The 72,089-nt window shown below is 42.1% G+C and overlaps 1 protein-coding gene across 1 annotated transcript; it reads left to right on the plus strand.

The window, feature by feature from the left end:
- Positions 1 to 12,565: 12,565 nt before the first annotated feature.
- Positions 12,566 to 40,335, plus strand: SNX10 (sorting nexin 10). The gene is made up of 7 exons (XM_061464825.1): positions 12,566 to 12,678; positions 21,951 to 22,002; positions 27,946 to 28,032; positions 30,493 to 30,593; positions 31,289 to 31,387; positions 39,413 to 39,628; positions 40,096 to 40,335. The coding sequence occupies exons 2-7, from the start codon at positions 21,979 to 21,981 to the stop codon at positions 40,172 to 40,174; spliced, it is 606 nt and encodes a 201-aa protein (XP_061320809.1). The 5' UTR covers positions 12,566 to 12,678; positions 21,951 to 21,978; the 3' UTR covers positions 40,175 to 40,335.
- The last annotated feature ends 31,754 nt before the right edge of the window (positions 40,336 to 72,089 follow it).

The raw sequence follows: 72,089 nt of genomic DNA on the forward strand, positions 1-72,089 counted from the left end.
GAGCTAAGACAGGAGATGTTACAAACCTGCCTAAGAATATTGCTATACCAACAAATCCTAATCTCAGATCAATGAGTTTTATAAAAAATTAAGAAATTCTTACCATTCTTCCCCTTGTAGAAGTTACACGAGTATCCAACACTAGTGATTACAAGGTAATTAAAACCACAAATGGTTTACAATCTGGAGTCAGAAGGAGGGAATCAAGCCACAGGGAGAAACTAAAGAGTCACTTACATGCCTGAAAGCATGCTTAATTAAGTAACACGCTTCAGATCATCCTTGGTGTTAGCTTTTTTTGCCACATAACATAATGAATAAACCTCACATGAAGTCACAAAGGGCAGACAGGGTAATAATACAGGACTTGTCTACACAGGAAAGAGCTCAGAACAGCTACTGCTGAGTATCTGATCTGCAACAGCTCCCTGAGGGAATACTTTTTTGCGGTAAGTATGCATTTGTGTGGTTTAGCTTAATACACACGAGAACTGAGCTGTGTAAAAGCAAAGAAAGGCATCCATCATGGAAAATAAGAGCATCTACTTGAGGAACTACCACAGCTTCTGGTCTCTGAATCCCAGGGTTCAGATTGTTTCACAGTAACTACCTTATATAGATCAAACCAAAGCGCACTACTCCTTCATTAGAAATGGATGAAAGGAAGGAAACGGAACAATAGACTGCATGGCTTCATGATGAGGTAATAGTTAGCCAGAAGCTGCTCTTGTGGTGCTGGGCTATTACTACAATTCACATATGCAGGCTTGCAAAGTCCAGGCTGCCAACTGCAAAGAAGCAACAATAGTCCAGCAACAATCATGTCCTACAACATGTTTCATAAATAGCCTTGCAGATAAGACAATCAAGAAGCTGTTTCAAATATACTTGGGCATATGATGTAATTTATATTGTAAATTCAAAAATTACACAGACATAACTGCTTGTTCCATGTAGAGTTTAGAATAGGTCTGAAAAAAAAGGCATTTCTTCACTGTAATGCCTTTAAGGCAATGGATACACTCATCCAAAAGTGACAGAATACATGGGCAATAGGGAGGGCAAAGCCTGCCCAGTGCTCTAAGCAGCAGCAAGTACCTGATTCACTTCACTCACTGTTGAAAGAACTAAGCAAGATCCCCTAGAATACAGTGTCAAGAGGGGATGCTGAACAGCAGATAGTTTTCTTGCCTGTCTCCTCTGTTTAACAGGCCAGCCAGATTCCATTCACCTCTACCTCTAAAATCTATTTGAAGGGGTGAGGTATTGGTATAATTAAAAGTGACAGTCATTGACTTTTTAAATGCTATATAAAGGTTGCCTGCATAAGGGAGTTGTACCATGACATGACAGCAGTACCATTCTAACTATGCGGGTGTGTCTGAAATAATAAAGCCTTGTCAAAGAGTTCATTAAATTGGCATTAGGAAGGTATATAGATAAGCTTATGTTTGTGCTAAGGAAGAGAGTAAATTACTCTAATTCAATATAGCTTTAATTAGTACTAGGAATTGTACCAATGTATTTGTTCTGGTAAAAGATTCCCCTCCTAAACGGCACCTACACCAGCACAAACTCTGCATGCAACCAGGCCACAGGGCCAAGGAGGGGTAATGGAAGGAGAAGCCCGGAAAGGGAGTAAGCTCCCATTGTTCCTTGGCCTGATGGGAGCCACTCACAGGCACCATTTCAGAGCACTGGGAAAGCAAGGCAATAGCATTTATTTTAAACCTTTCTTTTTTTTCTGCTAAATGAGATTGTACAATATGGCATTTACAGGAACCAACAGCAGTTGGTGAAACTCAGCTGATGCAGCGTTATCTTGTTCAGCTGTTACATCTTTGGCACAGGCGTGAGCTGTAACCTTTTGCTGTCAAAGTACAGATGGGAAGTGTTTGTTCAGTGTGTAATTAGAGCAAGCGCATGCTCTCCAGCTGTCAGGAAACGGGGTTCCTTCCCCAGTAACATGACCACTGTCAGCAATGCCATACCCTGCAAACCTTTGTCTTTCCAAACCTGCTTCTCCTAATTACATCTCTGCTGCTTTTGATTTTCTGACTTTAGTGGTAGCCACCTTGCTGCAGTGTCTCTTAAAATATTCACCACCAGATCAGCCCCTCCCATCCATGCTCATCTGAGATAAAACACACAAATCCAAATGCCTTTCAAAGAAATTAATTCCTCCCAGCCTCTTTATTGTCCCCACCCTGGTTCCCATCAATGATACTCAGAGGTCTTTCTGCCAGAGGACAATAAAAAGTTACCTTAGGAAGTCATTGCACAGACACTGTCTAGAAGCCAATGGCAGAAGTCACCTCATTGGGTCAGACCCATCTGCCCCTCAGGGTACCATCAGCAGAAGAGGAAAGGTTCTGAAGCCTCAGGAATGTGGTAGGAACTGTGGGGTAATCTGCCAAAGGAAAGAGATGTTCATTCATTCAGACATACATATGTTAAAGCAGGGTTCCCTACAAAGAATGCCTAATGGTTCCATGTTTTTTTTTCAGGTGTGGAATAAATGGCACATGCAAATTTATCACAGGCTTCTTTGCACCAAAAGATAAAACAGAAGAGAAATACAGGGAAGGTATTTATTAATTGAGTATTTGGACTGAGAATATCACAAGCCTCTTCTTATTCCACCTCTTCTTATGAACATAGCAGGACAATGGTGAGGGGTAGACAGCAGTCCATGTATACACTGCCTTCATATGACATGCACATTTTCTGGGCTAACCAAATGCCAGCTCACAGACAAACCTACCATTTTACAGTGGATCTGACCTAGACACCTCTCGCTTGAAGTACAGAACTACCCTTCGTTGCCTTTCTGGACACTGGAGGCACGGGTGTTTTCAGAGGACAAACCCCTAGGTAACCTGAGTTGTGTTAAAGAGATGCTTGTATCTGCTTTGACTAGAGAGAGCTGAGGGACAAGGAAGTCCCTAGTGGAGGCAGGGAAAATAGGGCAGCCAGCTACTTGGCCTTTGTGCCTTCAGTCCCAGTAGAAAAGGCCAGAAACAGGAAGGGAAGCTGGAAAATACAGAAATAAACAGCTGGAATCCCCTTCAAGGACAGTATTTCGCAAGAAATCAGCATGCAAACAGTGAGAAACTGCAGAAAGAAAACCAGCGTCTGAGGCTTCTCCAGTCAACCACTGCTTTACACTACTCTTATCTTCTCTGAAATAGCCAAAAATATCAAGCCAAATTTGAACGCTATGTATTTTGTTTACTCTAGCTTTTGCCCTGGATGCTGATTTTAATTTGTCAGCCTGATGGATCTGCGCAAATAAATATAGTGACTACATCATTAAACCTTAGAGAATTAGAGAAATTAAACCCTAGAGAATTAGAGAAATTAAACCTTAGAGAATTAGAGAAATAAAACTAAACAGAAGAAAAATCACCTAGAAATAAAGGGAGGAACAAAAAAGAGGGGAGAAAAGAAAGTCTGCATTCCTTTGCTTGTATCTAACATGTAAAGGAGGAGCTCCTTTAAAAACATTGCTGTTAGTTTCATCCTTGCTTATTTTTACTGAAGATCATCATACGAAGTCTTGCAGTCGGGCCAGACAATTTTCTTCAATATTGAGTGTGTTGCAGTGGATCATAGCTCTTTTTGGTGGTTTTAAGTTTTTAATAAGGCATTTGGCTTCTGCTTCTGTTGAAAAGATGGGGTAGGGATTTTATTATTAATTCTTCTCGATTGTTTTCTTCTTCAATTTAGAAGCACTGAGGCCTTCCATTTTAGTTTGTCTTCAGATCTAATATAATACAGAAAACTGGAATTATAGGGGAAAAAAAGACTGAAACAAAATAAACAGTCTTTTTCATATTACATGCAAATCCAAATAATCCTCTTTCTCCTCCAGTCTGACCCCATTTTGCTTGGGCAGACTTTGTTTTTCCAAGCCAGCCACCTTTGGGACTGCAAACTTAGCAGATGATACTGAACATGAGAGCACAACACTTGCAAAATAAAGCTCAAAGCCACTAAATTCACAGCACTAAAATATCATATACTGACAACTTGCCTGTTCTAACCAAAACTCTTCCCTTAGCCATGCTTTCATAAATGGACAAACCAAAGACAAGAGTCTCATTCCTCCAGCAATTTTACATATCAGAACATCCATCCAAGCTGCCTGAGGTAACACCCTGCTTGCAGGTAGGAGTATTTAAATATGTTCAACTGCTTATTGCTATACCTATTTGAAAAAGGGATAAAAACTAATAGCAGGACATTGGCAAATGTGTCAATTTCATGCTTTATTGAAATCAAGCTACAAAGAAATCACTTGCCAAATACGAACTGAAAACATGGTTGAGAGGCAATTGTTTTGTAGCACAGAACAAAAACCAGTAAAGGGAAATATTTGCAGACTTTCTTCCTTTCTTCTTCTCACACTTTTCTTATGCCTTACACCTTCTGCAACATGAAAGCACTGCGCATCTTTTAGAACTGCAATCACTGACAACTCCTGTCATTATTTATTGATGCCTCCTAAGAGTAATGCCTAAGTATCCCAGTGCAGCCTAATGCTGCATGATCTCCTTCCCTCTTTAGCTACAGAAAGGAAATTATAGGCAGTCTTAAAAACATGTTTCTGTTTATTTTGTGTCCATAATGCACTATGTGGGTTTGTTCTTTAATTGTAGTCCTTTAGTTCAAAGAATTGTACCTTGCAAATTTAAGAATCTTCCATTTAATCTGAATATTCTCATAATGTGATGAAGCAGTCAGGATCCGGATAGTCCTGTAGCATTTTCTGGATGCAGAGCTTTGTTCCAGTCTCATGAAATAGTTGAGGGGCTATAAATATGTGGCAGCAGAACCAGGACTTTATTCAAGTCTACCCATCTGAGTAAATGGACGACCGCAACTGCAGCAGATTTAATCTGAAATAAGTCAAATCGATGTCAAGATAGCAGATTAATGATTTATTTCAGTGGAAATCTTCAGAGAGTGCTGTCATGGAATAAAGTTCCCCCTGTATTTTGGCTGAGAAAACACCTTATATGGACTGAATAACTCCCTGAAGTACAATCAGTTTACCACAGCGTTGGAAGGCAAGTTCTCAGCATAGAGAAAGAAGTCCCCTCAGACCAGCAGGGCATCCAACGGCAGCAGCCGGCCCCATCATTCATACCAGCACTACAGCTGCACTCCCAGAAGGGGTCACAGCAAACATCTATGCAAATGCATTCTCAGACATCATGTTAGGAACCGGTGCTGCTGATGTGAAAAAAGGTGGATGGAAATAGCATGAGAACGTCACCGAAAATGCACAAGAATTTCCTTTATTCAAATTCACAGCTGGCAACAGAACTTAATATGCAACATCAGTTTTCTAAACAAAAAAACCCCCAAAACTAGCAAGGAAACAAAATCACTGGTGTATGGATTTCCTGAGACAACAAATAAAGCTGAAATAAACCTTCAGAGAGCTTTCATTCACCCATATATATATAATTAATTTGATTTACCAATTTTTTTTTTTAAAGTGATTTAATTCACCTTAAAAACAATTGAATTTAGCAATCTTAATTTCTATTTGAGAGATTTTCTTCACCTTTAAAACCTAAATTAATGGGATTTGTAAACCTTTTTTTTTTTTTTTTTTGGTAGAGATTTAATTCACCTTTAAAAAATAATTAATTAATTGGATTTATCAATTGTAACTTCTCTTTTTCCCCCCTTTTCCCACTTAACTAAAGGCTCCTAAATATAACTTTTTTTGAGGTGAAGGAAAACCATTCTTTGCACCTCTGGGTTGCCAGAACACAGCTGGAAAATATAGGACTTCAAAATTAAACAGTCACATGGAAACCCACTCGGCACACCGCAGGAAGGGCCGGGCCCTGATCCTGATCCCGATCCCGATCCCTATGCCGGTCCCGATCCCTCTCCTTCCGCATGACCCCCCCCCCAATTACGGCTCCAGCCCCTGCCGCTGACGGTTACCTCAGAGCCACAGCGCGCGCGGTGAGGAGGTGGGCGGGGCCCAGCTCCCTCGCCCCGCCCCCTAACGGTGACGCACGCCTCCTCCCGGCCTATGGGCGGCAGCGGGAGTGGTGGCCCTGGTTCTGTGCGCGGCGGCGGCGGCGGTGAGTGGGAGCGTGTTGGCGGGTGGGGGGTCGCGGTTCCCGTGGCGGGGGTTGTCAGACCCTCCGGTAGTGCCGGGACTACCCGGGCTGTGTCCGCGTGTCCGCAGCTACGAACGGCGGCGGGGTGGGTGCAGAGGCTCCGGGCTCCCGGTGCCGGTGGGGCGGTGACTGGGCTCTTTCAGTAACCGGTGATTTAGGCGGTGGCTTGGAAAGCCCGGGTCCAGGCTGCGAGAGCTGTCTCAGAGCCGCCGGCTGCGGTAGGGGTGGGTTCCCCCAGGGCTCTTAAAATGTGTTTATTTCCCTGGTCAGTCACAGAGGACTTGGCTGTGATTCACGGCTGTGTAAATGGCTGCTCTTAGTAATCATTAACACCACGCAGTCATAAACTTCGGCTTAAACAGTTCTTAATCGTGTTTTGAACTAACGCTTTTTGTTTTGATAAAGCGAGACCATCACCTTTAGCTACTTCTTTTTATAAATGTGCCAAAGCTCTGCACGAATATCCATCATATTATGTATATTCATTATACTGTGTATATACACTGTATTGTTACATAAATACATTGTTATTGTGTATATACATTATATTACAATTCATATTGCTATGTATAATGATATATAAGTATATAGCATATATAATGACAGGGTTTTATATTAAATACACCATATTTGTTGTACCTTTTCATTAGTCAGGAAGACTGCCTTACTGTTACTAAAAAATTCTGTGTGCTGTTCAAGTTAAGCAGCCTGAGCATATTTGGGTACCTATGAAGAAAGCCTATGCAAACAGGGCACACAGTTGAAGCTGACTGATAAACCAAAGGAAGTTCCAGGGACTGGGTTGCTGGATTTTCCCTGGGCCGTGTACTGGAGTTAGGCTGCGAGGGAGGCACTTGGGCAGCTGCCTGCGCTTTTCCTTTAAGCGCCTGTGTTTCCTTGTCTTGCCCCCACTTACTGGAGCAGCCCCATAGAGACAGTCGCCATCAGATCAGCACAGTGGGCTTGGGCGTTCTCACAGCTCCTTTGAGGATGTGGCAATTTTAGGTAAATATTGCTTAATTTTGCTAGCAGTGGTGAAAAGGCAAAGGCAGGCAGAGGTGCGGAGCCAAGGCACTGAGCGTCAGGGTCTGGCCCACTGGGGTGCATTTAGACTCCCATCTGGGCACATGCCAATATCACCTGTTGCCCAGGGGAAAAAGCAGCCTCAGTTTTCATTGCCCACTCTGCTGCTTACAGTGACAGGAAATAGCTTAAGCAAAGAGGACGGTCTTCCTATTTGTGCTAGGGGAAACTGAAACTAAAAGTAATGCAAGGTAGAGCTTTACTGCATGCCACAAAACTGGACTTCCTTTAGAAAAATGGAGATACCAATGTTTTCTTTGTGTAGAAGATGGAAAGAATATTTATGCCTACTTCAGCCTAGGATGTTATTTATTATGCTTGATTTGAAATCCAAGACGTCTCTTGTTTATTGTCTGTATTTTATATTGAATCCAAGAAGTAATTACCTTTTAATGCATTTCAGTTTAAAGGTCTTGCATTGGTACACAATTCTTGTGTTAATATAAATCCTTGTAAGTATTACCTTTATTGTAGGTTATTATGATTTAAAATTTTAATTGCAAAATAATGATATTTAAGTATTTTTTTAAAGGAGAAAAATGTTCTGAAAATATTACTACTAAGGTACTAACAACATAATGTCTCCAGTGCTATAGTGTAATTAGGAGACAGTTGCACCTAGAAGCCTCATTACTTGTGCCCCATGGTAGGAGCAGTGCAAGTATAGGCAAAAAGGCAGTAATGTGGTCCCAGTGAACTTACGAAATAGAAAACAAGATGCTATTTGTGAACATAGGCAGAAATAGTTGTTTAATAAAGTTCCTCAAAGTGTTCATACAAGTGGACAGTTCATTATAATTTGTATCGGTATTGTGGTTCCTGTTTCATTTATGTCTCTATAGCTTAGCTGCTGTTAACTGCTATTAGCTGAGCTTTTGGAATTAAGGATTTGTGCTTCTGTACCACTGCAAAACAGCAGCTGCCAGCTTGCAGATACTCTTTCCTAGAATTAGCTGTTTTGTGGTGGAATCTGCTGCAGAGATTTTTGTATTTGGGTAAGATAGTGATTTATTGAATGATGTATTGGTTTGGGGGTTGGGTTGTTTTTCTGAATGGTACAATCGGTCAGGAATGTTTATGGTACGGTTAGTCGGGGATAACCCAGCAGAAAGCTGGAGTAGCATAATTTCACCACGTTACTGTGTTTCATGAAATACTGCCTGGGTCATATCTCAAGCAGACTTTGTTTTCTGGTTTTCCCGTGTTTCCTGCCTTGCAGGCAGAGCTCGGTAAACATTGCATTTCCTCTTTAAGGCCTCTCTTTTTCACCTTCCAATACACTTACAAGTAGTTTTCAACTATGCTTTCCTGCATTAACTCCTGAAGAATAGCTATCTTCAGGGCAGCACCTTTAGGCAGCCCTGGTGTACCTGCTTAAGCAGGTGATCATCATGTGTCCACCCTACTGTGATGCTTTTAGCATGGACACAGTGTACAGGTCAGACATGACCACTGCTCTGCTGTGTTCCACACTCCACTGCTCCCAAGCACAGTGCTATACAAAGCAAAAACCACTGGGGATTTGGGTCAAACAGTAATTCTCAGGCATAAGAGGAGGTGTAGCATTAAATCAGTCCAGCGGTTGGTAAACATGTGATGTGACCTCTTGGCAGTGTGTCACTGTCTAGGGCAGAACTGGTGATGTGACTGATGCAAGGTGAACAGATGAGGACCAGAACATCACAAGGGTGAAGGCTACATTCCCAGAGATTTCTAGGCCTTAAATTGCTGCTGCATGTGGGTCTCTTACCAAACAGCTCTTTTCTGCCCAGAAGGGGTTGTGGCAGTCATAATTTTAAAGATTCCTGCATCCTGTTCCTAGTTGAGCTTTCCTAGAGCACCTTTCCTTGATGTTTGCTTCCTTCCTTCCTTCCTTTCCCTGCCTGCTTATTGCCTCTGCCATATAGCAACACTGCAGTTGGCCTGAGGGTCTGCACCTCCTGGTACCAAATACGCTTGCTTCACTGTGGCGTTTCCCTCTGCCTGCCCTTCTGCTGGTCCTCCAATTCTGTGGGTTAAAAGATGCAGTTGAAGGTATCAACACAGAAGTTGGGCCTCTCTGACCACAGAGGGCTGAGTCTGTCTTGTAGCCCCATTTTAGTCAATTTTTGCTTGATGCTTTTCCTAATTGCCATCATTTTGGGCTACCATAACCTTCTCTTCATATGGTTTTGTAATTTCTCCATGTGAAAGAAGGAAATGCTTCTCTGGAAGGCTGATTTAAAACAAACAAACCAAAACAATAACAATGAAAAACTACAAACAACTGGAACAAAAAAAAAAAAAACCACAAAACACACACATACCACTACAATGAATCCCAAAGTAAAAAGGTTGTGAACATTTGCTCCACAAATGTTCTGGAGGTGTTCCTTACTTCCTGGGATTAGGTAGGTAAGATAGGGCAGGTGACAAATTTGATGTATCATATCTCTGCAATGTATCACATGGATCTTATTTCCGTGCATGTGGTACATAGCATGCATAAACTTTTGGCTTCCATAAGCAGAGAAGTAAAAGAGATCTGGTTAATTTAAGCTATTGTGATTTTTCTTTCTTCTTGTTAAACATTTTGCATCTTTTTATTATGTCAGAAAAATAAGTCAGCAACTTTTTTCTTCCTCTCCTATTAAAAGCACTAAGAGGAAAGCATGGCTATGTGTCCTACAGGAATTTCCCAACTTCTTGGCAGGATGGCTTTTGGGATAGAGAAGCAAACCCTGCTACATGACTTCAGAGAACTACATGCACAAGTATGGTGCGTAGTATTTGGCTCTGGATCTTTGTTGCATTCCTTGCTAAATCTGTACACAGTACTTAAGACTAGAAACACCATTTATAAGCATTCTTGTTCCCCACCTTGGCGGAGGGGGAACCCCCAACAAAATCAGTCAAATGAAAAACCTTTGATTAATTAATATGGTTAAAGAAATGTTCATGTTTTGTGTGTATATAGGCATTGAAGAACAGGGGAGCAAAAATAAAAAGACCCACACTCATGACAGAGATGTTGCAGATGGAGAAGGGTCTCCTGAGTGATCCCACCACACTACATGTGGTGCCAAGGTGCTACCTGGGCCATATCCATCAGCTTCAGCATGGGTCAGTTGCTCAGATGTGGGTGGCCAGTTTCTTTTAAGGGGGTGTCTGAGGTGATCCAAGACATCTGTACAAGTCTGGCACCCTGACACATGACCTACAGTTGATGCACCCTCTTCTTGGGCAGCCGCTGAAGATTAAATAGGACACCTTGTGAGCATCCACAAAGACACTGAGCACTTATGTTTAGCTGTTTGAATCCTGCTTGTCCAGATTTCTGCAGAGCAAAGGGTTCAGTGAGAGATTTAACAGAACATAATCTAGTCATGTAGTCACAGATGGTCTTGCATTTCCCACCATGTTCCTCCAGTGATCCTCTTTCACCTTGGAGAACTTCAAAATAGTATTTCTCTTTGTGAGGTTTAATTAACGATATTTCTTCACGGAATTCTTAAATGCCTTTAGGGCTTCTGGTCCCAGAAACCAGTTCCTTTTAGACTTTGCTGTGCATGTTTTCCACAGAGCGTGTGCTAAAGGAAATAAGTAGCCCATGGCTGTCTGCCATGTCTCTTGAACCCTGTATTTGCTCCTCGCTACACTCACTCCTTCAGTACTTACAGGACAGTCGCATAAGGAACATGCAACCTACCTTTTTACTTGTTTTCTCTTGTTTTGCTGATAGCCTGAGGTTAAACAGGGTCTGTGTTGGGATTGGGGCTGTGCAGGTATTGCTGAGGGTGTCCATACACCAGCATTGCACATTGTCTCGCTGACATCTCGACACAAGTTACCTCAAAATGTCTCTCAGTGTGGCAGACAAATTCATCAATAGACATGAACCTTGCAAAAACCTTCACAACTCTGCATCGCCCTCTGTGCCTGCCCCACAAGGAGGGAAGGACTTGATTGGCTTGAATGGAGGAGTTTCTCTTTGCTCCAGCATCTTCATGTGGCTGGTCAGTTGTTCAGCAGGATGCATACTGATGAGTTTCGTTTGTTTGAGAACAAATAAACAACCAAAGATTTTGTTATGGAGCTTCTCTTTGGTAGCTCTTGTGCATAAAAAGAGAACACAATTTACTTTCCGTGTCTGCTTTTTGTGGTATGAAGGAATTCTTGGTTCTTGGCATTTAAGGATTTGTGGCTTAAGAAAATTACTTCTTCCTCTCCCTTTCTTTACCAGACTTGTCTAGGAGGATACACTTACTCACAGGTAAACTACTCTTCAAAGCAAAATGGATGTTTTATTCCTGTAGCAAGGCATCTGTTTTACTGTGGAGTTAACAATGAGTAATATAGTGTGACCTCTGTGTGTGTGCTGCAACACATCCTTCAGGTTCAAGTTCCTGCACCTCCTTTCCCTCAGGGAAGCCTTAACTGCTCACCTGCCTTGTTCCTGTGTAGAACAATAGTCACTGGGTTATAACTTTGTGCCTTCTAATAGCCTAGTAATTTTAATTGCATAATGGTGATGTGTGGTTTCAAATTAGTCATAACTTTGGTGCTGGTTTTAATGAGATCTTCAGCTGTCTTCCCAGAGGGGAAGGCTTTGCTTTCCCAAGAGTGGCATGCCTCTTCCCGGGAGAAATGAATTTCTACTACTAAGGCACAAAAAGGTGAGGTAGTAAGGGGAGTGTTGGTTACAGGGAGAAGGGAAATAGCTGTGAGTCTCTAGTGCTGGAGAGCATTCTGATAATGCCAGAGCCTATGGTGTGCCAGGCATGTGCCTGTATAAATAGTTGCATTGGCACGTAGTGTCATTGCAATCATGCTTGCTTTGAGAACAGCTAAATGTAATAGTCTTGTCTCCCATGGCATGGAGTAACGTAGCTCAGAGATACCTTCACATGACTTCAGACATGAAATAATTACACTGGTGTTTAATGGCTATAAAATCAGTTGGTCTGCCCCCCACGAATTTATAACTACAGTGGATTTGTTATGTCAGTCAGGTCATAGTGAAGATTGGTTGTTGGATAGAATCATAGAATGGTTTGGCTTGGAAGGGACCTTAAAGATCATCCAGTTCTAAACCCCCTGCCATGGGAAGGGATGCTTCACTTTGAGGGAGGTTCCTCAAAGCCCCTTCCAACCTGGCCTTGAGCACTGCCAGGGAAGCCACAGCTTCTCTGGGAAGCCTGTGCCAGTGTCTCATCACCCTCACAGTAAAGAACTTGTTCCCTATATCTAGTCTGAATCTACCTTCTGTCAGTTTAAAGCCATTACCCATTGTCCTATCACTACTTGCTGTCATAAAAAGTCTGCTATTTCTCTCATCATAGGTACATTTGGAAGGAGGATCTGTTTGACCTGCTGGCCAGGAAAAGGGTGTCTACACTGGGGGTGTACTCCAAGGCTAAATCTTAGAGTAGGGATGCAAGATCCTCTCCCAGCTGAGGTCTTTCTGGTGATCTTTTCACAGCTGAATCACAGGGGTTTAGTGCAAACCCTGGTAAATAGGTGTTAATAGTTCAGGCCAGCTTGCAAATAAAGTATCTTGACTTTCTCAGGAAAAGTAGCCTTAAATACACGCACCAAACCTTGTAACTCATGCAAGGTAACTATAAAGAGTGTTTTTGGATTACTGTGGACTATCTTTAATAAAACATAAAGGTAGTCTTAAGGCTTCAGTCCACAGACAAATTTTGCCTTCCTCTTTGCTATGAATTAAAATATGAGATTTGAAAAATATTAATATGCTTTATATAGCTTATGTGCATAAGCAATGATTTCTTTTCAGAAGTGATTCTTCCATATTCCCCAGGCTCTCCAGAACCACAGAACTCTTTGTCCACAGCGAGTTTTGCGCATTGAATACCTTTTATTAGAGTAACGCATCTGCTTGAAAAAATACAGCTTTGAGGCTTAACAGGCTCTGAGATACTTTCAAGTGTGTTTCTAGTCTCTCATATAAGACACCATCTCTGCTTTTGGCCTGTCTTGCCTATGCCCTTAGACCATGACAGCAAAAGCACTAGTGTGTTTCTGAACACTGCAGAATTATTTTGATCACCTGAGGATGACTAAAGCTTCTATCAATCTAACCTTGGGTGGTAACTGTCTTGTCTGAAATATAAGTCTGTTGGCAGTGTGGAAAATGATAATTGGCTTTGGTGTGTATGATTACCTGTTCACTGGATTTCTAGCAAAGATAAGCTCTAAGGATTGCAGTCTTTTGCCCATAAGCTCAGCTAAACTGGGTAACTTTCATTCCTTTAATAGCCTTATTCTCTCTTTCATACAGAAGAAATTCTGGTTTTCAGCAATCAGTTAATAGCTGGCTCTTAGAGTTGCAGAAGCTGTGTTGTTTTTAGGCTAGATGACAACCATTCCCTTTCCTGTTTTTCTGCTAGATCAGTAAAACAGACCTTATCAAGGGTCACTATCCTTACAGAGTGTTTTCAGGGTAGGTAAAGCACTTGCTTGTATATAAAGTGCTGCAGGATTTGAAACGTGCCTATAAAGCAGAGTATGTAGTCAGTAACGGTTACTTCCATTTCCACTGGCCATAATGACCCAATTGCATCAATACTGCAGAACAGTTACTGCCAGTGACCAGTTAGTCTGGGTACCTGCAGTGAGGTTTTCCTGTATAGGCTTCCAGCTGTGAAGGATGTGCCGTAAGTGGTGCCTTCTGCTCCCGCCTCATCAAGGCGATTCGTTTTGTTGAGTTGCCTTGATTGTGGTTTTGTTCTGAGATGCCTGTTAGCTCTGGACTGAGAAGTCATTGTCCCCACAGCATCATTGTGATTCTGCAAAATGGTAGAGATGGAAAAGATCTCTTGGTGGTTGGCAGGTCCCATCAGCAATGTGATAGACATTTACTGCGGATTTGCCTGTAGGATTTGAACATGCCCATACATAATGCGTAGGTTTCAACTGGTATAGCTAAAGGTGTGATTATATAAAGTGACAGTTGTTCTGAGATTGGATTGTACTATTTTTTTTGGTGTGAAGTATATGCATTTAAGTGAACCTGGGACAAGCCTTACTTAAACAACACAAACCAATTTCATCTCAGACCATTGTTTTCACATACAGTCTGAACTGACCAGGTTTAAAACTAAAATCTGTGCTTTCTGCTCATTTAGGCAGCACCTGCTCTATGAGTGGGAAGTTTTTCTCCTGCCAAAGGCAGAAAAAGCCCTTCAGACCACTTAGTGGTCTACTTAAAATAAATGTTGGAAAAAAATCATGTGGGTTTAGGTACTGTTAAAGCAAGCTGTGGGCCATATTTGTCCTGCAGACATGAAGGTTTCTACCTTTGCTGCCCTTCCAGCATGACCTTGAGTCAGTGTTGGTTCCAGGCTGGCCAGGGGCTCCTGTGATTTGGCTGTGATGGTAGAGCAGTCAAACCCAAGTGCTGCTTTTCTGAAAAGAGTTTTCTGTACCAGGAATTTGCCTCCCATGCTTAGAGTTGGTCAAGGGCTGATGCCAGTCTCGTGAAGTCATGGTGCAGCAGTGGGGTCCATAATTGGGGTGAAAGTAACCAAAATCACACCTTAACGTTTAGTAGGCATAAAAGAAATGAGAAGTAGACAATCTACAGGTATGGACAATAAATCACTGATTTTCAGCTTGGCTTTCTTATTGGTCAGCCTCATGAAAAGTTCCTCTGGCCATATGCTGTTTGTGCCTCAGAACTGTCTACTTGAGCAATGAGTAACGCTGTTTACTTCATAAATATTGTTTTCATCCAATGGCACAAGCCAGCTTAGAAAGAGAACAAGGCCCGTTGAACAGGCAAGCTGCCTGATCAAGTTCACTGTTAATACATTCTTAAATGGTTAATTTAACTGTTGATAGATCCAGCTCATAAACTAGTCCAATGTATGGATGCAGCTGCTCAGATGCAACACAGGTGAGGTTTTTACGGTAACGATGGGCCATCTGATGCATTCCTTAAGGAAAGGGAGACTGACGAGTGAATTGCCATGTGTGAGAGACTGGACATCTAATCCAGCTAAACTCCTATAATGATCTGTTATGGGCCTGGTCAGCTTAAAAGACCCAAGAAACACAACTGTTTGAACAGTTGATTGAAATGCTTGGTGAGCATGCTGTGTTGATGGCAGTATTTCCTGTTGTTCCCCACTGTTTTGAGCTGCATTATAGAGACTGCTTCGGATCGATCCGTCTCAGGATCTTAACTGTTAATTTTATTTTTGGCTCTGTCTGTGCTTGGTCTTTCCCAGCCATCTCCCCAGATGCGCCTCAGGAGACTGGGGCTTCTAATTCTGTGGTTATCACCAAGACTATTGCTTTTGCTTGACTTTCCTCTCTGGGGACAAGGCCAAGCACCCACACTTCCTGCGTGGATGCTGGGACCAGGTGGCACATCAAAAAATAGCTGGTATGGTATGATAAAGGAAATCTGCAGCAAGAAGAAAATCAAGATAAAATACGCAGTGCTAAGTGACAGCAAGGCAAGCAGCAGAGAAGATTCATATCATAAGTTAAAAGAGTTCAAAATGAGCAAAACAAGAGAAATTTCCAACACAAGAGATTCAAGATGCTCCAGGGGGTGAGTCATGAAAGGGTCAGGTGATGACAGCCTCTGCACTTGGGAGACCGAGGAAGAAATGTTGCAGTAAGACTGCACAGCGTCTCCTGACTTCTGCACTGCTTACTCAGCAGCAAAGATAGAGCTTCCATCAGCCCTTCTTTTCCTGTGATAAGTAAAAATCAGTTATTACAGAGAGATAGAATGCAATGAAATATTTAACTCCTGTAAGAAACATGATTTTTTTTTAAGAATGTAAAACATACCTTCTTTGCACATAAGCCCTCCTTCAGAAGCAGCGTTCAAGATTTGTCTTGGGATTTTAGTCAGCGTTCTGAAATGCTGATTCTTTAGTCTCTATTTACAAATCTCTGCTGTTTGGTTTGTAATCCAGTTTGTAAAACTAAAAGCTGTCCGAGATATTGTTTAACTGACATCATACAAAAATATCTCAGGGTGGGTTATCTGTGTGATTTTATTTGCTGGTTCTCATTGGTGTATCCAGTAAGATCTCAAGAGCAGAACTTTGATTTGGGAAGTACTCAGTTATTATGTAAGCAAGTGGTTTTAGGCTGGAAATTACTTGCTACTTTCCCTTTGTTTTCAAAGGTAATTTTACTGCCAATGGTATGCCCTGTTTGTGTTAAGTATCAGTAAAAACTCCAGTGCCTATCCAGTATTTCACATGTTGAGTATGGCTGTAGTTGAAAGATGATTGAATTTGCCAGATTGCCAGGGCTTCTGCTGCTTCTGAAATCCGCTTCTCCTAGCTCAAGTTCTCTGGAGCAAGCAGGCTTACTGGGACTTTACCTTGGAGTTCACCAGTACTTCCCTTCAAAGACTGTCTCATGTCTTTGTTAGCCTTCTGAAAATGCCTTAGCAACAAAACCTGCAATTATTTACACTACAAAATAATTTTGTGTAGTTTAAGCTACTTATTATTCACCTTTATGTTTGGAAAGAGTAGCACAGGCAGGCTCATGTGGCAGACCAGCTTGACAGGCTGCCTGGAGAACACGGGAGCCAGAACTGCAGGAGCGTTTTGAGTGGTCCCCAGGTTATCTGCAGAAGCTATGGCAAGCATCAGGCCCGAGTAATAAATAATTGCTATTTACTGTTCCTTCAGTGTTTTGACCCACAGTTACCATTCTCTAGGCATTGCCAAAAAGCCCAAACTGTCATTGTTTGTATAGAAAATACTGTTGGTATTTTCTAATGCAAGAAAGCCAACGTTCTCTTGCATTAGAACCAACATGCACTGAAACTGCAGAAATCCTTTGGTTGAGCATATGTCTGCAATTTGAGACTGAAAAGAAAAAAGGGAAAACAGGAAAGTGAAGAAACATCTGATGCTCTCTTCCCACTGTGAACAGATTTCTTAGTACTTCTTCCTTGTTCATCTTCAGGCTTTTGGAGGTTTCAGACAGGCTTGGTGTGTGAGTCATACTGCTGTCCAGCAGTATGGTATTAACTCAAGGAAATTAAGAATATGGTATACTAGCACTGTAATTGGAAATTTGTGACCCACACCTGACACTGTAATCCATGTAATGTATTTATTTAGTAGGGGAGAAGGAAATCTGCGTGTTTGATTAACTCTTTAATTCTGAGGCTCCTCTGAAATGAATGAAAATTTCTTTGATTTTGGTTTGGTTTTGTTTTGTGTTTTTTTTTTTTTTTTTACATAGACCCAATAAATTCTTTGATAAACCAGGTCTTAATGGGCAGGAAACCTGCAGCACTAGGGAATGAATGGTGGAGTGAGGAAAAAATTGTAGTGTTTGAAAAGGAGCTGTCTTATACCTGGTGGCCATAGACAAGCATTTGGCAACCAAATGTAGTGAAATCCTGCAAGGAAAGAGTAGTTAAGTGAACATCTTGGCAGCAGTGGCTGGAAGTCAGAATTTCAAGTGCAGCCACAAGGACATGATTTTTGGCAGTGTGTTTCTGAGGAGCCTTGCAGTTGGAGGAAAGGTGTGTGAATTCTGTCAGAGGTTTGGAAAGCTCTTAAAAGCAGTTTAGACAGCGTGCTTGTTTCCTGCTCTGCGGCAAAGTGATTCTGGTGCTACTGTAATGTAACACTGATGAAACCAGTACCTTCAGCCTGGGAAGTGAGATGGATTTGCTCAAGGGGCACTTTATTTTGTGGACTTAACTAAGCAGTCTGCAGACACCTAAGTGCTGTGCTGAGTTTAGATAAAAATATTGATGTCTTTCATATTCTTTCCGCTTCTGATGAGCAGACCCTTATGGTGATTTGCTGAGGGAAGGCGAGGCAGATAACCAGCAGGGTAGATGAAAGAAGGAAGGATGCTTTGTGACCTGTGCAGGCTAGAGTTAGTCCTCACCATCCTGTTCATGGACAGTGAGGGACAGAAAGGAACTCATTACTCCTTGGGTTGACCCCAGGTATTAAATTGGACCAGATGAATGAAGTACAAGGCATCCTCTTACATTGAGGCTGAGTTACTCTGTATTGACTGGAAGTCCCTGCTTGGGGGACAGCATTTGAATAGAACATCCCCCCACCCCCCATCAAGAGGATCAGTACTTCTGTGATGGCAGTGTACCCAATTCCTTTATGTGCAGGATGTTATGATGTGGTCAGTTTGGCATCACAGAATGGTTCATTTTATATGTATAAATGTATGCTACCTATATATAGTTTTCTGCAGGCTGTAGGTTAAAATTCTTCTTCTACAAGTGCTAAGGTAAGCAAAATGTAAAATTCAGGAAAGCTCTTTAAGTATTTAGAGATTTAATTGTGATCGCTCTCTGTCTTGGTCACATCAAAGCTCTGAATGAAAGCTTCATTTGATACTGGCGATGGGAACAACCTTGAAAGTGCAGCTGAGGACTTTGTGACTGTGTAGGACTTTCAATCATGACCACAGTCTAAAAGTACATCCCTATTCCCCATTAAAACTTGAAGGTGGTCTTTTAGTTATATGTTTAGAAATATCCATTCACCTACCTTTGGTTAATTCTTGAGCCTAAGATCGACATATATTGCTGAGGGAAAACACTGGCCATATGGAATCACAGTGAGCAGTCCCAGAGCAGACAAGAACATTTCACAGGCCACTGCCCAGCAATGAGTGAAACAATGAAATTTCAGTGCAACTAAACACAGCTACTAATGAAGTGGCCGGGAGGGCTCCCATTGTTTGTGCTGTTCCTATGGCAAGTTGTTATGCATTTGTTTGTGGTATTGCTTCAGTTTCCATCTTTCAGTTTGAGAAAGTAGGAGTGAAGTTACGTCCTCTATTAGCAGCAATCCATTTACATGATAAAGGGGTATTCGCCTAGTAATATTAAGTAATCTGTTTTAATTTGGATTTTAAAATATAAAATAAAATCTAAAATATGAAATAAAATATAATAGTCGTATTTATCTATTATCCTTACAAACAACACTGCAGTTTATCTATTATCCCTAAGAAAAAAAACCTGCAGTACTTGTGTTTGGCTTCCCCCTCCCGGATTTTTTTCTTCTTAGGCTACAGGAGGCATGGCAATTCATCCTATATAATCATTTTGCATTTTCGTGGTGATTGTTGGCAGTTGTGGAGCTGTTCCCTGGCAGTTTTGTTCATTATGCAATTAACAACCATCAAAAATCTATACTGCAAGCAGCAGGTGTTATATTAAGTATATGCAACCAATAATAATAATAAAAGTCCTCTTCAGACTGATATAGATCAGAAGCAGAACAAAAACTTACTCGGAGCAATGAGGTTTTCCCCCAGTCACAGCAGAAAGTGTTTTATCAAAGCTGCAGATCTACCACTGCCTGTTTTGATTCTGTTTCCCAGCACTGGTTCGTTTCTGTTAGTGATTTATTCTTGTTATGAGTAAAAAGCAGCCTTCTGTTTGTCTTCGGAAGGCAGCTTCTCTCCATCACCGGCGTTTTGGGTAGGGTTTTTCTAAAGATAAAAAGGCATGTTCTTAAGCAGACAGCTGAACTGTTCTGCTTTTCTCGTTTCTACATGTGTTAAGTCCCAAAATGCATGCCTTGCTACCAGACAGAATACCGCATTCAGTATGTGTTCGAGTGACTGCAGCATGACTGGAGCAATTTTGGAGTTGCTGGAATCAGTGGAAAAGGCAGCTTTGGTGGGCTTTGGTTTCCTTTTTATTTTCTTTCGAATTACTTGATGAAAAAATGATGTATTTCAATTATTTTGGGAAGGTTGTTGGTGCTGAAATATTCATTTTAATCATTAAATATTTAAAACTGTGATGGCTGTTTGGAGTTTAAACTGTTCTTTCTAGCCTGCACCAGCATATAACTCGTTCATTAGAAGAACAGACGACAAGATGAAATGTGTTATTTCAGCCCTGTTATTCACTGACAGTGTCAGGAATGAAGTATTTTGGGCTTGCATAATTTCTTACTTAAATCGGCTAAGAGGCAGGAGAGAACGAGCCTGCACAATCTAATAAAGGTATATAACTAGAAAAAATACATGGAATTGCCATTTAAAAAAACACCACCACAAAACATTCAACTAGAGCAGAAAAGGAAACCCCAAACCAAAACTGTATTGGTTTACAACTGCACCCCAGTTAGCATAAATGCAGTGAGTAAACTAAAAAAGACAATTTAATAGGAGTGTAGGTTTTTGCTATTCCTCTGTGCTTTTATCAGTGCCATCCCAGTCATAGAAATGAAATGGTGGCTTTACGAAGATGGGAGCTGTACTGATGGCACTTGTTAGGATGTGAAGTGCTGTGTATGGACATTTCTATTTGGAGACAGAGCATCCTATTTTTATATAACTGATCCTAGAGAAATTTGACAAAGATACATTTGTTCCAAAATAATTTCCTGGTAAAATGGATATATGTGTGCCTATCTTTGTGCTTTGCTTTATTAAAATAGGTGAAGTTGTAATTTGAAAACTAGGCATTTGTAAGAGGGGTTGGGTGTCCAGGAGTCCTTAGCTGGGTTTGACCTAGATATATAGTTGTATAATAACGAGAGGCTCTAAGCTGTGTATTGCTAAGCCTTAGCAAGCCACCTCCAAAAACATAGCCATGAGTCTTCCCTGGTCACATGTGAACAGTTTGCAGCCATCTGGCAACAGCCTAAGAAAGCTGCAAATTCGCCTTTTTCCAGTGCAAGGCACCTGCCTGGAGTGATGTACAGGAGGATTTTGCTCAGTTTCTCCTGCTCGAGTGGCCTCCATCCTTACCATGGCACCAGTATAGGGAGTTGTGCTCCTGGGGTGAAGGAGGGATCCTGTGTGGGTGCTCTCAGTTTGGTAGGAGGAGGCTGACTTTTAACAGGAGGCAATGGGGTGTGTTTATAGCTCAGGGTAGGTGTTAGCTGGCAGTGGCTCCATGGCATGTGGGAGAAATAAAGGGGAAAGGCAAACTGCAGATCTTTCGCATGGCAGTTGTTTTTAGGCAGGCAGTGTGTATGTAAACTTGCAAGTGAATAAAGCTGTCCTGCTCCTCCTGTGTGAGTACCTGTCCAGAGCAAACCGGCTGGTTTGCAGGACTGCAGAGGTGGGTAAAAATTCATTGGGATTTCCAGTGAAAGAGGAGACTTAGAACATAAGTTAATGGTGTTTTTTTTTAATTTGTCCTGGCTATGCTATGCACTTCCCTATGCTGAGGTTTGACCACCACATACACCTTGAAATGTAGCCTGAGTTTTAGCTAGCCTGCAGGATCCAAGCAGTTTGTCTCTCTACTTACCTCCGTTTCAAAGAAACGGTTGAGAGGGGCTCTTGATTCTGCTGACTCAGATGTTCCAGTGTCTCTGGACCTTGGCCACAGTCACACAGACCTGTGTCTGGGAACAAGGCGCAGGCAGCGCTGCCTGGGCTGTGTCTGTGCACTGGGGATGCTGGCTGTGCCGAGCTATTGGGAGGCGGGGGCAAGCTGAGCTCCAGCGCAGCTCTCAGAGCAATGAGAAGAAGCTTTGACCGCCAGAGGTGGACAGGCACCACTGGGCTTTTGTGTATGACAGGTATCCTCAGAAGGGGACGAACCCAGTCCTTCTAAAATGGGATATTTTTCATGAAGGAACTCTTAGATATAATTAATGCAAACATGTTTTCATGGTATGTGTGCCACTCTCTGCTCTTTACTAATGTCTAGTAAAAGTACTAATGACCTCCAAATAACCACTGAATGCCAATCTCGTGTCTAATTTTTTTTTTCAGATTAATATTTTAATATAAACCAGTGAAGATGACACCAAAACACGAAAAACAAGTAAGTCATGTCTAAGCTTTAATAAAAATTATTCTAGATTAGTGGTGGTGGATTGAATTTCATTAAGTGTCACACGGACCAGGAAAGATTGGTTGTATTCTTCATGCCTTTAATTGCAAGGGTACAGAATGCTCTGGAGTGACAGCTCCTTCTGCTAAAGGTTGATGGAAGAATCAAATATTCACTGGATCAGAGATAAGGCAAGTGAGTGACTGCATAAGAGACTCGGATACTGAGACAGGGTAAAAGAATTTGGATTTCTCTATTCTCTCCATCAGTCCTGTAGGACATATTGGGTGGAGCTGGGTCTGAACTCTGATGAGCAGATACATGCACCACAAGAATCACACTTGCACATTCACTTTTGCTCAGTCCCAATGAGCATTAAAAGTTGCAACAGATTTTGTCCCAGTCATAGCAGACTTGATACTCAGCATGTGTGAAGATGCCAACATTCCCATCATGAAAAGCCCCACATTCTGTGTGGTTGATCCTTTTGGTAACAGGCAGCCTGATGAGAAGCTCTGTTTTCCTCAGAAGCTTTGTGGAAAATGACTCCTTGGGGGTTATTGACTAATCGTATGTGTAACCGTGGCACCATGGAGCATGAGGTTATCACCTGATATGGTCCTGGGCACAGAGATTTGAATTAAAATGCAGCTGGAATGATTGATGCAAATAATCATCTAGTGAGAGATTATTTTTGCCCTCCTCCTTTTGGTAGATTCCCTCCCGCCCCCATATTAAAAATAGATGTTTCCATGTCAGATTTCCTGTTTTCCTAATAGGAAAATGTTAAAAATAGGCTTCTCAGAAACACAGGTTTTATGGTTAAATTCTATGTAATATAGCTTCTGGCTTATTCTTGTCTCTGAGCAATCCTTGCATTGTGCCAAGCCTAACTATTCTATGATTCTATTTCCAAGAGGAGAAGGAGGTGCTGGGGGAAAGATAAAGTCTTCTTCTTGTGTTTGCTTCAGCTGCTTTTATGGTGTATTCTTAGAATGGTAGAATGGCTTGGGTTGGAAGGGACCTTAAAGATCATCTACTTCCTACACCCCTGCTACAGGCAGGGACACCTTACACTAGAGCAGGTTGCTCCAAGCCCCATCCAACCTGGCCTTGAACACTGCCAGGGATGGAGCAACCGCAACTTATCTGGGCAACTTGTGCCAGTGCCTCACCACCATCGTAGTAAAGAATGTTTTCATAATATCTCCCCTCTGTCAGATTAAAGCCATTCCCTGTTGTCCTGTCCCTACATGCCCTTGTGAAAAGTTTCTCTGCAGATTTCTTGTAGGCCCCCTTTAGGCATTGGAAGGTTGCTGTAAGGTCCCCCAAAGCTGTCCCTTCTCCAGGCTAAACAATCCCGGGTCTCTCAGCCTGTCTTCCTTTTGAGGCAAATCCAAATGGGAACATTTCAGTTTTCAGTGCTTGCCTCTACATGACCTCAGTGCTGCCCTTGTTCTTTGCACAGGGCTGTAGCCATAAGGGAGTAGGTGTAAACCAGGCCTGGGGATCACTTTGACCGTTTTGTCCTTTATGTGTGACTCAACTACTTGGACTGCTCCAAGCCTTTAGGACAGGGTATGAAAATACCACAAGTGCCATGTCTGAACTGGCTGGTTTAGCCAGGTATTAAAAGGCACATCCAGCCAGAGAAGCTGCTCTGCTGATTCATGCATGTTAAGTAGTTACAACTACTTTTTGTGGAAGTTAACAACTACTTTTGGGGCAGATTTGAACTTCTTCATGAGCACGCTTGGGCCAGTGTGGCTGCTGGGATTCATACCAAAACTACTGCACTAGAAGTTTGGATCGGAAGTGTTTTGCTTATGAACATGTTATGCTTATCTTCCAGTTTCCAGGAAGAAGGGATAAATGGAGATAACACTTTTCCCAGTAGATCTATGTTGAAACTGTGTTGTGTCCAGTACAATAGGCCTCTACTACCAAGCTTGGACACTTTGAACTGTCAGCAGTATGTTCTGGGTTTGAGAGAATTGTTTGGCTTATCATTATGGAACATGTATCATTCTTGAATGCATGACAGGCATGCAGGTATTGCGCCCCTCAAAAACCAAAACCAAACCACCTCCAAACCCCCAAAATGGGGAGTATAAGTAATGTGGCAAAATAGCGAGATCTGTAACTCTGGAAAAACCATGCAGAACTGGGTGGGGGGAAGATGACCTTGAAAAGGACTGCAGCTGATGAAATAAAAAGTCCCTGGAACCTTGGCTATCTTTGGGCTTTGCTTCCCAAGTTGTACAGCTACCCTGCGGTGCGGTCTTGTAACAAAAGATTAAGTTAGTCTTCATGTGAACTGTGGGAGGAAGAGGTCAGTCTCACCTCCTCTAGGTGAGTGGTGCATTACTTGAAGATAGACATGCCTATTGAGAGTATCCTAGTTTTTATAGCAAGATGGGGAGAAAGGCATTTATTACCCAAAACTGCTGTAATCTGGTGACAGAGACCAGTGAACAGGATGGACTAGGCATAGAACAACAACTGTTTGGACCCTGACGTAGCTTATATATAATATTGGCCTTCACAAGCTTATTTTTATAGGGATAGGGAACCATAAACACCTTTTCTGGCAGTGTATCTGCATCTATACTGGGCAATTGGGGCTGCTTTGATTAAATCAGTACTGTTGTCCCAGTGGAGTCTTGTATCCTGGAGAAGGCTTTAAAAGGTTAAAAGAAGAGGCGTAGTCTATGTATGCAATGCCACTGTTTCAGAGCAGAGAAACTGTAATGGGAATTGGAATTAATGCTTCCTGGATTTGAGATGTTTATTAGAGGAAGTAACCATGGATCTTGAGAAAGGCTGTACATTTTTGGGGGTTGTTTTCTAATTGCTTAATGTTTATCTTGCTTCATTCTGAACTCAGTGTCAGTATTCTTGGGTAAATAACGGAGGTGGGAGGGAGAGAACTACCCAGTCTGCTGCTGAAATCCTGGTGTTTCAAACTGGAGCTCACGGTGACTGTGCATGAGGAATGCCATTTGCTGAGGTGCTCTGCCGTACCATGAATCGCTTTGGCTTTTGGCTCAGTGCTATGCTGCCTGGACACCTGCCTGCTGTAGTATGTACAGCAGTACCTTTTCCTCAATAGGTAGAGTCTGAAGGGTGCTTGACTTCTTCAGTATTGAAACTGGTGACCATTTAACTGGAAATTAAAAATGTAGAGTTTTTTTGTGTGGATCATCTCGTCTGGAATGCTTGACAAGGTAACCTGTAGCTGGCCCGCAACATATCCAATAGCAACTTTTAACCATAATACTTTGGTGTAACAGAGGTTGAAAGAAGCATTTTACTTCTAAGATTATTTTGATTCTGTGCGAAGGAGGGGGTTATAGGAGGTTACTTGGAAATGAAGTGATTTGGGGAACCTGAACAAAAGGAAATGCAATGAGGAGTCAGTAGGGCAGTAGATAAATGGAAGGAGACTGAGGTTAGGTTATGATTAGGCTACCTGCAGATGTGACTTCTGGGCTGCAGTAATTGAAGGGGAGAGCCGTGCCCCATTTGAAGCTTCCTGGCATAATTCCTCTTCTCCCACTTGCAGGACTGATGCATCTAGTGTACAGGAAAGAAAAGAAAGTATGTTTGGAAGTAGCTGCAGCTCTGGTGAAGAGTGGGACATGGGGAAGTAGGAGGCTGGGGAGCACAAAAACTTGGGAGAATGTGAAACCACAGATATGAAAAGATGTTATGGTGGGTCTGAAAGTATGTCATACCTATATATGTGTGCTAAATATGATAGACAGGGAGGCAAGCAGAAAAAACAGCAACCAACAAATGGCTTCCTCTCCTGTGTTCAGCATATTGCTCAGGATCTGCTCAGGAGGGGGAATAACTTCCTCGTGGTTCCCACTAGCACTTTTGTAAAAGTAAAGGCATGATCCTTAGCTGGTAGACGTGATTAGAGCTCTGTTCATTTGTTCCTCTTGTGCCATGTTGGCAAGGGGTTAAAAAGCTCCAGAGGAGAATCAGGCCTCTAGCACTTTTCAGTAAGGAAAAAAAGCAGCAGAGGTGGTGGGAGCTGTTCAGATGGGCTTCCTTTGGTGAGGTGCTCATGACACACACTGAGAGGGTATCCAGCAATAATGCAGAAAACACCCCTTCAACTAGAAGCTGGGCTAAGTGAGATAAAACCACGAGCTGTATCCAGCCATCAGGCCACATCTGGAAATCAGAGCGACAGATTATTTAATCCAGGATGTGAACACATCTCTGCCATGCGCAGAGTGCAGTGAACACTCAGGAAAAATACATCTTTTCCTTTCAAGGCTGTCGTTGTTCTCCTGTCAGTCCATGGAAGGTTGCTGCTGGTGGCACACTGAAGTGTGTGGGGGGGGAGAAGACTTGGCTGAAAAGTGAAAGGTTGACTTGACGTCTGCAGTTTGGACATGGAGAGACATGTTTTCAGAGCCTTCTAGTTCAAGATTTCTTGATTTATGCAAAGATGTACTAAAAAAGCATGTTATTTACCAGAGACACTGTCATTCCTCCCACAGTCAGTTCCTGTACCTGAAGGTCTTGTGCAGTGCCTTTCTCTTGTGGGGGAATGTATCGACAGGTTAAAATGATAAGCTTTTCTTTAGCTGAGACATTAAGCGGTTGGCTTAGTTCTTTGGGTGAATAGCTTGTTTATGCAACTGGAGAATGGCAGTCTGTTCATTTGATCGGTAAACAGCAGGTAGTTAAGCATACTTTCAACCTTTGTATTTTAAAGAAACCTTTTCCGTCTTAGTATAAACATACAGATTTAGTAGGCTTTTTGGTTTTGTTTTTTAATACAGTACAAGTTTTCACATGGTCATTAGCTGAGGAGTCTCAGAAGCATTTAATTCTTCAGCCTTTTCCAATTCCTATTAGTGGTGCTTGGTCACATTACAGTAATGCCCACAGGTCTATCTCACTCCTTCGGGATCCCTCTAACTTACTGTGTAAATGTAGGAATTACAAGGAAATGGACTAGATATGACAACCTCTACAACAAATACTCTATATTGACCTCCCAAAATGAGAAGTTCTGGTTTGCAGTGCAGCTGTGTTGCTTTCTTGGTCAGGTTGATGGGCAGACTGGGAGAGAAGTGTCCAGATCCTGCACCCTTGGTTCTACTCCATGGCTTAAGTTCCTGGTGTATTAGGAAGTATATGCAGCAGAGGGGAAAGATTCATCCCCTTCCACACAACATCTGAGACACTGGGCTTGAGATCTTGATTCCCTGTGTGAAATCTGTGTCTGGGGCAGTTAATAGTGCTACATCCTTTTCCACTGTTCTGGAGCAAGTCATTTGGGGTGTAGAAAAAGGCACTTCTTTGGATCCTCGTGGAGATACTGAGCAGTTACCTCATATCCCTGAAATAAATGATAAAAAAATAAAGTGCCATAGTGGCATAAATGATAAAAAAAAAAAAAGATAAAAAAAAAAAAGTGGACATAAATGATAAAAAAATAAAGTGCCTAAAAAAAGGACCAAATAAAATGTTATATGTAATATTGGGTACATGGGCAGGTTGTAACACATTTTTTGTGAACACTGATTGCAAGTGTGGGAAAATCCTAAAATACCTGCCTGGTTCTTTCATACACGTGTGACTTTGAACATTAGGTTTTTGGTTTGTAGCTACTGAGACCACCATATCTCCCATGCATGAAACATGTCTGACTGTTCACAGTATTACTTAATCTGAAATATTCCTCTTAAGATAGAAATTTGGCAAAGAATTTCCCAGTCATGTGGTGTAGCTCAGATGATTCATTGCTTTTTGCTTCTCCTTTTATAGGGTTGCAAGATTCAATAAAGCAGCAGTTCAGCTTTTAATCTGAGCACAGCAGTTTGTGGAAGAGCAAAGCAATCAAGAGAGTCTTTCAGGCTGCCTTTGTCTTCAGAAATTAATTGCTTGATTTTTATTATGCACTTGCAGGAATTTGTAACTGTCTTGGTGAGAGACCCCAGGACGCACAAAGGAGACTCATGGCATTCTTACGTAGACTATGAGATATTTATTCATGTAAGTATAAAAATGTCAGCACAGATTCCTAGGGCTCTTATTGCTGCTTCTGTCCAAGCCAGGGTTCTCTTTGGGGTATTAATGGAATTTCTATATACCACTTCTGGGAGGCTGGAGGATATTATTGTCCTTTTAACAACTGAGACACAGTGGAACAGGTAAGGTGGGTTGGCCAAAGGCCATGCAACAAGTCTGGCAGAGCTGGGAGTTGAACCTGCTATTGTGTTCACGTGTGCACTCTGCAATGCCTTGCAACAGACTATTCTTAGCTTGTTGTTCTGGTATTCATGGAAGAAAGACTTTATTTTCAAGTAATTATCTGGTTATTTGTACTTTAAATTATCCTTAGTTCTTTTTGCCAAGTTAGTTGGTTGCTGGGGTTGTTTTCTCTGTGCCTTGATATTCATGTTATGCTAGTTTAAGGGTGCTTGGATATGTCAAGTAACTACATTTGGGTTTATCCTTGTAGTCCACCATTTGTTAATGGGAATGCACTTGGAATTATGGTTCTTGTGTGTTTTAAATCTGTCCTCTATACTGTGTTGTTTTGTTGATTATTCTTCTTTGGTGAATGATGTGCAGAAGGAGTTATCCTTGTTTTCTAAATCTAGTTCCAGAGATTTTAAATGCAATGTAAAAAAAAAAAAAAAAAAAAAAGCGTATCTGCTATCAGGTGAGGGATTTGAGAACACTGAGTTACATGGTTAATGGTTGGCACAACACCAAAAGCATTTCTTTCCTGTGTGGGAGGGTTCAACATTCAGCATAATGACAGCAAGCAGTCAAATGGTGGTTTATTTGATGTCCATCTTACCTTTCTCCTGTGTGGCAGAACTCTTAAGTCTTGTGATGTGGTTTAGTACTGGTTCCAAAGCAGTTTGACTTCTGGTAAATAGGAATTCTGTAGATGTGGTGGGGTGGGTGCTGTGTTACTGTTTCAGAGGTATTGGTGTCTCTTATTAGAAGTATGTTATGGCTTTCTCAGGGGCTGCTAAGCTGCAGTGGTGTCATTTAGACTCAGTGTGTTGTGGTTTAACCCCATCCAGCACCTAAGCACCACACAGCTGCTCTCTCACTCCCCCTGCCCCAGCAGGATGGGGGAGGAGAATTAGGAGGGTGAGAAAACCTGTGGGTTGAGATAAGAACAGTTTAATAATTGAAATAAAATAATAATAAAAATGTGAAAAAGAAAACACAGAGAAATAAAACTGAAGAGACAAGTGATGCAAATGAAAGCAATTGCTTACTACCAACTGACCGATACCCAGCTGGTCCTTAAACAGAGGCCCACCAGCCAACCTTCCCTATAGCTTATTGCTGAGCATGATGTTATATGGTATGGAATATCCCTTTGGTCCTGGCTGTGTCTTCTCCCAGCTTCTTGTGCACCCCCAGCCTACTCTCTGGTGGAGGTGGAGTGAGAAGCAGAAAAGTCCTTGATCCTATATGAGCACTGCTCAGCAATAGCTAAGTCATCTCTGTGTTATCAAACACTGTTTCCTGCAGAAGTCCAAACCATAGCCTCCTCCTAGCTACTATGAAGAAAATTAACTCTACCCCAGCCAAAACCAGCACAGTGTTACATGATTCAGCACTGGGCATCTCTGAGGCTGAAAAGCATCCACTCAGCTTCCTACCAGTACAATGCCAAGTGCTTTCAGAGACCAAGTCTCTAGGTTAGTTCTGCCATCTCCAGGCTTCTCCATGCATTCAAAATCTTGGGTCTGCCAGCTGGGTTGCACTTCTGCCCAGCTCTTATAACATGAGGCTTGTTAAACTGTGAAGTATCCCAGATACTCATCTATACCAGAAAGCTGGCATCTCTGGGCCCTCTGCAGTCTGCATCATGTGGCTGTCTAGGAGTTGTGGCCCCTGCAAGGTGATTGAGGGTGGGTTGGACTGCAGCACATTTATAACGGAGCCCTGTCTGGCAGGTGGGGTTTCATCTAAATGTACGCTCCACAGGACAATTTGGCAAAAGCATTTAATTTCCGTGAATTGTTTCCCTTTTGATGAATTAGCTTTTTTTTCCCCTAGTGGATTAATAGTGATCTGCGGGAAAAAATCCAAATGCTCCTACTTGCAGAGAGCAGTCACATTGGTTTCTTTGATTTGATTTAAGTAGATTGCACACTGGAAGTACTCTATGTAGCTAACTGTTTGCAGGATTATAATTAGAATAGACAGAGATCGTATTTCCTGTTATTGCAAGTTGTACCGTAACCCAGATCTCTTGCTTTTGAAAAGAAAGCACACAATGAAATATATTCCCCTGAGAAGCAGTAGAAACTGTCACCGGTCCTGCCCTAGGTAAAGCACAGTCCTTAACCTAAACTGAATTAATGTCAAGCTGTCCACTGGTACCTCGGGGATTAGCATCTTGGGTGTGTTTTTAATGGCATGCTTGCACTTTATCTTAAGCTGATTTACTGATTAAAAAAGTTTTTGATTTCCCAACAGACAAACAGTATGTGCTTCACGAGGAAAACATCCTGCGTCAGACGGCGCTTCCGAGAGTTTGTTTGGCTTCGACAGAGGCTTCAGAGCAATGCAGTGCTGATGTAAGCAGCTTGATATATGGTTAATTGATAATATGTCAACTACAGAAGGGGAGGATTGTTTCATCATAATTCTGAGAATTACAGAAATCCAAGCTGGAAAGTGTCCAGTGTTTCTTACTGCAGAAGTGTACTGTGTGCATTTTCTCTGCTTGTGTGCATTTTCTCTGCTTTAAACCCAGAATCCCAGAATGGTTTGGGTTGGAAGGAACCTTAAAGATCACCCAGATCCAACCATCCTGCCATGGGCGGGGACACCTTCCACTAGACCAGGAGGCTCAAAGCCCCATCCAACCTGGATTTGAATGTGGTTTTTAGTGATAGCCTCTATTTGTAAGAGGTTTGATCTGCATTTCCTTTTGCTGTGCACAAGTAGGAGAGATAGGAACCTAGCATAAGTGTATGTGTGTCCTCTCTTTTGGAATGCGCTTAGGTTCTGCAAGGACTATTAAAGACCCAGCCAGATATGCATGGAGGCTTAACAACCAGAATAGAAAAATCAGATTAATTTCCTTTACCCTTTGAGGTGTGTGAGAAGCCCTCCAGTTTCTCAGCCTTGTGTTCCCAGGTTTGATTTCATGAGCTTCTGGAACATGACCCATGATTTGCACATGCTCAGGGTTGGCATTTGCTTATTGCATTTTCCTCTGCTGATTCAGATTTGGTTTAAACTGTATATTTGCTTCTTGTTTATAAAGACAGCTACCTGACCTGCCATCTAAGACTCCCTTTTTCAATATGAATAATCCTCATCACGTGGACCATCGCCGGCAGGGTCTGCAGGAATTCCTGGAAAAGTAAGTACAGCCTATCCTGGAGATGTTGGCATTTCTATGATGTCATCAATGTCTGGTTTATTATAGCTCATCTCTGGTACTTGAGAGCCACCGTGTGGTCATCTGTACATGCTACATACTTGGTTTTATTTGCACAGTCATATTTCATACACGTGACTTCAGCTCTATTGGCTGAGAGGAAGCTTCAGCTGAGGTTCTTCTATTGTGTTCCATTGTGATAGCTATAAATAATAGTTTTGGATTTAAGTCACTTTGCAGTTGTGTACTAAGGTTAGGAGATCTTTCACTGTGGCGTCTATTTCTAGCTTTCAAGAGCAAGCTAGATAGTCTCATACAAAGAAACATACTTCTCTTCATGTCTGTGGAGAATCAGTGTCTTTGTGAGCTAAGAGCCTGTGAGAATTCTGTAGCCAGATCTCCTAACACAGGTATTTCCTATAATGCCAGTTACTTTGTTTACCAACCCCACTAACATAAGCAAGCTCTAGCAGCTGTGATCATTTTCAGTACAGCTGCAATGTGTATAAAACCATTCATCAGACTTAGCTAGAGCCTGACCTGTGTTACAAGGGAGTACTGTATGAGTCTCGGTTCTGCATCCCTCAGTCCCACTGCTGTAACCACTTCACCTTCTGCAGTGGCAGAGACCCCACTGGTGTAATTTTCTGCTTCCTCTGCCATTCTCGTGGTACCCTGGCACTGCTGGTGTGAGAGGAGGCTGCTCACAGCTGCTGGGGCAGGAATTGTGCATACATTTGCAGGCGCTCTTTAGTCACTGCTCGGGGTTAGGGCATGCTAAAACACTGCAAGTAGAGACTATTCATCTGCCTTCAGTATCAGTGTCTCTGTGAATTGGAACTGCACAAGCAAAGGGAAAAAGCAAATAATTTAAGCAGGCTTTAAGTCTTGTAGTCAGTAGGTAGAGGAGTGTTAGACCCACTGTTTTTCCAGTCAGTGTATTCTAATTATAAGCCACCCTAACAGACAACAAATCATTGGTCCTGAGGTATATTTGTTAGGCTTAATAGCTTGAAGACAGGGAAAACTAACTGCTGCAGGAGTAATGTTCTGTATACAGTTATATAGGATCTGTGGCCAAAAGGATAGCCAATAAATACTGGTTGAAGGCATGCGAGCCAGGGAAGGGAAAGCAAAAAAGCATCAGAGGCTTTTTCTGCAGCTCAGGAAAGAAGGATAGTGAAATAGAGTGACTGCTTCCAGAGGCAGTAATACTAATGGTCATGCAAAGGGTGTGGTAGCCCCATAGAGTAGTGCGTTTCCAAAATCACTTGTCTTAAAAGAGCAAAGAGGCCAGTCTGGTAACTAGGGATAGTATTTCAGCATAAGAAGTATTTACGACTGCTGTCTGTGCTTCAAAAGGCAAAACAGAGGTAGATTCTCTTAAAACACATTCTCACCCTCTGATTTTGGATGTCTGTAGCTTAAAGGTAGTGCCAGCAGAAAATGGCAGGATGTGGAGTGTTTTACCTTGCTGCTATTAGTCTAGGAGTGAGAAAAGAGACATCGCTGTTGTAAGGTGATGATTTAAGTATTTGAACTTGATGTTGTTTAGAAAGGTGTCAGCTTTCTCTCGGCCCTGGGGAATAGTTGGAAGGAATTATCAGGGATTGTGTTGTGATGGATTGGTTTGGCGCTTTGTGTGCTGTACCATTGCCCTCTGCTGGCTAGCACTTTTGTGCTCCTGCTGCAGGCAGAAGGCATCTTTTCACTTGCTCAGCTAGGCTGCCATGATTTCTTTCTCTGAAACTGAATTTGTGGGATAGTTAACAAGTGTGTGTATAATTATGTGTATAACAAGTGTATGCATACACACACGTACACACTTGACTTTACTAAAGCTCTAGGCATGTTTTGTAGTGTGGCAGTTCCAGGGGTATCTCCCTGGTATAGTAGAAAGGGGATGAAAAGGGATCCAGAAAGTAATTGCATGGAGTGATGTAACTCAGAACTGCAAAGCACCTCAGCAATGATGGCAGTCACCATGCAGAAGCTCACAGCCATGCTGATGTTTCTTTATGGCAGTGGGAAGGAATGGGATTCACAGAATGTGTTGGGTTGGAAGGTAGCTTAAAGCTCATCCAGTTCCAGCCCCCTGCCATGCGCAGGGACACCTTCCATTAGAGCAGGTTGCTCCAAGCCCTGTCCAACCTGGCCTTGAACACTGCCAGGGATGGAGCATCCAACCTTACATGGACCTGTCACGGGAGAGGTTTGCAGGTAACATTTTGCAAAGGCCACATGTGATGCAGGAACCAAGCTCCTCTCTGAACTCGGTGCCTTGTGAGGTTACCAGGATCCAAGCTCTCCCTGAAATATAGTTTAGATCTTTCACAGTCTCACTTTGTGCCCTGTGCCCGTTGCTGCGTGAGCAGGTTGCTGTGGTGTCTGCCCAGGCAGGAAGGAGCCACATACCTGAGGAGTAAGGATCAAGTGGCTGGAGGCTCTCTGGTACTTGTCTTCTGGCCCTGGGAGCAGCTCCATATTGCCTACATGTGGATGGCTCTTGTCCTCCTTCACGTGTCATTCCAGAACAAGTTAGCGCTGGGCAAGGTGCGTACTTAGATGGAGCCTTTGTAAAGCATCTCTGATCTGAGCACAGTAGTGTGAGAACTGGGCCAACAGCTGGAAACTAAAGCAAAGCTCTGTAGAGTTTTGGTGAAATCTGGAAACAGGTGTCCCATTTTGATTTGGCTTTACTACACAAATGCAGGGTAAGACCTTGTCTCGCAGGTTATTATCTCTGAGTGATGAAGAGCTGTAAAGCTCACTTCTTGTCTGGGCATAATTTAATATTTCAAGAGGCCATTTGCATTAACGGAAGTCAGCTAGCCCCTCTTCAATTATGAATTACTTTGTAAGAATAAGGAAAATTATGTGTTTTTCCTGGTAAGTATCCTCATCCTTTGAGGATGTCTGTAAATTCACAGGGGAGGCTTGTTCTTAAATTAGAGGTCAAAATTAAAACACTATCTTATAAAGTTCTGTAAAATCCTCTTTGCTTTCCAGCCTTTGTAGCTGCACAGGTTTAACTGTGGTATTTAGATTACCTTCACAGAAGTTCATTTGGCTTTGCTTATTAGAAAACTAATAAGCAAAACTGTTTTAAATTAAATTTGGTTCCATTACTGACTTTTTTATTTTTAATGTAGCTGGATGCAAAAAAAAGTGTTGTTGAGGAAAAAGGGTTAGTCTTCAATAGTGTTCAAGCATGCAGTTTATGATGGAGTGGAAGAGATAGTAGGAGTTTTGAGTAACTCGGACCCAGGGGAGATGGAGGGCATCCATGGTGTTGCTGCTCCAGGTGGCTTTGTGTTGGGCTCGCTTGGTGCTGGAGTGAGCAAGCCACCCAGAAGTTGGCTGCCTAAGGCAGAGCCATTCCCTGGAGGTGGCTCCTCCTCAGCCTCCTTACCTTAGCCACCACAGTCCCACAGGCAAGAGCTGGTGCAGGGTCAGAGGACCCTGCTGGAGGTGTCTCTGCTGGGTGCTCTCTTGGGGATGTGGAAAGCAGGAGACTGGCTCCAAAGGGGATGGATGCCGGCCTGCCAGGGCCAATGCAGGAGCATCGGTGGCCATGGGGCAGGTGGGATCTCCTTAAGCGAGTGGTGGCTGCCCCTTTCCAATGGAGCCTTGCTCATATTTCCTGTCTGGTGAGCAAAGTGAGTAATGCCCAGCAGGCGCATGTCGCTTAATCTTTTCCTAAATGTATGCATTATCAGATGCCCAACAGTTGCTTCACGGTTGCTTGCTATCAGTAATATTTCCTCCCTGATAAAAAAATGAAGGAGAAGACACAGTTGGCTTATTTTAAGAGGAAACTGGGGCTTTGTTTGCTGGGGCTGAGGGGCTGGATGCTCAATAGAGGGCACCACAGCATAGGCTGTCATTCCCTGCCTCTCCGCTCCTGGCTTTTCTCCCCACTTGCTCTCATGATATGATGTAAATGGGTAGAGTAAATTTGTCGAAAACAAAATCGGGAGTGTTAACCTTCCACACACATGCGAGCGTGCATCTGTCATTGTATTAGGTTACAGTAGATACAGGAAATCTTTAGTTAGGATTAAGTTGTACTGTTCAGCCATATGTTGTTCTCCTCCAGCAGAACAGTGTATAATATACCTAATAAAATCATGTTGAAGAAAACCAGATTTTGGCCCTTGTCCAAATAAGACAAAACACATGTTTTGTCTTTTGTAAATGTCCTTGCCAAAACATGGGGAAGGCGAAATAGTCGTAGAGTATCCAGCGTTTCCTCAAAAATAACATTATTTCTTCTGGTTGTGAAGTGACATTTTTCGGTCCCTCTTCTTTAAAGGTTTGGAGATCCCGAGCATTTACTGAAAGCTTACAAACAAGACTTCACGTGGCTGTGAATAAAAAATGATTTCATTATCTCTAATTCAAATGTAGAGCCTTATCCTGCAGCCCCCTTAATCACATAAGTAGTCATTATGCGTGTGAGCAGTCTGGCTGAGAGGAGCGAGATCTCTGACAAGTAATGACTGCTGATGGGATCAAGACTTGCAGGATTTAGCCTTTGGTTCCTACTCCAGGCGTGCGCTGAAAGTCTGTTGTTCTCTTAAATATGCTCAGTCAGTTTATAGGAATTATCACCGTGAGCCGTGACTCTTCCATTAGCACAGCAGCAGCGAGAGCTGATTTACATCGCTGTAGCAGCAGCTTTGCACTGACACCAGCTGTAATAAAACTGTTGGAGAAGCACTGGGAGTGCTACTGGTTGTGTCGAAGCTGCGCACGCGCTCAGTCTCTGCTGAGACATCCGAGTATTAATATTGTGACACTGCCTCTCCTCCTGCCTTTTTAATTTGTTAGCTGGTGTTTTGTGACTTTGATTCTTCAAGTCCTTCGAGCCAGATCTGCTTTTTTAGGTGTACAACCCTTCACACACTGGGTCCCCAGGACAGCAAAAGCCCTAGAGAGCAACAGCTACACCAGCACTTAATACTAGTAGTACCATCTGGTGACAAATGTGTGGCTATTCCCTTGAAGGAGTATTTTGAACAGGAAAGCATAATGCTTACAGATAGCAGAGAATTTATTTCTCATTCTGATTGCTTGAAGAACGCAATTAAGAAGCAATCTAACCTGTTGGTTCAGAGGGGGTGGGAAAGGCACATTAATTTTTAATTAAAAGGAAGAAATGCTTCAGGGGTGCCACTGGGTGAAAAAGGTTCGTGTATTTGCTTTCAGGGTGGTTTTAAATGGTTTGCAAAATGCACTGGGTGTTTTGTCCCTTCCCCCTGTATGAACATATATGTGTGTGTGTGTGTGAGAGATTGGCTTTATGATCGCCTTTCCATTTCTTTGCCTTGCTTTCTCTTCAATCCTTTCACCTCCAGATGGCACTATGAAGCAGAAAAGAAAATTACTGTGAAATAATGAGACCAATGTAAAGTAAAATTGGAAATTGAATTATAGCTGCAGAAAAAGGACAGTAGCCTTGAGGTCCTGATCAGTCTGTACTCTTATCAGTTTTGTTTGCTGTTCCATGTGTTAGGTTACTGCTGAGTTAATAACAGTGCTTTAGCAGTTCAAGGCTTAGCAGAATTGTACTGGACATGAAATAAAGCTAAAATGAATTTGTGTCCAATATCACTGACATTAGTGCTCATTACTTCTCTGGTGTAATGCCTCAAACCATCTAAAATCAATTTTAAAGATTACCCATTATTTTATAAAGAAAATAAAATAACATTTCAAACAGCAACAGAGCTGTAAGTGTAGCGTAATTTCATGAACAGTTAGTTACTTGTGTTTGCACTGGTTGGCAGGAAACTTTTGAAGGTATGGTAAGAGGAAAATCCGTGAAACTAAATGCCATCCACAGATTTTAATGTCTTGGCTTTTTGCTGGGTCACTTGATATTAGACACGCAAATGTTAGAATTGCAGAAATGTGCATCCCCTCGTTGTGCTCTTAAGCCTGGGAAAAACAGTAACTCTGGTTACTCTACAGTAAACTCCAGCTTTACTTTTCCTCTTCTTTTAAGAGGAAGAAAAGAGGAAGTAGAATATTTACTCCCGCAGTTGCATAAACTATAAATGTGGATTTATTGTGCGGAATGATACTTTTTTTACTTTTTGTTGCAGTGTTTGTCTTTGTTTGGAATGTACGTTTATCAAGAGCCAAGGCTGAAATCCTCTTTTAGTGGCCGCTGAATGATGGCTTTTCAAACTGTATTCGTGAAGCTGTTGCTGTGAATGTGTGTAGCCCTGTAAATTCTGGGGTTTAAATCATTTTTACTCAGCATTTGCTGGCTTTGCTGACTATGAAGAACTTTTTCTGTATATTGATACACTGTGTGCAATGATTTTACAGATATCTATTTGCTATGTTTATTGTGAAGTAAGATTATGAGAATTTAGATCAGATTAAAAACGCTTTCTCTAGGTATGGAACGTGCTCATTTTGAACTTCAGTGAAATCTGCTCCTTCTGAGACTGAACTTCAAATGCACCTGGTAGATCATTAGGGCCGTTGCAGACGTTTCCTCATTGGAAGGTGTCAAAGTTTGAGTTATTTGGTTGAGACCGTGTGTTTACCTAGGCAAATGAAATGTGCATGTACGTGAATATTGCCCATTTTCAGCTAGATATGTCTTATTATTTGGCAGATTTTTGGAGGCTTAGATGAAGCCACAAATCCTGTTGTGTGTTACTAACGTTATTATAATGTTGGCCACTTTAGAGAACAGTTTTCAGAACATACTTGTTTTAAAACATTACAGTGCAAACGCACCATTAATCTTATTTGAGAGGAAGAACTACTCAGTTACACTTTCCATTTTAGTCTGAGTACCTATAGAATGCAGTATTTTTCTTTCTTTCTGCTCTTACTTGTTCTTACATTAACATCCTCTCTGGTTTCCTACTGCATAGCAGTGACATTTTTCGTAATGGCTGTAATCTAAATGGGTAGAAATAAGTAAATATTGACTCGTAAAAGTTTTGATTTGTTTAAAGGTACTTTAATAATTTTCCATGGAGCACTGTTTGGCATGGTCATAGGCACTGATGACTATTACATGAGTAAGATTATATGTACATATTAAATTAAGAAGTCTCTTGTTAATCATTCTAGGATTTGTGTATTAAAAAATTCCTTCTTCAGAGAAATGTTGCAGAAAAGTTGCTTTCCTCTTCCCCACCTCCCCCCTCCAAAAATAATGATAATTATCTTACAACTCTCTACAAAGACTGAGAATTTATCTCTACAACTTTGTGTTACTGGAATGTATTATATTTTGTTTACTCCCACTTGATGTAAGTAAATACTTTATGCTAAATTTATGTGATGACTTAATTTAAAATACATCTAAAACAAAGATTAAAACAGACTTTTGAAAAAATAGCTGAAATGATGCCTATATTTCCTGAAAATTGCAAATAAATTTAAACCAGTGTTCAGTATTGGCATTTTCAGTCTAGCTTAAATGTATGCGTATGTGCAAAAGTGTAAATGATTTTTGGCTAGTGTTGTCTCTGCTGTTTCCAGGTATCTCAAAGTCCTGACACTCCATGTATATGAAGTCCTCTGTCTCTGTACACACTTCTTTTCCCCCACCAAAGAAATTGGTGACATAATTCTTAGCAAAGCTTAGCTCTTAAAACAAACACAAAAAGTTCCCAAATGGAGACCAAATTTTTGTAAGAGTATATGCCTCCAACTGCCTAAAAATCATTAATTGTTCCGTGTGGTAATAACAGATGGTTAAATGGAAGAAATGTCCTTGAAGTTATTCTAACAGCAGATGTGCCTGTTAGCTTTGTGTTTTTACTCACCTAAAATTCCAAATAACGTAGCAAGAAAGTAACACACACCTCATAATTTTAACGTGTTCGTTACCTCCTGTTGTTGATTTTAGGATTCATCTGAAAACTTAAAAGCAGGACATCGTTTACAGTTTGTTCTGGTAGAACACTTTATATGTGTGTATGTGCATGAATATAAAAATACTGGAACTTTTTTTCCCCCCCTTTTTTCCAGGATCCTACAAGATGCACTGTTGCTCTCAGACAGTAGGCTTCACCTCTTCTTACAGACTCAGCTAAGCCCAGAAGATATGGAGGCTTGTGTCTCTGGACAGACCAAATACACTGTTGCTGATGCGATTCATAAGTTTGCCTCTTTGAACAGACGATTTCCTAAAGAAGATGAAGAAGGAAAAAAAGGAAAGAACGACACAGACTCTGATTCAGAGAGGTGATTTCTGCATTTCCTCACTTTCGGAGATTATATATCCATACACACACACACGCATGCTTCACTTTTTTTGTTGATGTAATACTAAGATAATGAAAAAATTAATTGACTGAGATTTTATTGAGCTGTGACAGCTCATCATAGAAGTCTTCACACACACCTCCACACTGAATTAATGAATGCAGTAGAAATTCAATTATCTGCATTCTGATTATGTGAATTTCATTTAGTCAGACTTGAATTATTCGCGTTTAAATTATCTTGCTAAAAAAATATCCAACTGCACTCCAAATGGCTAATTAAAAGTCCAAATTTCCTGTCTCTCTTTGTGACTGGAGATAATTAAAGTTCTCCTCTGTTACTCAGGCTTTGAGTGTGTTGTGAAAACCAATTTCCTCCTTTTATTCCCTCCCCCCCCCCCCCCTTTTTTTTTGTTCTCCCCCCCCTCACTCTCTGCTTCTCTGCAGTTCATCCTCCGGGCTCGGACCTAGTGATGACAGCATTTCATGTGGATGTAAAACAAGCCCAGCTTCTGAAGAGTCATGAAAAATAATTCCTGCATTGCTAGCTTAAGGACAGTGCAAAGCAGTTTCTTCTCTGGTTATGTGTACCATGCAAACACGGGTGAGCCGGTAAGGTGTACCTGAAAGAAGCATCGTCTATACAACCATATGTCCTTATAAAATTTTCAAAACAAACCTCAATAACATTTCTTTGTTGATTCCATTATGTTGATTCAGGTCTACACGCTACCTATTACATTTCAGGGGGTTTTTTAGGTATTAAAATTTCAGTATTGGGTAAGTCATGCTTTGCTGACATACATGGCAGTTACAGTATTTCCCTCAGTTCCGTGCATGTCTTAGATCTGAAAAGTAAACTTAATTCCTCACTTAAAAGTTGGTATATCATACCAAATATATTCCAAGCATCTTTTTGTAATTTGCATTAGAGGTTTCATCTTTAGAAGTCATTTGACATTGGTGATGAAATTACATACCCCACAAGGTATTCACTTTTGAAAGTAGCTCAGCAACATCAGCAAAACAACATTTGTATGAACTATATGCTGCTGGCAATTTGAGAGATAAATATATCTTCCTCTGGTCTTTCTGTAATGTTTATGGAAACCTTGGTTTTATCATGCAGAAGAGCTGAAGGCCAAAATTCTTGAGCATGGTTGCTTAGAAGTTAGAAATATTAATAAAAATGACATCATTTCTAGTCTTGCTGGAGATTCTCAGTTCCCAGGGAATGACAGATACTCATTCCCAGTGAAAGTCCTGGATGAGGCCCATTGAAACTGAGGGTGAATTTTGCTTTGACCTCATTAGAATCGGGATTTCACCCAGCATGAACTTCAGGCACAGATATTTGAAAATGCTAGGCGAGATGTTTTAGTTTAGCACCTAAAACATCTCCCTGTCTGAGATGATGATAATCACATAGTTGTAACATGCTGTACTGAAATGGACCTCTCCACTCTTTGGGAGTAAACGGAGCTGCTGATTTCATTGTGGCTGTAGTTAGCACGTTGGAATATTGACTTTTCCCCCAAACAAAAGGCAGGCTTGAACACAACTTTGTAACCAGCAACACTTATTTTGATTAAAAGTCAGTTTTGCTCTTTATTGGTAACAGCAGCTGTGTAGTGTCTTGTCCCAGATTCTGTCAAAGGAATATGTTTCACTGTGGTGTTGTATTTATATTTGACATTTAACTGCTATTAAAAAGAGCTAGGGGGTCTGACCAGCCTAGCAAAGCTCCCATTAACTTTAGAGAGATGGTTACCAGCCTAGGAACAGAGAATTATATGTATGTATATTCTAAGAATTCTGTGAATATTGTCAAAGAAGGAGCATATTAAACCTGTGAATTATGGAAACAATACATTGTTAAATGGCTATCTAATACAAGGTAGCATGGACGTGTGCAGGCATGCTTTTATTAAAGCATCCAGATGGGAATCTGCGTAATTTTAGAAGCATGTTTTAGTAGCCCAAGAATAACATCTCTTAGGTAACTACTTTTAAGCCACTGTATTTTGTTGATGGTTGCACTTTTATAAGATTAATATCCATGTTTCTTTTTGTGGGGTCTTACTGATTTGCACAAATCTATCTATTCACCTTCTCAGCCTGTGAGTTAGCAGCAATGCTATTTTAATGGAAAAGTGATAACATTTAATTAAAGCAACAAGTTATCACTAAAAGTAGCTTAAAAAAATAGCTGTTATTGCCAGGCAGAGATTTTTGATTGCTTGATAGATTTTTGATAGATTTTTTTTTTTTTTTTTTTTTTTTTAAGCTGGCACATTACAAGAAAAAATGTTTAGCAGATTTATTTGAAAGATGGGGAAAATATAAAAGCAAAACCTGGAATAATGTCTGAGCTATTAATATTATTTTATGCAGTAGAAAGGGAGTGTGTTTTTTTTTTTTTCTGTTTTGAATGACTGAGATAAACTGTTGAAGCACTTTACATTTCTGGCCTACTCACATGTGATGAACGTTACAGCAATGCAAGGTTTAGGAGAGCATTTGGGGCTGTATTTTATTTTAGGAGCTTATCTGTATGCCAGTGAAGGTTTTCCAAAAGAAGATGTTTCTGAAACAAATATTTGTTTTCTAATAACTCTGTTTTTCTTCTGGTATTTTCTTTGTCACCCTGTTCAATAATTCAAAGACCACCGTAACTGTACGTTATTCCCAGCTTTGGCAGAAAATTGTTTAAATACTTAGCTTTTGAATGTTGTTTGTGTAGCTCGTATTACTGGAATTTTTCTCATTAAAGGGGAAGGAAAGTGTTCTATGCTGTCTACTATGTCATCTTTTTGTATCAGCGGCATGTAACCGCATATAAATGCTGTAAACAAAATGGCTTAATTTGGAACGCTAGACGTAACTGTTACAAATTTAAATTCGTAAAAAAAAATAAATAATTTTAATGTCTTTTGTGACTTCAGTGATTTGGTGATTTTTTTTTTTTCAATACTGTCACGTATTTTGATCAGTTGGTTGCTGGTGTTTTGATTCTTATTTTTATTAGTTTTGAATAATGCTGTTATTTCCTGCTAGGTTTTCTTTTAAACAGGCTCATATCTAGTTTGTAATATTGTCTATTCACTATTGCTGATTTATATCTAATTGCAATAATTCCGCACTCAGAAGCTTCGCTTTTGCTTCGAACTTTATATCCTGTTTTTTATGATTTCTTAAAAGCCTTTAAGTAATTAAATAAAACAAGTTACTACTTTCTATTTTGCATTTAAACCTGCCACTAAGGGTTTCCTTTATTTCAGTATCAATATCCTAATCGCTTTATGACTCACTGTAATTACCCAATTTTTGTAATACTTGTCTATGTGTTATATACACTGTTGTGCTTGTGTTTGCTGTCACTGTTTTGTAGAAAATATAAAGAAATGAATAAATGAGAGGAAGACTGTCTTTTGGAATGAAAATTTTTGTATACATAACAATGTAGTTTTTTTTAAGCATTGAGAAAATTTATACTCTTAAATGCCCCACTTTACAACACTACACAGCTCTTAATGTACGGGTTGTTTTTTTTTTTTTTGGGGGGGGGGGGGGCGGGTGGGATTTTGGGTTTTATTTTTTGACATGTGAGATTTTTTTTTTTTTCCCAGAGCAATATTTAAATTATATAGGCACAGTATTTGTGACTTGATCTGTTGTAAAATTCAAGGTGCAATTACAGCCAGTGTGTGAGAATAAACCCGCTGTGTCGCCCTGTAACTGCCGGGCTAATGACCACGGCGTCCACATTTTTCCTCTCCCTTCTAGGATCTTGCAAAAATGTGAATTATTATTTCCAGTATCACGTTCATCCTTTCCCTGGCAGGATTAACTGCTTTAGGAAAGGCAGGGTTGTTCTCTTCGATGTTAAAAACACTCTGTAACGTGTTAAAGCTTCTGCAGTAACACTCCCTTAGCCCAAGATTCGAATAACCTTTGAACGCCGTTTTTCTTGGGCCCTAGCCCCCGGAGCGCTGGGTGCCACACGCGTGTCGGTTGGTGCGGGTACACCCGCCCCGGCGGGCAGCACGGGTCGGTGAGCGCGTCCCCTCGGCGGGGTGCCGCCGCCCGCTGCTCCGCGCCTTGCCGACGGGGAGGGAGCGGATGAGGACTCAGAAAAAGATGGGAGAGGGGAGTGATAAAGGGGTGGGGGGGTAAAGCAGGCAGCGCCCCACGTCATGGTCCTCGGGGCACCGCCATCGCTGCGCCCCATCCTCTCCCAGCGCTGCCGCGGAGCGGGACGACATCCTTACCTGGGGCCTCCGTGCTCTCCGCTCCGCTCCGCCCCGCCCGCCGCTGCCTCACTCCCCCGCCTCCCGGTGTGCGCGCTTGACGGCGGTTGCGTGCGCGCACGCGTAGCACCCCGAGTGCCCGAGGGGGGGAAGGTGCGGGGGGTCGGCCTTGATCCGGTAACTCGTGGCAACCGCAGCCCATGGCAACGGCGGGGGGCGGAAAGCTCCTGCCCGCTTCAACACGGGGGGGCAGGGGACAGCGCTGAGACGGGCTCCGCGCCCCACACCCCATCCCGTTTCCCCCCGCCGCCTGGGCTCCTTCCCGCGCCCCTCCCGCGCCTCCGCCCCGCGCCTCCGCCGCCAGGGGGCGCTGTTTGGCAGCGAGAAGGGCGCAGCCGGGCGGGGCGCAGCGCGGTGCGTGCCCGCGGGTGCGCAGGGGCTGGAAAACGTTCTCACGTTTGTGGGTGTCGCTGCTGCCCCCGCGCCGGAGCCGCGCTCCCCAATCTTAAATAATGCTTTTATATCTATTTTTATTAACGTAATATTTAAATAGTTTTGATACAAAAGCAGTTAGGGCCCAGCGCAAAGCCAGGGAGCGACATGGGGCATGGCCCGGCGGCAGGCAGGCTGCTTCCAAATGGAGGCCTTTCTGCGGAACAACGGGCACCAAAAGGCCTTGTGTCACCCAGTTATGTAAGACACAATCTCGCCTGCAAATGCACAATGAATCGGGAAGGATTTATGTAATTAATTGACCAGTCTTAACCTGTTATCGTGATGTAAGGAATTTGGAACTCATTAATTTGGGCCCTGACAGATTTCATATTAGAGCTGGCAAATATGGATTGAGCCTCTTATTCTTGTAGCAGCTGGAATTTCCATGACAGTGAGGATTAGTGAAGAAGACCTATTGCTCGAGTCAAACTGCCTCTTTTGTAATCAGCAGCCCTGCTCTGCATTAAAGGGGTAATGGGAAAAGGGGGAAAAAATAAATACCAAAACAAAAAGAGAGAGAAATGTATTCATGTAAGGAGCAGAGCAGGGGAGGGAAAGGAAGGACGTATCCTGGGGAGCAGAGGCACCAGAGCGGGGCTTTCCCAGCCCCGTGGCAATGAAAACACCACAAAGGCAGCTCTGGTGCGGTGAAAAGGGAAGATGCCCAAAGGAGAGGTCCACAGCACCCACATGGGGCTCCCTGCATCTCTGCCAGACCTTCAGATGGAGCCTCCTGGGAGCCACCCAGGACCTGGGGCTATGGCCTCAGAGGTTCTAGGAGTGGCTTCTGGCCTGCCAAAAGCCAGAGGGATTTAGGGATAGAGGGATTTGGCTTGTGATCCTGGGAAGTGGGGACGAAGAGATACCTGTCTTCCTGCCTGATGCCCTCCCTGACAGGGAAAAGGATGCTCAGGGTGGGTAAGGACCAGGTCTGAGGATGAGGACAGGTCACCATGCAGCCATGGCAAGGGTGACTGCACATGACATGCCTCAACTTCCCATGTACAAAGACAAGGGTAATAAAACTCCCTTTGTTTGCTGGTTCATGTCAACTTTTCAGTATGTTTTTTTACAGGGCCCAGCTGGGGAGGGCCTTCATCCCATTATCATTTCTAGGCATTGATATAATAGTAATAACATCGAGTACAGACTGTATGGAAACAGAAGCTTTTATTTTCTCTCCTGGCAACCTGTTAATGACTACCATGATAGTGAATAGTTGTTAGAAATGACTTTTAAAAGGTTTCCATGATGCATCATCATATTTCTCCCTGCAAAGTGTTTACCTACTCCTATGACAAATGCTGTCCATAGATGGAGAGGTATTTTTCCTCTTATCATCATTTCTTTGCTGCGTGCTTTTTGGTAGTTGAACATTTCCCCTCCATTATTGCTTAGATGCACCATTTGCTCCTGTGGGTTATTTCTGTATAATAACTGGGAGAAGGGAAAAGGTGTAAACCAGGGATACTGACAGTAAATCCACGATTGTTTGCAAAGACTGTAATGGCAAATGCAGATTAGCTATAAACAGCAGCAAGTAAGGCCTTCAGCATGACTTGAATCCTCTGGACAACTTTGTCCATCTGCATGTTTGCTTTGTCTCCCATCATTATGCTGGGATGATTATGTGAATTCTGGTACCAAAACTCGAGCATTCAGCCCAAAATTTGGGAATCTCTATGAGGCTGAGTGCTTGGTGCTGGAGACATGCTCTTACCAAATCCAAACTCCTTGGAGAGGGGCTACCATGTCTTAGCTGGAGGGCTAGATCTAGCTCAGTGGTAGCTTTTACACTGCTCTCATAGCTGTGAGCTAATAATCCGGATCAGGGCTTTAATCTCCTTGATTTAAAACAAAAAGCCCAACCCAGACCAATAGATTACCATTTGATTGCGCACCTTCAGCAAATCTCTTTTGTCTTACTGTCTCCTGATAAATTAAAAAATCTTCACACATGTCAACTAGCTCAGATTTCCCCCAAAGGCAGGGAATAATTTATCTTTTATGGTAGTACACAGACTCAGCCATTGTCTCACCGAATCTATCTTTGCTTTTTTTAGCCATCAGGAGTGGCAAGCCACTCAGGTACTACTGCAGCTGTAGGTTTTCCTCTTGTCAGAATGTTGATCAGGCACAGCTCATTTCCCTGTTAAGAGTGCCAGCACGTGCCTGAGCTTAGAATTGTTTCAAACAACAAAACAAAGCATTTTAAAGTTTAAATGATGTTGTAATTTGTAAGTATTTGGACTTTCTCTGATTCTTTTCCATGGATATATTTAAAATACACTTGAGTGGTAGAACTTCCCTGTAACACCCATGATTTTGGGTGCCTGCAAAATTAAAGCCAGTTTTTATTACTGATAGTGTCTTCCCCCCTTTCCTTATTTTCCTTGTAGGTAAGAAAACAGTCAGAAAGAAACCAGCTGAGATGGGTGTTTTGTCACATTCTTACTTCATTTTTATTCTTTGATGGTTAATCAGAAAGCAAAAACACAATATAGAAAGAAAAAACACAATATAGAAAACTGAGACAGTAGAAAGAAACAGTTAAACTTTCTGACCAAATATATTTGTTTCAGCTCTTTCGTGACTTACACCAATACCAAAGGTGTGTTTTAGTTTATGTGCAAATACTAACTGCAAATTTCACAGTAGAAATGGTTAAGATACATCAAGCTCCGGTTCAGTTGAAGTCAATGGAAAAAAACTTTGTGCTGCATATTCTGGAGGTGAAAAAATTCTGTCTGCCGAATGGCACTCAGATTAAAAATGACATTCTTGTTTGAACCAATAGGTGGCCTTTTTGAATGTGCTATGGTTAATTTTTTCCTGAAACCAAGAAAATGTCTTGAAGTAGAGAACATTTTCAAACAGTAACTTTCAAATGCAGTGAATATGTATTTTTTTATTCTGTTTTTAATGTATTCTGTTTCTTTCCCAGTATTCTAGAAATTTCTGTTAAATCCTGAGTCTTCAATGCATGATAATGATCAATAATAGCCACGATAAGGTGAACTACAAAGCCTATCTTTCTGGGTTTGTATGTTCATGCTCTCAAAATGCCATATATTTCCAGTTTCTTAGACCTCCCATAGGTTCTTTTTTCCTGTTATTTACATAGGTAATTAAAACAGTTTGAAAAGAACAGTATCTCCTTGTGCTTCAGAAAAGGAGCACTTGTGACTTTTCAAAGTCACACTTCTGAGCTGAGCTGAAGGAATCTTGATTCTGTTTTATTTCCTGTAGAATCAACACATTCTTCAGAAGGGTTTCTGCAAGGAAAAGGCAGCCAGCAGCCATAGGTAGCCAAGATTTCTTTAAAAGCCTGGGTCGCTGAGGGTGTTAAACACCTGAAAATGGAGCTTCAGAACATGCCACACTTGGGCCTGGACCTCCTGAGGTACTTTAGCAGCTCACTCCCCAGGTTATGTTTTTATGGATACTGACGATTTCGTGGGGTTTTGCCAAATTTTGGTCTTATGTTTTTGAAGCCAGCTTGAGGCTGAGAGCTGGGGAGGTATCCCATGAGGGAGGCATCATCCTGTGCCTATCTTGCCCCTGCAGTCTTGGCCTTTGCTGGTGGTCCCTGTCCAAGGGCAGCTTCAGAGTCAGAAGGACATCTGGTATGACCCAGTTCTTACGTTCCTTGAAGGCAGTGGTGGTCAAATAGTAAAATACAACTCGGTCTGTACTCGGCACTCTGACCGTGAAACTGGGCTTTAGTTAGAGATCTCAGTGTGGGACAGGAATTCACCCACAAAGTCCAGTGTACCTGTGTTCCCATTTGTGTCTGCACACTTGTTTTTTACTTCCAGTGTTCATTTGAAGGCTCTGCGTGTTGAATTGTGAGACTGAGGTGCCTAAAATGTAGGGAGAGATTTTCTCAAAAGCTAATGTTAGCCATGGGAAGCTGATTTCTAAACAAATTCAGTCGCTCTGACTCATCCCCTGAAAGAGCCCATCACTCCCCTGACATGTGAGAACCTTTCTATGACAGAAAAGTGACCCTGTGAGTGTCCACCTTAGGACAGTAGTACCAATTTCCAGTGCCCCTGGAAATAACTTTGTTGGGAGAGTAACCTGTATATAGCAATAGCTTAGCTTCTTATTATATGGCAAGAAATGCCTTATTAGTGCTGTTTATATTAATCTTCTCTTTTCCGCTCTATAAAAGACCCATAACTCTTGCGGCTTCTAATGATCTAAGACACTTGAAGGAGAGGTGGGATATGACTGTCTATCCATCAAAACATTGCTAACTTGGTCACACAAAAAAGAAAGTTTTTCTCCTGGACGGTTTGAATTTTGCTGGGAAGTCAAAGCTCCCCCTTGGCACCAGAGTCAACACATGACTGGCTGGATATAGGAAGTTAATAATTCGTCTGTGTTTATGGCACAGCTTTCCTGACAGGATGTCTCAAAGCCTTTTGCAATGAGGGATTAATTCAGCCTTACAATAAACAGGAGCTACTATTTTACAGCTGGGGAAACTGAGGAACAGTGAGTTGACGCACAGGGATGTATGGGGTGTCTGTTGCAGATAAGGGAGGAACAAGGATCCTCCTCCTGCTGGTCTCCACTGCTTCACCTGCTGGGATGGACAAAGTGCCACACTCCTTGTGAAAACCTCACCCCAGCTGTCAGCGCAAAGTGTTCCTGAGAGGTATCAGAGGGGCCTCAGCTTTTTGGTGTTTGACTTGAAACACCTCTTGCTTTGGAGCACTTAGAAACCAAACTCCCTTTGGCAACTGTTGCGTCTGGAAAATTTGGGCTAATTATCCTCAGGTTGCAGCGTTCAGAACAGAGATTTATGTCTGTTTTGGAAAAGGGGGTTACTCACTCCTCTCACTAATTAAAAATCAGGAGGTGAGAAGGGAGAGGCAAGATTGGTTAAATAGGAAACACTGACAGGATTTTCTCTGTGGGACACTTGCGGAAGTGCTGAGGTCCTGAAGGAAGCTGGGCTGATGTTGGCTAGAAACTGTAGTAAAGATTGATCTTGGCCACATCTTTCAGTCTTTACTCATCCATCCATGACAGTACTTATTAAAATAACTTGGGACTGCTAGCATGAGTAGAGACCATTTGTATGAATGAGCACTGCAAACCTGGGCTTTAAACTCCCCGTCCCAAAGCTGTGTTCAGCTGATCCAGCAGAGCTCCTCACACCATGTGAATTTACTTTGCCAATGGGATGTGTGACTTGGCCTTCCATACCACCATAAAAACAAGTCTCAAAAACTGACTTCAAATACAAGCATCACAGGTAAATATAATTTTCTAGATTGCAACAACCCATTTAACGAAACTGAAGCAGAATCTTTTAAGGTTCATATTTTGCTTTCCAGTCAGGTCTTTTCTTGGGGTGGTGACTGAGATACTTCACTGGAAGGGTCTTGGAGCATGTCTTTGATTCTGCATTGTTTGTACAAAGCAGTGATGACTTTGGAGCAGGAGACTGTGCCAAGGACAGAGCATTGTGCTGTGCCCAGAGCTTTACTGGCTCTTCCCTCCCACTCTGTTTCTTGCTAATCACAATGGCTTCCTCAAACACATTTATCAGTGCAGGCCACTGCCTGTAAATAAGAGAGTCCTTGTCCTTTCCAAAAGCCAGAAGTACAATGTTATCTTTCCTCTTTCCCACAGAAGAGAGCCATTAGGAAATTCCTTGGTTTAGTTTGTGCCTCCTTGTTCCTGGATGATGTTGGAACCATTGTAAAAAGACGAGGCTTAATTTCCTTCTGGAGATGGCAAACTCATTGATGCATTGGATTGATGAGCTGGATGTGTGCTGATGTGTTGCATCCTGTAAGGAGAGGAATATTCTGGGCTACTTCAGGGTTTGGGAGTCCACAAAGAATTTTGTTGGTCTGGGAACTGAGTACTTAGGATTTTCCTGGATGAAACAGAAGGAAGTATAGACACGAATGTTAAATTTAGTAATAAATGATTTGGGGGCTCAGTCCATGGCAGTGGTGGCGATGTGCTTGCAGTCATTCATGACCATCACCCTTAGCACACCCCAAAATTACTTTGAAGGCAGTGTCCTAATTCCCATGTGGGAATAACTTGGGAAGGAGACCTCAAAGATTTGCCTTTATAAAATGAAATGTAGTTCCTAGAGAAGGATCCTCTAGCAGTTACCCGTTCCTCTGTCTGCCATAGCGGGGAGGACGAGGGGACCCTGGCTCAAGTTCTGCCACAGCCAAGGGAAGACTGCTTTGGCTGTGGGTGGTGTCAGGGATGTCACCAGTGGGGGGGTCACCTGCTCTTGCTTTGATGTGGTTTTGCCCTGCCCTGCTTTCCCCCCAAGAAATAGTGCTGTGAGGGATGCCTGCTGAGCTGTGCCATTTGCATGCATGATGTTCCGCAGCTTCCCTGGTAGATATGAGAAATTCAGGCTCTGCTTGAGGTGAGGCAGGTATTAATACTGTGCACATGCATAAACTTTACAGACAGATAAAGGATTTTACTTTTTGCAAGTCACAGATTAACAACCAAACCATCCTCACTTACAGGAGTCAGCCCCCAGGGTCAAAAGAACCATTTGTGTTAGCAAGAGAGGCGAGACCTCCCAAGATGTGCCAAAATGATCCTGAGATGAAATTGCTTCACTCTTCCCGGGAGGGCCCGCAGCATCTCACAGGGTTTGCTGCATAAATTGTACGTTCTTCAGGGCAAGGACCTTGCCCTCCGATTTGCTTGGAAAGCACGCATTCAGTCCTCCATACCGCAGATAATAAATAACCACTTTGGCTGATGGCTGGGTTTGGGTTTGCGAGTCAGTTCTCCCTCCTGATTCATTTCTTGTTCCGAGATGCCAGCGATGCAGTTTTACAGAGTATGTCAGCAGTGGTGTTAGCCCCCTGCTCTTCCCTTGCTCACGGTAAGGCAACTGTCATCTTCTGTCTACAGCATACTTTACAGCACCGAGGGAGAATATTAATAAGACTTCCAAAGGGCTTGCTGCCACTTTTGGTGGAAAGGTTTCCTATAAAGGATGCGCAGCAAAACTCCCAGGAGACAGGCAGAGAAAACCCTCCCACCAAGAAGAGCTGGTGTCATCCTGTTTCATTGTCTCTGTGTCTCTGTAACACTGCTGTGACTTTGACACGCTGCTCCGTGCTGCTCTGGTTTGTGCTGCTCTGTGTAATCTCCTTGGTTGAACATCTTTATTTCAGATTTGTAATAAGGTATTAACTAGTTTCCCTGTGCCTGTTAGCTATTTGTGGTTTAAGGAACAGTCTCCTTCCTGTTAAGGCCAGCTAGACTTCTGCTTTTCCCATTTGCTTTTGCGTTACATCACATTTAAAGAAAGAAACCGCATGTGCCATATATCCATCCTGGTTAAAGGTTCAGGATCACAGCAGCGCATGTGACAAGGAAACCAGAAATGCACCTTCTCACCGAGTAACAAACCCATTTAGTCCAGCAGCCAAGAAAAGAAGGTAGACATGAAGAACCCCAGTGTTAGGTGATGAGGCCTGCAGTCTCCTCAGTGAGCTGGCAGAGGGTTGGTGTCACTATGAAGTTACTAGGAATGCCTTTGAAAGGCAGCAAGCAGCCCCACTGCAGTTTCTTACTCATGTCTCACTTGCTGCCATTGCACCTCAGCCTGCGCTGGATGGTCCTGGAGGGTGGTCATCCCTGCCCTGTGCCAGTGGGGTAAACCCTTCCTCTCCATGAACAGATCCAGTGGACAGCAACTCTGCCAGAGGCACCCTGTTGAGGGCATGCCTGGTGTCAGCCTGGGAGACAGACTGCCTTGTCCAGGTCTGCTCCTGAGGATGCCCCTTGAATGCAATCTAGGCATTCTCAGTAAGTCTGTGGACATAAGCAGGGGTGCTTTTTAAATGAAGAGGTAAAGTGCAAGGGAAGAAGGCTTTTAAAGGAAAAAAACCCATAATGCTAATTGTCAAATATCTGCCATTAGATGTTCAGCAACATCAAACCAATCCAGCAGCTGCCTTTGCAGATCTTCACCTTTGCTATTTTTATCTTCTTTGGGTTCAGAGAGACAACTCTTAAATGGAATTAGGAGTCTATGAGCTGGCTCTGTATTTTAAATGGATGCTTATCAAGCAACTGCAGGGTTTACCAACAGATTACTGTGGCTTTTATTGCTCATTCATGCATCATATGCATATTTATATAGTTGAATAAGCGTAATACTTTAGAAAGTTTGACTAATATATCAGTTTCATCATCCAGACATAACTTTGAATATGGAGCAGTGATATTGCTTGGTGTATTCAAATAATAAGTCCCTAACTACCGTGTAAGGCATACTGAGGTTTTGTTTCATTTTGTTTTCAGATTGAAACTGGGAAGCTGATGTACAGGAGATGGCCTGTTCTGAATCTTTGTCATCTTAGACAGCCCTGCTTATTGCGAGCTCATTTCACAGAGATCTATTTCAAATCAACTCATAAATTATTAATAGTACATGTGTAGGTCAGAGAGACACTAACCCTGACAATCATACCCTAATATTCTCTCTTTAGCATCAGAAATAAGAAAGAAGATGTGAATAATCAATATTCAGCAACCAAGGTACCTCTCATACAGATATGGTATACGCACTTAGGGGAAAAAAAGCCCAACAAAAAAAACAAAAACCTGACATTTTTGCAAACCCTGTCAGGCTGGCATTAATCTTGCATGATGAATAATGTGGTGATCTATGAATTTTTAACACCTTTAAAATGATAAAATTGTGGGATGTGATATCCAAAAGTAAATTTGCTCAAATTGGAGAATATTTCTGATAAAATGGAGCTATTGAATAATGTGTATAAAAATATTTAAACATCAATTTAGATTGCACAGCAGTCAAGACGGTTCATACGGGTTTGTGACTGGGAGCAACTTTCCATCACAAATAATTCGTCTGAAGATTTAATTATAACTCAACGCTTAAGGTTTTGTGGGAAAAGTCTTAACTCTGGAGACCCTGAGCAGCTCCTGGGGCTGGTGGGCAGCTCTCATAACCATGGCCAGTGCTGACACAGGAGGGACCACATGGACCTGGCAGGCTTTCCGAGCCAAAGGGGTTTGCTTTGCCTGGTTCCTGCTGTACAACACCCTCTGCAGAAAACCCCAGTGACACCAGAACAGGATGCTTCGAAAGAGCACATAATGCAGCAGCACAAAGGGGCAGGAGCAGACTTTCACCTTTTATTCACATCAGGGCTGAACCCTGGAGGTGTTGAGCACACAGGGCTCTTGGCTACCCCTGGGCATTACCAGTGCTCACCAGTGAGAAGGATCAGGCCTTTCTCAGATCATAGTGCTCTGTGGGAGGGAGCAAGTCTGGGGTTTTAGGCTGGAAAAAAAGAACTGCTAATGTATAGGAAATAATGGGATGGATGCTGTCCTACCTGAAGTCAGCATGAATTTGTTGTTGACATTCATTGGGACAGGATCAGACTTTACAATTGAAGTCACCTCCCCCGAGATTGCCTGACAAACATTAAACCAAATGTTTCATTTAGAAACTGTCAAAAAGGAATTACTAACCTTTTATACTTATTACAATTGCTGTATGTGTTCCTGTAAAGGGACTAGAGAGCTGCTGGACATTTTAATTTTCACTCTATGCAAAATCAAAATGACACTCAAGAACTTTACCTATTTTTAAAATCCTTCTAATGAAAGCATTTTATTCCATTTTTATTGAACAGGAAAAAAAACTGTGTTTGTTTCCCCAGATTTGAGGAGAATTAACATGTATCTGATTGTTAATATTTGATCCTTCTTTAATTATTTATGGTATCAAGGAATGAATCTGTCAAGTAAATAATGAAATGCGTACATGCAGCATATGTAATTAGGTTAGGTGCATAAATCCAAAGTGTTCACTTTATAGTTGTCAGTGCAAAATTTATTAATAATGAGAAATGCTAAGTGAAGAAAATCCCTAACAGTCTACTCATTAGTGTAGGTTAGAGCAGTTGCTGAAAAGGAAAGTTATCATTCCTCTCTTACTGTATTTCACCATTTAAGAATGTTGGTAAATCCCTGTATGCTTTCCTCTTCTCTGCTTCAATTCTGCAATAAGAGCAGTCTTTAAGTTGTGCTGTGAAGGTGCACTTAATTGTCACACTGCAAACAGGCACCTATCAAAGTAGAGGTTTTTTGCAGCTTTGTGTAGTTTAAAGCCAATGTTACTCCCAGGTCTTGCTTTGCTTAGGATGCAGGAGTTCCCATGTATTTAGAAGGGAAGAACTGCACTCCATTTATTGCCTGGTATTTTAGGACTGAAGGTGATGAATGATTGCTTATACACAAGAGGAAATGCGACTGTATGTGTGCCAGGGGGCTAGGAAACAGAGAGTACAGTACAAACAGTACACAGACAGTCCAAAATGGTCAGTGATATAGTGTGTGTTAGCTTGTGTTGTGTGCCTTCTCTTGCGTTAGCATAGGTCACATAGCCACAGTCTTCACACAATGTGTGTGTTCCTGTAACACACACGTAGCAGAAAAGCTCAGACACTTAGAGGTCTGAGTTTGTAGCCAGATATTAAAATCATGATATTTTGGGTGGAGTATTGCACCTGATTGGGTGATTTGATCCCTAGAATCACAAACCTTAATGTATAGCCAAGGGGGTGACCTGAGCGAGAAGTGCTGTGGCTGTGCCTGGACTGAGGACTGTATGAGCCAAACTTAACATCAGAGCTATGGCCCATGTCACTCTCACCAACCCTTCACCTTAGCTTGCCATCGAGTTGCTTCTGCTTTTTTGCAGATTAAGGAATAAATGGTTCTAGTTAATAGAAAACAAAACAAAATTAATCTGCGAGTTTATGTCCCTTGGGGTCTGAGAAAAATGTGAAAGAGAGATGAAACACCTGTTTGAGACAGAGAGCTGTCATTGTGGGACCACAAAAACATTTCCTGATCCCAAAAGGTATGTTTCAGAGCTCCCTCTCTGAACAAAGATTGGATTGCTAAGTGTATATTTAAAACAATGTTTCAATATCATTTTGAAGCTTATCATTAGCACGAACACTTCACGGGCTAATTCTCCATATCCAAGGATAGCATTCACCCCAGCTCACATTTGCTGTGGAAAATTAGATATCTAGTCTGAATTAGTCATCTGGGCTCACTCCACAGTCATTGAGATTCATAAGCCTAAGATACAGGAGGTGAATCACCTTCTGGAGACACCCGCTCTCTTCTTGGGCTGCAGAAAGCTCAGGCTGGAAGCCTAACTTTTAGGCTGCTAAATGAGATGATCTGAACCCCACTCTATGCATCTGTGCTGGATCTGACTTCCATTGGGTAGTTCAGAAGGAAGGTCTTCATGCAATGACCATAACATAGCTAAAGCTACTGGGAGACTTGACCACGCAGCCACAGTGAAGTGCTTGTGCTGGCTGTGCCTTATTTTTTCAAAGCATTAAAATAAGGAGGACTGGATTTGCTGATCAGCAGAAGCTGACCTAGGTCTGGTCTGTCAATGAAAGCCCCCAACCTGAGGTTGCATATCTGTATCCCTTACTTCTGCTGGCCTCAGCATCCACACAGTACAGCAGGCAGCTGCCTTAAGAGCTGATTAGGCTGATCACTAGTCTTCGGGGTGTGTTTCAGGGTAACTTTCCATTTTTAGAGATCCAGCTGACCATGCAGCACCACAGGCACTAGGGCTGCACAAGGGAGAAGGTAGGAACGCAGCGGTTGCCGATGTTGTGAGGTTGGAGGGTTGCTGCTGCTGGTAGTGGTGCAAAATTAAACGGGTTGTGAAATGGAACCCTGGGCAAAAGGATGCTGACAGCCATTCGTTAAATTTTGCATCACACTGTTAGATTTTAATCACAACATTTTGGATCTGAATCACAAATCCTCTTATCTGCTGTAAGAGCTTTTTCAAGCTTAACATTTTTATGCCCCATATAAGATGCAACAATATTCATCTCTGCTAGTCAAGCTTAGAAATGCATTAAACTGCCCAACCAGAAAATCAGGAACAGGCATTTAGTGATGCAAAATGGTCATTCTGCAGCCTAATGCCTAAGGGACAGATCAGTCATCGCAGACTCCTACTTCTGCCTGAAAAGACCAATTAGGTGACTCTGCCTATTCAACTATCAATAGAGGATTGCTCCCAACAGGATATTCCCCTGTGCTTTACCCACTCTAATTTTAAATTACTCAAGTGCCAAGACTTCTATCACTTCCCTGGGGTGACCATTACAGAATTGAAGGCCTCACTGTGAGGAAATGTTCCCTGATATTCTGTCACAATTTTCCTATGCTTAGACTCATCTCATTTTACCTAGCTACACATTCTTGAACAGCTCTACCTTCTGTCATAGCCACGTTGTTGTGAAATATAGTGAGAGCTAGCATTGCCTCTCTTCCTCTGTTTTTTTTTTTTGCATAATAATTCTTGCTAGGCATTAAACACATAAAGGAAAAGTCAGTTATTTCAACCCCTGGTATAATTGGTGGTGTTCCTGTGCTGAGGTGCCCTGATCATTCGGCACTGAACAGTTCGTCCAAGAGGAACAGCTTTCCGCACACATCCTTTGAGGAAGGATGATAAAGGCTGAACAATGAATCTCCAATGTCTCCTACATTGGAGATATTCAAGGCCTGCCTGGACAAGTTCCTGTGTGATGTACTCTAGGTTACCCTGCTCTTACAGGGGGGTTGGACTAGATGATCTTTTGAGGTCCCTTCCAACCCTTGGGATTCTGTGACTGTGAAAGGGAAGACTAGGAAAAAACAATCAATCAACTTCAAGTGGAAACTATGGAAAAAGGAGTTCAATACTCACACATAAGAGTCCCCTAACTGAATAGTTAGGTTGAAAGTTCACTTAAGAAGAGCTTAAGCTTTCTCTGTACTTCCAGGTTTTGGTGGGTAGGTAAACACCAGAGCACAGGGGATTATAACTGACCCTGGGCCACAGACCCAGCAGACGTGTGCCACAGCCCAGTGCTCTGAGGTGACTTTGCTCCAGGGAATATGGTCTGGGTGCATCTTCGAAAAAGACTTGTCACCAAGCATCTTGGGCAAATGAACAGCAGGCCTCCTCCTTACCAATGTTTTATGCTCAATAAAGAGGCAATAATAGTATGTTCCTGCTCCTTTCATCTGAATCAACAACACCCCTAATTTTGGGTCAGGTGTGTTCAGGATGAGATTTCCCAAAGTCATGGCAGGACCTTTCAGCCTGCTTTAGGTCGAATTTCTTTTTGATTCCCCCCTCAGTGAGTGTCGTACAGTCAAACCCTTCATCTGTTTTATCAGACAAGTGGAATTGGGAGTCTGATATCTTTTAAAAAAAAAGATACAGTTCTCTGATTAACTGAAGAGTAATAGCATGAAATCCTAGTCTCCAATAAGTAACATATTGATGCTTATGTCTAATTTAATCAGCATCAGGGGGGACACGGGTACCCGTTCCTTCACCATCAGTTATGCAGCAGTTCAAGGTGATAAATCCTATCTGCAAAATGATATTCCAACAACATTTCTATAATATTAATTAGATCACCGTGTCAGGCTGTAGGAAATTTGCTTAACATTCATTAGAAATTTCTTATAGATAGATAGGCATCCCTCCCTCCTTCTCACCCTGCTTTCTTTCTCCTGTGATTGACAGATGAGGTCAAGCTGGAGACAGCCTCCCCTCCCTCCCCATGCCTGAAGAGCCAGGTCACCGGACTCCATAATGCATGGGGAGTGGGAGGAGAGGATTATGCCTTGAAAAGATAGCCTATTAAATTGGACAAAAGCTCTTCTGCCTCCGGGCTCCATCGCCAGGGCTCCTCAGCTTCGGCACTCGGCAGGCGAGTGCACGATGCAAAAGCCATTTGCATTACCCTGCAGTCATTTTTATACGTGGAGGTAATGAAGTTGTCAGCAGAGCCCCGAGTGTGGCAGCGCCTGATATTCAAATAGACCTGCCAGCTCTCCCCACTCCTCACTGCCTCTCCCCACTCTCCCCCCATCCCCACAGCTGATCTACTGACTCCCTGGATTACTGCTTCGCTGGCTCCCCAGCTCCAACTGTGCTTGCACTCTTGCCCCTGTCAAGTGCTTTTGTTTCCAAGTCAGAGAACAGGCAGCTGCGGCTGCCTGCGTAGTGCTGCCTGTGCTGCCAGGCAGGGCCACGAGCACCCGCACTGCCTGCACACACTGGGTGTCATGGGATGATGCTAATGAGTGGCAAGTGCCCCACAGGGTCACGCCATGGCCCCGCCGCAGTCAGGCTGCAGCAGTGGTCCTGCCAGATTTGCAGGGAGAGCTCCCCAAGGCACCGGGTTGAATGCCTGGTGCATTTTGTTATAGAATCATAGGAGGCCGGAAGGGACCTTCAAAGGTCATCTAGTCCAACCCCCCTGCAATGAGCAGGGACATCTCCAACTAGATCAGGTTGCTCAGAACTACATCCAGCCTGATCTTGAATGTCTCCAGGGATGGCGCATCCACCATCAATCTGAGCAGCCTGTGCCAGTATTTTACCACCCTCATGGTAAAAAACTTCTTCTTCACATCCAGCCTGAATCTTCCCTCTTTTAGTTTAAAGCCATTACCCCTCTTTCTATAGCAACTGGACATTCTAGAAAGTCTCTCCACATCTTATTAGGCCCCTCTGAAGAAATGAAAGGCCACAATAAGGTCTCCCCAGAGCCTTGTCCTCTTCAGGCTGAACAACTTCAACTCTCTCAGCCTTTCCTCAGAGGGAATTGCTATGGTTAAGCAGAGGAGAAAGGCTTCAAATTCTGGCAGATTTTTCTAAGTTAGGTGGAGATGAAAATAGCATGTTCATGTTTTGCATGCCTACCATGCCCTTTTGCTGGGGAGCAGCAGAGCACGGTGCAAACTGTGCACACAGCTGGGAGAGAGGCAGCAGCCAAGTTGGTACTCACCCTTATGTTTACCAGTGTTGAGGAGGTGTTGGCAAAGGGCATCACAGACGTACCTTGTCCTCATAAAAGAAACCACAGGATCATAAATAACAAGGCATCAGAACTGGCCTTTGGTAATTTCAAAGTCAATTTTTGGGAAAAAAAAAAGCATAAAATAAAGAAATTCCCTGTGGCAAAGCTGCCTGGTAAGCAAAAGGTCTGAATCAACCCCGTTAGCCTTGGAAACTAGCTTTTACTAAATATGGGACTAGTTTGTCAGCTGGTGTTAATTGGCATAAATCCACCGAAGTCAATGGAATGACAGTCATTTATACTAGGATGAAGACTTGGGGGATGGATGCTTAAGAAGAGGGCTGTCTTGTCTTTGCTTTCAGTACCTGGAGCCACTTGTGGTTACAGCCCTGCAGGAGCAAATGATAGCTTTTAGGCTTGATGGGCAGATGTCACTAGATAGCTAGGCATCTGCAGGTTGTCAGATGCGTGCTGCGAAACTGAAGGCTGCTTAAAAAATTCATCGCCTTGGTAAACATTTTGCTGCCTCAATAGTCTCAATTTTGGACCATCAAATCATTCATTATTTGCAGAAAAGGATACTTTCTGTGCTCTTATGAAAATGATCGATGATCCTTTAGCACAAAAGGCCCACAGGATTAATTTATTTTGTAAGCAGCATTTTAAAAAGAGTGGTTCAAGCATTTTTTAAAAACTTACAGGAGGGTCAAACCCACACTGGTTTCAGCAGCAGCATTTTTTTGGCCTTTGTTCTTACACTGAGAGTTTGAAAGATTCCCTAGAACCCCAGCCAGCTACGAATTTTCATGGCATGATACATCATTGCACCACTGGAATTTGTATGCCTTCAAGAGCTCCTTTTTGAGCAAACTGAGATTTATTTGAGAAAGTGAACTTTATGTTCACACTACAACAATTAGTCTACAAGTGTTTCCAGTATAAAGGGCTACTCTAAGTGCACCAACCTGCAGATTAAAGGCTCCCTGAGTATAAATTGGCATGATGCACTGTAAATGATTCACAAATGGAGGAGTCCCTAAGTGTGCATTGACTCGCTACACCATAACATCTCCTACAGAGATTTTACAGCATCGTATGCCAATGATCCATGGATTAAGGGCTCCCTAAGTGCACATTGACACGATAGACTGGAGCTGGTTTGGTCTATCGTGTCAATGATCCAGGGATAATGACAGTGTCTTGTGCAGATCCGCTGAGACCAGAATTGTTTTGGTTCCTAATGGAAGAGCCAAAAGTGTCCCACTTAAGTCGTGTTGACCTTTTTGGGTGCTAAAGGAACATGGACAATATGCTTATCCTTCATACCAATCAAAGAATGTCTTCAGCAGTGCACTGTGTAGTCTAGCTGGCTTCTGTTTGTGAATGTACATGCATATACAGGTTCCTGTAAAAAACTGTGGACAAGTGCACTTTTATTCATTTTTTTACAGGCATATGTCTTTATTCATACAGAGCAGGACCCTCTCACTAAAATTTTGTCACTGTCCTTGAGGATACCAAGCCTCAAGCTGAGGAAGAGTCATCCAAGACACAGACTGACTTCCTATGCAAAAGAGCAAAAATCTCCCTAGAACAGAGCAGGATGGGAAGGTATCACGGTTTAACTCTGAGGGGCAACTAAACCCCACACAGCTGTTTGCTCACTCCCTTCATATCAGGATAGGGGAGAGAATCAGAAGAATAAAAGTGAGAAAACTTCTGGGTTGAGATAAAGACAGTTTAAAAAGTAAAGCAAAAGCCACACACACAAGCAAAGTGAAACAAGGAATTCATTCACCACTTCCCTTTGGCAGGCTGGGGGGCAGGAAAAGTTAGGATGAAAAAAAAATCAGGTTGCAAATTGCAGGAGAGGCAGAGTCAAAGACAAAAATGTAATAGGCTGAAGATAAAAAAAGGTTGTCTCAGGTCCATGATTATCTGTCTGCTCCACGTGGCTGGTTCTACCTGATCGCATCCAAACAACTAGGCCAAGCAAGTGAAATGAGTCTGATGTGTAAGCCATGCTTCATATTAGCAATTTCCCTTCTGAACCTGCTAAAGCAGGTATGTCAGAGGAGATATTTGAGAACTAAGCCAACTGATGTTTGTCCTGAGTAATAAGACTTGAAGGATCTTGAAAGAAAACATTCATGGGATATCCATCCATCTAAACTTGTGACTTCTGGCTTAAGCTGTTTAACGCTTCAGTGGGCCTGGCCACAGCTCCATCTGAACTCACTAGAAGATGCTAGGCTCACAGATTGAGCCTAAGACAACTACTGCCAAAGGAAACCAGCAGTATGTGTGCAAATCCATCTCTTTTTTCAGAGTGGTCATTCACACTTCTTTCTCTGCTTTTCCCACAAGAGCAGAACTTAGGGAAAGTTTCACTAGACCAGCAATTGCTAAGTGCAGGGCACTTGTCTCTGTTATTACACTTAGAGTGGGCCAGATAATTTTTATCATTTGTAGGTAGACTTGTCTTTAGAGTTGGAAAATATGTTGGAGACCTTGATTTTTTAACAAATAAAGGTGATATTGAAGGTTCTAGGAGATGACTGGAAAAGGAAAATGTAAAATTCTAAATATACAATTAAAATTGGAGTCCCATCAACCTCCCCAGAGCTCTCTCAGAAGAAACTTATTCCAAATACAACCAATTGAAAAGGAGACAGTCCTTAACTGTGATTATGATTTAAATTAATATCTTACATATTGACAACTGGATCTTTGCTGAAAGGCTGCTTAAAGTTGCAATATATTGGTTTCCCAGGTCCACTGATGTTCATTATAAAAATTTCCATTATAATATACTATTTTCTGAAATGTTTAAATTCTTTGACTCCTGACAGTCAAGAGAAAAAGTGCATATTAGGAATATTGAGAGTGTTTCCATCTTCTGCATAATTTTGCCTTCATAGAAACTGAAGTCTGACCTCATTTTGTCTTCAGAGGTAAAATACAAGCTGCTGCGATGCAAAAGAAACAGAAACTTCCAGAAATCATTACCAGTGTTTGGGAGCTTAAATCCAAAATAGCTTTTTGCTGTTGTTATTCCCGAATGAGAAAATTAATGAAGTTTGGCATTTTATTGGTAGCTATCACTTTATTTATAGTACACATTTATGCCACTACTTTAATCATGTTCAAAAGGCTCAGGAATGTCTGATCAATTACTGTATTTCTTAATGCATGAGGTAAGTGTTTCCCTTTCCCAGGTTTTTACTAACTGATTTTCAAGAGTGAGCTACTCCAGTCTCCCCATTCCTAGAAGCTCCCTCTCCATGAAGAGCTTCTGATAATATCTGATGACAAGTATGGAGATTCTGAGAAACAGAAATTATGCAAATATTCAGTACATTAATGATTTATCTCATGAGATACATAACATAAAATATTGCTTGCAGTTGTTCAAGCAACTCCTCTCTTTGCCACAGAAGGTCAACTGATAGATGGTATTTAGTGCTAAGGTAGTCATAACCTTATTAGCTTGGACAGCAAAATACCACCACAGCAGGAAATTAGGGTATGGGATGAACTGTTTTGAGTTGCAGGCTGGAACTCAACACGGTTTGAAGAAGGCAGAAGTAGAAGGAACACTTCCTAAAGAAGTGTTGGTAATACAGAAGAACTGGAGAGTCTATCAAAATAGAAAAACTTCCTTGGAAATGCTCTTCACAACAGCTATCTTTGAGTGCTTCACAGTCTACCTCCACACAAATGTTTAAACAGCCTATCTCAGCTGGCTATTGACAGTTAGGCTGGTCTTTAGGATTCCTTGCTGCCTTTAGGGAGAAATTACTGAATTTGATTCTATGTGGGACAAGCTGTGTATTTCTTTATTACTAGTACAAACATCAGTAGCATACTGTGAATTCACCCATCTTGATAATTATTAAGACTTTCTGCTCAAGGACTTTCCTTCCACAAATCTTAGCTCCATTTTAGCCAATCTCCATTTTTAGTCAGTCTTTGCTTTCAGTCAACCTCCCTCTTCACTCCTTCCCTCCTAAACATGTGCACCATAAAATTTAAAAAAGGCAAGAAAAAAAGCCACAGCAAAGCTTCTCTGTCTATCACTACTGGTGGAAGGAAGGGAAATACCCTAAAGTGTAAGTCATAGTTGGTTAAAACACATCCTCCAGAAAATCTAGCCTTGTTTTGAAGTCAGAAAGAGACAGGAACTCCTACACTGCCCATCTGTACCTCTGAAGCATTTTTTTCTCAGATGGTGCGATCTACTTTTTAGTGGGTGTCTGGAGAAGAGAGCTCCCCAGGGATTGAGGTACCTGGCACCTTCTGGAATAAAGCATCATGACCTGTGTCAGAAGAAGGGTGGTGTGAAGCTCTGGTATACGCACATGATTGTCTCTTTCCATTGGAGCTGTCTTTGGCCACTTTAGGGGTCTTTTCAGTCTGGATGGGGTGACAGTGGACCTGTAGGGAGACCTACACCCATCTTCCCAAGGGCATCTGAGGTGGCATCAGCCACCTTGTCTGGGAAACAGAATCAATCCCATAAAAACTGCTCAGCTTGTTGCAAAATGGACGTTTCGCATGTGCAATTTATAGATGTTCTAAGAAACTTTAATTCCTGTGCACATGTCTGAGATAAATATACCCTGAAAAAATCTCCCCTTCTTTTTTTTAACTTCCAGATTTTGACATTTGCACCCCTAGCATTTAATTTTGTGATGAAGGGAACCTGGCTTCTTTATACAGATGTAAACTATGCTAAACTTTTCCCTTATGAAAGATCTTTCAAACATTAGCTGAATAATTTTTGTCCATTTGACCATCTGAGTAATTACTTTAGAATGTCCTCTCCTGTATTTCTTTGCTAGCAGTCAGACCCCTGTAATAAAATATTATGTTCAAAATATATTTTAGAAGAAAGGTATATAACCCTATTAATGGATTTCTTTAAATTCTCTGTATGTGTTTTGCAATGAAATAAGCATATCCACAGCAATTTTAAAAGTTCTGCTTCAGGATTTATGCACTCTTAATGGATGAAGATTATTTCTTTGGATAATATAAATATCCCAAAGATTTAATGAAGCCATAAAGACATTCATTAAACTTCTGTAATTAGAATTATAGTTGCAAATGCTTCAGTGCGCTAAATATACCTGTGGTATTTCATTGTTTCAAGTTTTCAGTAAACAGTTTTCATCCGGGGGAACGTGAGGGTGGAATCCACCCCCAGCGTGGCAAGAGACCCCTGAATGTCACCTCCTCTCAAACTGAACAAATAACCTATGAAACATTATTTATGGAGACCAGCTCCTCCAGGCCACATGCAGTTTGCCAAGATCCTGTCTTTGGACGCTGCTGTGGAGTGTGCCTCAATTAAATGCCATCTCCAGCTTGCAACAAAGGCTGAAGATAGATCCCTCATTTCTCAGTGGTGTTTCCTGGGTGTTGGATCAGGACCACAGATACAAACCTTGCACAACCATCTGTGTAAATGCTGGGAGTGAATTTGGCCCTAACTTCTCACTGATAGTAGGGAAAGGTAGTCCTTCTAATGAATGTTGCAAGTCAAGACATTTCTCCAATTCTGTTCTTGTTCAGGCCACTTCGCTCTCATGCAAATGTTTCCTCTGTTTTCTATGCAAAATGACACGGAGCCCAGCAATGACGTCTCGGAATCCAATCAGAAAACCTGCATAAAGATGAAAGGTCTTACCAACAAGAAGTGAGCTTGCTAAACTACACCTTTCAATGAATTCAGACAAAACTGAAAAATGTTGTTGATATCAGATCCTTAGGCTGATTACTGAAGCGTTCGATTTTTCAGCATGTCAATTCATCACTGTCTACCTGGTTATATTTAACACTTTCTCCTGTTTCCATCCTGTCTGCTGAGATAGGCAATCTCTGTCACACGGTATCTGCTTCACCAGAAGGTCAATAGACCATTGTGGAGGCCCATGAGTCCTGTTCCCAAGTCACCTTGATTCTCTTCACGATATTGCTGATGGCAGGTGGAGCTTCCACATCTTGTGGCATCTAAAATATTAATGAGATTAGAGCTTCCATCCTTCAAACAGTTCTATTCCTTTTTGGTGCTTTGCTATTGTGCAGCCAGTCAGTGGAACACAAAACAGCCATAGCAATGGTTGTTACCCTGCGCTGTTATTACGAAATTGCTGCGTTAGTTACACTGGTGTTCATTCTGTTCAAGAAAGAGCATTTTAAGTTAGCCACAGTTTCAGAATTTTTGTGGAAGGTACTAAGCTTTGGATAGCTCAGTCTGGAGCTGAGAGGTTTGGAATGTACTTGGTTACAGTTCACCAGTCCTGGCCAGATTATGCACAATATATATTTGTGAATGGTGGCTGACAAGTTCCGTGTACACTAGCCTGCTTTTGGGCTACCTGGGAGTAGTTCTTAGGCTTTCCTAACTCCCTGTTGGAGGCTACCTGTGGTGCCACAGCTCTGATGTGGGACTGAAGAGGGTTAAACAACCTTCTCATCTGCTATTTCATTGCCAGTAAGGGGACAGAGACTATCCCTTGTTGTGTTCCTGGATCCCAGAGTCATATATGCGCACATGCACACATGTGCACATCCTTTGAAAGTTGACTGATAAATACAGAGAACAATCACTGACTGATTAAAAGGCATTTATTATTAGAACTTGCTGATAGTTCAGCACAAAGTGCCTTCACTAGTTTCTTGGATTGTTTTCCAATGAGTTCTGAAACAAACTCTGGATATGGATCCTTCAGGATGTTAGGGAAATAGGCTTTTTTATATTTGGCTTCTCCCTTTGTGAAACAATAATCACACAACTTGCCTAGCTTTGTAAAGTGCTTTGAGATCTATGGTGAGACACCATATAGGCATTCTAAGCATGATTTATTTCCTTACAGGGCCTATCCCTAAGTGGCTCATTGAAGAAACAACATTTATAAATATGCATAGCTTCCTGGTATAGAATTTTTCCTATTCTTTTCAGAATATACAGGCTAAGCTGTTATTATTCACTTTTCCATTTTTAGAATCCACTATTAAATTGCACTGCGGTGCTATGTTGTACCAATTAAAATAACTACTGTCTATTTGGCAGTCCTTTAATGGGAAATGAAATTCACTTTTAGGCATATATCATGGTAATACATATATCATATGGTATACAATTTAGATCATTTTGGATCATTGTAGCTGTATTAGCTCTTATTCCCTACCTAGTTGTTGTTACAAGCATCAATTTTGTTAATTAAGAATTTTAAACCCTGTGAATTTATAGGATAATTATGTTTTACTTCATAAGTAGGTCTTTACCCCTCTACAGCTATTATCAAAATGTCCATTTATATTATATGCTGGTGGTTTCAAAGGCTGATGAATTTTTGGGTGAAGATTTATCCTTTTGTCTAAGCTTTGCCCACTGTGAGTCAGCTGTTTGTCAGCAAAACATAACAGGGAAGACTTTTGACTTAAATCTTCTTTTTTTTTTTTGAAGAAAAGCCAATTCATCAGGTAGGAAAGACTGCTGCTCACACTCTCAAATCCTGCCAAAGACAAATGGCTGTAAAAATTTAAAATCAATCATTAACAGATTAGCTGTTGGTCCAAAGTAAATAGCAATCAGCTTATTAGGCATCAGGCAGAGTGAGATAAAGGGGAAGAGTTATTGAAAATGAGGATGTTTGCTGGGGCTGTGCTGATGGAGCAGAACAGGGAAAGGCTGTTTCTTTGTTGCTCTAATTACAAATGGAAAATAACCTACAGTGCTGAACAAGTTGAGCTCCCTAGCTGAATTGAATGGAGCATAGTGCTTATGTTCTACGTCATGCCTTGATTTATCTTGATTATCAGTAGTTTGCACTACTTCTTCCCTTCCCAGAAGGCCCTGTTTGGCATTCTTTTATATTGAAGTAAATGACATTCTGGGCTTTGCAAAAATGGGGGAGGGGAAGTTGCCACATTAGAAATGCTCTTCTCATCCAAAATATAGTTTCCATACAGGAAATTCCTCTCATATGATGGAGTTTTATTTGTGACAGGGTTTCATTATGGTTAAGCAACAGATTGCTGGTGACTAAATCACAGGCAGCTTTGTGCTACAGTTGTATTCTGACATGATGAAATTCTGCAGAGCAGATAAATTCAGAAGGCAGCGGATGTTGTAAGAGGAAACGGATAGGGAGAAGGAGTGGAAGGGGAATGAGGCTGAGAAGACAGAAACAATAGAAGTTGGGTAGGAAGCAAAGCTGAGGGGAAAGAAGGAGACAAACAATAGCTGAGAGTAACATGAGGTAAGGAAATAGAAAACACAAAGAAGTGAAATAGGAAGTAAGAGGAAATGGGTACAAGTTAAAGTCAATGACAAAAGCTCCCTTTCATCATGTAAACACTGAGGTGTTTACATAGAGAGTAACTGACCATTAGAATGATTTACCAGGAGCTGGGACTATTTCTCCATGACCAGGCATGTGAAATCCAGACTAAGATGTTTTTCTAACAAAGCAGGATACCTGAGAATTGTCATTCATCAGAGTCCAGCAAATAGAAACCTAGCTTGTTTGTATGAGAAGAAATCTGGAAAAGGTACCCTTCTAATAATGTTGTGATTCCATATCTTACAGTGGGGAACCTGTGAACTGTACCTGACCTGAAGGAAAATCACTGCCCACCAGCCTGGTGCAACCTGTGTTTCCTTCTGCTCCAGGCATGGGCATGAGGTTGCACATTGCTGCCTTGTCCCTGACATCCACAAGCATGATACAGAGGCCAAACACAAAAAGTGGGTATTCTTTTTTCACAGTTTCTTGTAAGGGAAAAAAAAAAAAGAAGAAAGAAATAAGACCAAATGAGTGACCTCCCTCATGCTCTTACTTCTTTTTCTTTAGTAGGAAAATATGCCTAAAGCCTGTCAGAGAAAAATTATTCTAGTAACCTTTAAACTTACTTTTCCATTAAATAGGTGTGGAAAAACAAGAGTGGTTATTTCCTTTCCACCTTTTACATTTAGTTTTGTCCTTTTTTCCTTATTTCTCATGTGGTATAAAAATTAAAGTGTCTGTCTTCCATTCATTTTCTGCTGGTTTTGCTTTAATTTACTGTCAAAGATATCCAAGCAAAAATTAATGAAATTACATAAATGTGATTTCAACAGAAAGAGAAAAGTGAAAAGTCACAGAAAAAATACATCCTAATGATTTTTTGCCAACATTTTCACAGAAACGAGCAGTCAGCTGAAGTGCTAAAGTAGCAGAAGTCTCTTTTCCACATGCTGAAATGGCTGAATAAGCTACACAGAACAAAAATGACTTTTCTGCATGTGATTCATGGAGTCCCAGGACAGCAGCCCACACCTGGGGGCGACAGAGCCGTGGCAGTCTGTCATCCTTGAGCTATTTCTCCGTGCATGGAGGAGGAGAGAGGTGATGCTGCCTTCTGTCTATATCAGGAATTGTTTGAATTATTTACAATGGACAGAAGGACAGCTCGGGGGAGAGGATGGGGAGGCTGGTGCAATGCTATAGACATTGATCCTGCCAGGAAAAAGAACAACCTGACTTGCAGTATGAATGGTGGTCTTGCAAGTGTGGAGGGAGGGCCATACTCCAGTGTCATCTTCACAGTCTAAAAGAGAGCTCCATGCATATTATTCAGGTGAATGCAGATCGTAAGATTGTCTAGGGGTGTCATATCTCAAGACAGATTCTTGTCTTCTTCACTTCTGTGTACTGGTGTCCTCTAATCTACAGCACAAGGGAAGCTGTGCAGTGAACTTTGTGCATTTGCAAAATGTGTCCTGAAGAAAATTGCCACTTTTTCACTGAATTGCTTGTAAGAACAGATCAAACACAGAGGAAGGGTGGAGGGTTGAGGGCTGGCCAGTCACTGGAATGCTGTACAGAAAATCAAGGAAGGCAGCTGCAGGACCGGCTCTTAATAACAGAGTAAGACCAGGAGCAGTTGACATTAAGACCATAAAGAAACAGTTACATTGGTGACACATCTTATACAAGGACTACCTTACTAATTTTCCACCAACATATTCCTGTTATACAATTTTTGCTTCTTTTAATTAAGTGTTTCAAGAGAAAATAATGGGATCTTAAAGCCTCATGTATTTTGGATAAGGTAGTAGTAAATTGTGCAGTTGTGACCTTTTCAGCCTTTTGTACTTTGATTGGCTGTCTGTTCTTTTCCCTCCACTATTTACAGCTGCAGTGAACTGTGCAGAAGGGGTAGGATGGCTAGCTAGCTGAAATACAGAATATTTAAAAGGTTAAAATGCTGCAACATACTGGTGCCTTCCGCAGAGTATATGGGCATTATAAATTTTGCTGTGTTGATCACATAAAGGATTGAGAAATTAGATGACTTCATGAATCATTTTTTGTGGGACAACAAATGTGACCAAAATGGGGAAAAATAGTATCACTCTGACCCCAGATCTGGGAAGCATATTTTTGTGTGTGTGTGTTTATTATTTCTGCTGCAGTAATAGATGAAGACCCCTTCTGAAGAGCAGGATCATTTTAACAGTCAATGCATATCTACAAGTGATACAAAGACAAGCCCTGACCCAGAAAGATTGCAGTCAAAGCATCTTGAATCTATTCAACAGGTGACTAAATAGAGGTGGTGACCTTCTTAGGAATAAATATTCCTTTTTCAGCATACCAGGGAAAACACAGTATACTTTGAAAGCAGTTCCTTAGCAGAGGAAGACAGTAACATAGAAACATTAATAGCCATGTAATAATGAGTCCAGAGGGCATGTGAGAGGCAATGTCAAATAATTTGGCACCCAGGCAGTATGCTGAGGAGATTGACAGAAAGGTAGAAGGAGATCAACAGAATCTCAGGACAGGATGGTAGTTGAGACACTAATAACTAAAAGAAAAAATCTTCAAGTTTTGGTGCTTCCCTTTGTCATAAACAAGTCTGATGAACAGTGTTTGGTTCTATGGAAACTTTTCTCAATAGAGAAGACTGCTTAGGGCAAATCTGAAGGAAGGTTTCTCAGAAGAAAAAAAACAGCAAAGCTTGGCTCCCCAGTCTCAAATTTCTTTTGGAACACAATATCCACAAACGTTTATTTTGTGTGCAAGGCAAATCTGAAAAGTAATACCAAAAGAATTAGGGGTTGGGTCTCATAAATGCCAGCAAAAAGCTTTCTGGCACTGCATACACTGTTACTGCAGAGTGCCAGTGGTTGGACCTTTTGCTGAGGCTGAAGGAGTGAGGCTGTGTTTCAGCTCCCTGCCCTGACCCCGCACAAGTCCACACGTGGCTGAGCACAGCAGGGAAACTACGGGAGCGCCATAGGTGATTGAGTAGGGGAGAGATATGTGCAGAAAGAAATGATGAATCAACTGGAGTTGCAGACACAGTTCAGAACTGGGGGTGATAGTGAAAAATTCACTGTGTTAGTTCTAGTTCCCTGTGGTCTTAGAAGTGGAAAGTTTCATCTTGTTCCAGTTGTAGCTCTGGATTAAAGTCAGAAGTGCAGGGAGAAAGATTGTTACCATGCCGAGATACCAGGAAAATTTCTTCAGAAGGAAATGCCAGTGTTGCTTTTGATCCATCATTTGAAACAAACTCACGATCTTGAGGGATTTATTTTCTGCAGTCATTAAAACTGAATGTTTTCATTGATTTGGATAGCCTCTTTCTGGAGGAGCTGCAGCTGCCGGGACAAACAAGCCTCCATTCTGCTGTGCTGATCCCTCTGGGAGCTGGAGTTGATTGACAAGGGGCTCTGGTTTGGGTAAACTCGTGTCCCAACGTACAAGAACTGATGCATGCATTTCAGAAAGAGCAGTCTTAGCAGCACTCAGCCAGGGGGATTTTCCTCCTTTCCATAGGCACTGAGACGCAGAGGAATGTGTTCCCAGCCTATTTGTGATCACAGCACAAGCAGAGACAGCCCATGAAGCTAGTCCCAGACTTCTGCTGCTGTTCCCAAGGTGACTTCTTTCACACTTTCCTTGAGCCATCCCCAGTGGCAGTAGCAGGAAAACCATTGCAGGAGATGGGGGATTTCTGCAGTTAGCTGAAGCATTTCTCACTTGCAGGACAGGAGCTCCAGAACAAACAGCCTCACCTCCATAATCACTGAGGACCCGAGACAGACTAGACATGCTGTAGGGACTTCTCATGCCCAGGCATCCCTGGATGTATCTGTGTGCAACCTCCTGACGCTTTCCTGTTCTGTGGAGGGGGGGAATATTCTGATGTCTTCTCCAAACATTACATCTGACTCAGAGGCTCAGGGACCTCAGCAGCCCAGGGACCCAGCTGCATGCCTCCTCCTGCCCCATCTGCACGACAGCTGCTCTGGCCTCCTGTATTTACCCTTCTCTTTAGGGAAGATGGGAAGACAGTACTGGGGCAGTCAGTTTTGAAGGTGCTGAGCTTTGATGCTCTGCTTACTGGACCCTGGGGGACAGTTGCTGAGGGCAGTGGTGGCTTGGTTTGCCTTGAGGGCTAAGGGAGGGCAGTGTACAGTCCTGTGCAGCTGCTGCCTCTCCTCGAGGAGCCCTCCCCTCCACTCCATTCCCTTTTTATTCTTCAACCAGCCCATCTGCAGAAATATACCAAAATTATAATATAAGCATTAGGACATGGAACTGTTGGAACAAGTCCAGACGAGGCCAGGAGGGTGATCAGGGGGCTGGAGCACCTCCTGTATGAAGACAGGCTGAGAAAGTTGGGGCTGTTCAGCCTGGAGAAGAGAAGGCTGTGTGGAGACCTCGTAGCAGCCTTCCAGTATCTGAAGGGGGCCTATAGGGATGCTGGGGAGGGACTCTTCATTAGG

Source organism: Pezoporus flaviventris, unplaced genomic scaffold, assembly GCF_033815535.1.
Source record: "Pezoporus flaviventris isolate CSIRO_AGI_PZ_B2104156 unplaced genomic scaffold, CSIRO_AGI_Pfla_v1 ptg000037l, whole genome shotgun sequence".
NCBI lineage: Eukaryota > Metazoa > Chordata > Aves > Psittaciformes > Psittacidae > Pezoporus > Pezoporus flaviventris.

Coding starts and splice junctions, on each gene's coding strand:
- SNX10 (XM_061464825.1), top strand. CDS start 21,979: ATGACACCAAAACACGAAAAACAA. Junction 28,033..30,492: donor ACTATGAGATATTTATTCAT/GTAAGTATAAAA, acceptor ATTTCCCAACAG/ACAAACAGTATGTGCTTCAC. Junction 31,388..39,412: donor CTGCAGGAATTCCTGGAAAA/GTAAGTACAGCC, acceptor CCTTTTTTCCAG/GATCCTACAAGATGCACTGT.